The sequence below is a fragment of the Paramisgurnus dabryanus genome, chromosome 22 (assembly GCF_030506205.2).
Source record: "Paramisgurnus dabryanus chromosome 22, PD_genome_1.1, whole genome shotgun sequence".
NCBI lineage: Eukaryota > Metazoa > Chordata > Actinopteri > Cypriniformes > Cobitidae > Paramisgurnus > Paramisgurnus dabryanus.
The window spans coordinates 13,473,932-13,546,020 of record NC_133358.1 but is presented as its reverse complement, the minus strand read 5'-3'; the positions used below and the strand labels follow the sequence as shown (position 1 = coordinate 13,546,020).

The 72,089-nt window shown below is 37.4% G+C and overlaps 1 protein-coding gene across 1 annotated transcript; it reads left to right on the top strand.

Moving 5' to 3' along the window:
* Window positions 1–13,076: 13,076 nt before the first annotated feature.
* Window positions 13,077–71,010, top strand: lancl2 (LanC lantibiotic synthetase component C-like 2 (bacterial)). The gene is made up of 10 exons (XM_065294831.2): window positions 13,077–13,405; window positions 14,072–14,386; window positions 23,309–23,426; window positions 26,093–26,300; window positions 30,190–30,337; window positions 45,124–45,270; window positions 54,978–55,160; window positions 59,379–59,555; window positions 69,211–69,283; window positions 70,268–71,010. Exons 2-10 carry the CDS (start codon window positions 14,225–14,227, stop codon window positions 70,342–70,344), a joined length of 1,293 nt encoding a protein of 430 aa, XP_065150903.1. The 5' UTR covers window positions 13,077–13,405; window positions 14,072–14,224; the 3' UTR covers window positions 70,345–71,010.
* The last annotated feature ends 1,079 nt before the right edge of the window (window positions 71,011–72,089 follow it).

The following is a 72,089-nucleotide window of genomic DNA, read 5'->3' as shown; positions in this document are numbered from 1 at the left end:
ATATTTTGTACTTAAACGTTTGCATTTAACATTTAATAAAATGGTTTGTGTTTCATAACAGTTTTACTGCCTAAACTCTGCAAAAACCAAAAAAAAAGGTTTCTTTGTGACATTACACTGTAGTAAAAAACTCATGTTGTATTCAGTAAATTAAATCTTTCTTGTTAGGCAGTACCTGTACACTAAACATATGAGGTTGTTTCAACATAACACCTAAAATGAGAAGTTTTTTCAACTTAAGTTTTTACACTTCAAGGGAAAATTGAAGGTGACTTTTTTGTTTAATTACTTAAAGGTGCAGTGTGTAATTTTTAGAAGGATCTCTTGACAGAAATGCAAAATAATATACAAAACTATATTATCAGGGGTGTATAAAGACGTTTTTATAATGAACCGTTATGTTTTTATTACCTTAGAATGAGACGTTTTTATCTACATACACAGAGGGTCCCCTTACGTGGAAGTCGCCATTTTGTGACGCCATGTTTCTACAGAAGCCCTTAGGCCATGTTTACATTAGAGCATTTGCGTTTTAAAACGGCATTTTAAAATGAAAACGATCCTCGTTTATACTGGCATTTTAAAAAGAATCTTCATCCACACTATACACCACCATAAACGCATGAAACATGACCAATCATGTAACTGGGCATGCGCATAAAAGTGTAAAATAACTTATTACTCTAATAATAGCTTACCTGCACGTTTACGCAGCCTAGGGGTGTGCGATATTGACAAAAATTCATAGCTAGATCCTTTGCCGGCCACTACAACAGACACTATTTTTTAACCTATAAAAATGTGTTTGGGAAAGTCTTATACTGTTCTATCTACCCCCTACAACATATTAATATGATTAATAGGTTAATTTTTATTTTATAACTAAACAGAAAGGTCTTTATGATTTAAAAAGAAAGCATTCAAGTGAACAGTACTAAACAGTAGCGAACTTGAAGCAAAAAATAAATTTTAGCAAATGCAAACAAACATAGTAAGAGGTGAAGTATTAATTTAGCCAACCAGAAATGCTTATTGCATTAATTTTTAAAAGTGTGCGAGGTCCGTGCACGTCCTCCGCTAGCAACACACAAATAGCTAAAAGCGCAACGCCTAAAAGAGCATTAGGCTATATATTAATGACGATGAGTTTATTGTTTTTATTAATTTATATTCACAAAACTTATCAACAAAACATCGATTCAAATTAAGAGACAAATTATCTGAAACGAAATTCATTTTAAAGTAGCAAACAAAACTTACATTAAACTGGAAAATAATTTCTGACCCATTACAATTCTCCCTTCATATTAGCCTTTACAACACCTATATGGCATTTAAAATTACAGTCTATCTTTCGTAAGCTAACTAAATTTAAACAAAACATAAACACTTATACACTTATACTCTTCTAGCTCCCCCTACAACATATTAATATGATTAATAGGTTAATTTTGATTTTATAACTAAACAGAAAGGTCTTTATGATTTAAAAAGAAAGCATTCAAGTGAACAGTACTGAACAGTAGCGAACTTGAAGCAAAAATAAATCAGCAAATTCAAACTTCAATCAAACATAGTAAGAGGTGAAGTATTGCTTTAGCCTTTACCAGAAATGCTTATTGCATTAATTTTTAAAAGTGTGCGAGGTCCGTGCACGTCCTCCGCTGGCAACACACAAATAGCTAAAAGCGCAACGCCTAAAAGAGCATTATATTAATGACGTTGAGTTTATTGTTTTTATTAATTTATATTCACAAAACCTATCAACAAAACATCAATTAAAATTAAGAGACAAATTATCTGAAACGAAATTCATTTTAAAGTAGCAAACAAAACTTACATTAAACTGGAAAATAATGTCTGACCCATTACAATTCTCCCTTCATATTGGCCTTTGCAACGCCTATATGGCATTTAAAATTACAGTCTATCTTTCATAAGCTAACTACATTTAAACAAAACATAAACACATTAAACCCAACAATACTCAAACATTCATATAAAACAGACATTATCTATAAGGATACATGTTAAAACTATCCGATATAGCGTTTATAATAGCTGGTTGGTAGATGTTTACTATTTTTGGCAAAACCTCCGTAACAAACCAACATTTACATGAATAAAATAATTTTTACTTTGAAAATGATGCGCTGTCACGTTAACATCAGCTGTTCGTTTACATAAGACTCCGTCTGCGTTCATTTACACTCAGAGCAACGTCTGAGTTCTCAAACTAAAACGGGGTCTTCAGCGTTTGCGAACGAATCCGTTTATGAGGGTCGAAAACGGTGATGTAGTGTAGATGAAAGGCGTAAACGTAGCAAAAGTAACGCGATTTAAAGGATAAACGCATTAATGTAAACATAGCCTTAATGGACAAACTTTTTTACTAAGTTGTCTCCGAAGATGACATGAGGGTTGAGCAGTGGACTGAGCCGTTGGTTGCAATTCGCAACCTCACCACTAGATGCTGCTAAAATTTACACACTGCACCTTTAAATTTGTAACATCTAAAAGTGAGAAAACTTCTAATTTAGGAGTTACCAGTTGAAGTCATTTTTTAAGTTGACCCAAATTTAACTTTTTTACAGTGTATGAAATATTTAAGATATACTGTAAAAAAAGATTTGTTGGTTCAATTTAAAATGGTAAATAACCTGCCTTCAAGTTTTGAGTTCATTCAACTTAAAAAATATTAGTTGACTGAAAAACTGTTGTCAACTAATATTTTTAAGTTGAATTAACTCAAAATTGGAAGGCAACCAGGTAACTAACCTTTTCAGTTGGGCCAACTTTTTTTTTAGAGTGTATGGATTTTCCCAACCCTGATTTAAATGAACCTAGAAAATGTCTATATCTGACCTAATAGTCACGTATTTTTTTATTCTTTTTCATAATACTGTCACGAATTTCCCTGTTTTTCGTTTGTGTGATTGTTACGTATGGGTTACTCAACTGTTTTGTCCTGTTTTCTTACCATTGTGGCTTCGGTTTAGGGTTAGATTTACATCAAATGATATCCTTACCCAAACCCAACTGTAACCCTAAAGCCAGGAAATTGGTTTAGAAATCAGAAATGATAAAAAAATCTGAAAAAATTGTATAAACCAATACTTAAAGTGACATCCTAACGCAAACACCAAATTCAAAGTGACAAAGGTTTGAAAATAGGAAAAAGCAGTTGAGTAACCAATACATGGCCATGACACATAAACAGAAATTCATGATAGGATGACGAAAAACGCGGAATTTCGTGACAGTGTCATGAAAAAGAATAAAAAAAAATAGCTTGAAACAACCCAGCATTTGTTGCTGTATTTTGTTTGAATAAAACACTGTAAAAAATCTTTGCTGCCTTAAAATGTTTTGTTTAATCAACTTCATTTGGCAAGTCTTTTAACTATATTATTTATCTTGATTAGAGATGAGTTGGGATATAACTTATAAAATATAATAAGTCAACTTTATTTTACAAGTCATTTTAACTTAATATTATTTATCTTGACTAGAGATGAGTTGGTATATAACTTATAAAATGTAATAAGTCAACTTTATTTTACAAGTCATTTTAACTTAATATTATTTATCTTGACTAGAGATGAGTTGTTATAACTTATAAAAAATATAATAAGTCAACTTCATTTTACAAGTCATTTTAACTTAATATTATTTATCTTGACTAGAGATGAGTTGGTATATAACTTATAAAATATACTAAGTCAATTTTATTTTACAAGTCATTTTAACTTAATATTATTTATCTTGACTAGAGATGAGTTGTTATAACTTGTAAAAAATATAATAAGTCAACTTTATTTTACAAGTCATTTTAACTTAATATTATTTATCTTGACTAGAGATGAGTTGTTATAACTTATAAAAAATATAATAAGTCAACTTCATTTTACAAGTCATTTTAACTTAATATTATTTATCTTGACTAGAGATGAGTTGTTATAACTTGTAAAAAATATAATAAGTCAACTTTATTTTACAAGTCATTTTAACTTAATATTATTTATCTTGACTAGAGATGAGTTGTTATAACTTATAAAAAATATAATAAGTCAACTTCATTTTACAAGTCATTTTAACTTAATATTATTTATCTTGACTAGAGATGAGTTGTTATAACTTATAAAATATAATAAGTCAACTGTATTTTACAAGTCATTTTAACTTAATATTATTTATCTTGACTAGAGATGAGTTGTTATAACTTGTAAAAAATATAATAAGTCAACTTTATTTTACAAGTCATTTTAACTTAATATTATTTATCTTGACTAGAGATGAGTTGTTATAACTTATAAAAAATATAATAAGTCAACTTCATTTTACAAGTCATTTTAACTTAATATTATTTATCTTGACTAGAGATGAGTTGTCATAACTTATAAAATATAATAAGTCAACTTCATTTTACAAGTCATTTTAACTTAATATTATTTATCTTGACTAGAGATGAGTTGGTATATAACTTATAAAATATAATAAGTCAATTTTATTTTACAAGTCATTTTAACTTAATATTATTTATCTTGACTAGAGATGAGTTGTTATAACTTGTAAAAATATATTAAGTCAACTTCATTTTATATGTCATTTTAACTTAATATTATTTATCTTGACTAGAGATGAGTTGTTATAACTTATAAAAATATATTAAGTCAACTTCATTTTATATGTCATTTTAACTTAATATTATTTATCTTGACTAGAGATGAGTTGGTATATAACTTATAAAATATAATAAGTCAACTTTATTTACAAGTCATTTTAACTTAATATTATTTATCTTGACTAGAGATGAGTTGTTATAACTTATAAAAATATATTAAGTCAACTTCATTTTATATGTCATTTTAACTTAATATTATTTATCTTGACTAGAGATGAGTTGTTATAACTTATAAAATATAATAAGTCAATTTTATTTTACAAGTCATTTTAACTTAATATTATTTATCTTGACTAGAGATGAGTTGTTATAACTTGTAAAAAAATATAATAAGTCAACTTTATTTACAAGTCATTTTAACTTAATATTATTTATCTTGACTAGAGATGAGTTGTTATAACTTATAAAAAATATAATAAGTCAACTTCATTTTACAAGTCATTTTAACTTAATATTATTTATCTTGACTAGAGATGAGTTGTCATAACTTATAAAATATAATAAGTCAACTTCATTTTACAAGTCATTTTAACTTAATATTATTTATCTTGACCAGAGATGAGTTGGTATATAACTTATAAAATATAATAAGTCAATTTTATTTTACAAGTCATTTTAACTTAATATTATTTATCTTGACTAGAGATGAGTTGTTATAACTTGTAAAAAATATAATAAGTCAACTTTATTTTACAAGTCATTTTAACTTAATATTATTTATCTTGACTAGAGATGAGTTGTTATAACTTATAAAAATATATTAAGTCAACTTCATTTTATATGTCATTTTAACCTAATATTATTTATCTTGACTAGAGATGAGTTGTTATAACTTATAAAATATAATAAGTCAACTTTATTTTACAAGTCATTTTAACTTAATATTATTTATCTTGACTAGAGATGAGTTGGTATATAACTTATAAAATATAATAAGTCAACTTTATTTTACAAGTCATTTTAACTTAATATTATTTATCTTGACTAGAGATGAGTTGGTATATAACTTATAAAATATAATAAGTCAACTGTATTTTACAAGTCATTTTAACTTAATATTATTTATCTTGACTAGAGATGAGTTGGTATATAACTTATAAAAAATATAATAAGTCAACTTTATTTTACAAGTCATTTTAACTTAATATTATTTATCTTGACTAGAGATGAGTTGGTATATAACTTATAAAATATAATAAGTCAACTTTATTTTACTAGTCATTTTAACTTAATATTATTTATCTTGACTAGAGATGAGTTGGTATATAACTTATAAAATATAATAAGTCAACTTTATTTTACAAGTCATTTTAATATATAACTTATAAAATATATAATATTGGTATATAACTTATAAAATTAATATTATTTATCTTGACTAGAGATGAGTTGGTATATAACTTATAAAATATAATAAGTCAACTGTATTTTACAAGTCATTTTAACTTAATATTATTTATCTTGACTAGAGATGAGTTGGTATATAACTTATAAAAAATATAATAAGTCAACTTTATTTTACAAGTCATTTTAACTTAATATTATTTATCTTGACTAGAGATGAGTTGTCATAACTTATAAAATATAATAAGTCAACTGTATTTTACAAGTCATTTTAACTTAATATTATTTATCTTGACTAGAGATGAGTTGGTATATAACTTATAAAAAATATAATAAGTCAACTTTATTTTACAAGTCATTTTAACTTAATATTATTTATCTTGACTAGAGATGAGTTGTCATAACTTATAAAATATAATAAGTCAACTGTATTTTACAAGTCATTTTAACTTAATATTATTTATCTTGACTAGAGATGAGTTGTCATAACTTATAAAATATAATAAGTCAACTGTATTTTACAAGTCATTTTAACTTAATATTATTTATCTTGACTAGAGATGAGTTGTCATAACTTATACTTTTTTAATAATACACTTTTTTTGCAATGTATTACATCTTAACATGCAAAAATAAGAAACAAGCCTCTCTGATTCATTTGTGCATTTCATATTTTGCTCATAATGCCTTTTGGCTATAAGCACATAATTGTATTGCAGTAGAGATTTGCTATTATCTTTAAAAAACAATTGAAAGTTAGCAAGACCACTTCTCAACTTTATGTTTTTGTGATGTTTTGTGATTAGATATCGAAAAATGAATTTAGAAAGCAATTACCTACATTCATTTCCACTGCTTGAGATAGGAGGTGTATAACAGATAAGGTGCTTGTCTTGAATTGTTTATAAGTAAAATAATGGCTTCGCATTGTGACCTTTACAACATCAGAAAATGGATTTGCTGTCCACGTTGATAACGTCCGCAAACAAGCCTGCAGATTAAAAAACCCAACAGTCTCTTTAAAAGTGGAAAAAGAGGTTAAATATTCATTAAAGTTTGTGCTACCTTACTGATACCAAGACTGGACACAAGATATTTGAGAGTTTGCCTTGTTAGTGAAAACCCAGATAAAAATTTTTTTTTCAATACTGTTTTCTACATGAAATCATAATGCATAATGTAAAGAACATTTTACATATAACCTTGATTGACTGAGTAAGATCATGCCAAAGACTGAAATCAGTCTTTGATATTCCTAATTTTCTTTTTAGATTATAAGACTTTAGCCTGGATTTTTAGACAATATGGTCACATACAATCTCACTATTGCTCTCAGTGGACATCTAGTCGGAAAATAGCAAATATCACCAGATAAATGCCATTGCCTATATAATACTGAATCCACTGTAGGCATGACAGCAGCCATGATCTCTGGGTAAACAGTGTGTCGTAAATGATGAAAGAATCAGTAAGGAAATGTAATAGCTTCTGTGAGAGAGAGAGAGAGGATTATGGGACAGAGCCAACACCAAGGCATTAAACAAAAGCCATTAATCATAAAACGGCATTCAGCATATGATAAACACAGTGGCATGGCTCCAAGTGGCCCGGAAAATTGCTTCATTTGGGCTTGAGTCCAGATAGGACAGTAAGTCAACAATTTAGGATGTGAGCCTTTGGTTATAAATGGATCTAATGAACTGTACTGACTGAAATGTTTTTGTTGCAGTATTTACACTTAAAGGTCTAAAACTGTGTAATGTATCAAAATATAAATCATAATCTTCAGCAAGATGACGTAGTTATTTTATGAAATAACCTTAATGTTATAAAATAGAATTAAACTGAGTGACTGCCCACTGCAATGACATTTAGATGCTATAGATGGATATATTGGACATTGCTATGCGTTTGCTAAGGGTTTCTTGGTGGTTGCTTTTTATGAGAGCCAAAAAATGTCTCAATGATATTTTGGTCCTTTCATTTAAGGATTTAACTTTTTGTCATCTGCCTGCCTGTTTTTAAACTTTTTCGGCATGTGGCCCCCCTTGTGTACAGTGCATCCCTTCATGCCACCCCCCCAAAGAAAATGTATGACATTCCAAACATTCCAAAACTTAAAATTTGAATTAAACAAAGTAATAAATTATTAAATTATTTTTATTTTTCTGAGGTTTAATTAAACAAAATGTATGGTAAATTAATGTATTTTATAAAATGTCATAAAACTGGGACCCCCTGGCCCCATATTAGGGCCCCCATTTTAAGAACCACTTCCTTAAAAATTAAGGTGCTAAAATCCAAGTACACCTCTGTTCTCTGTAAGTCACTTAATCAAGTTTTACAATGAAAAGCACACACACAATGGTTTTTAAAAGACTGAAGGGCTGACAGGAAGACTAATAGACGTGGCACTGAAAGTCAAATTAATCCGGTCTTGTAATAATGTTCTCTTCTTTAATATCACAAGTCTTTTACTTTGTTCATATAAAGTGACTTAATTCGGTTCCATTTAAAGCATCTTCCATCTTAAGTGATAATTTGCAGAATGTTTTAACAAAAAAGCAATGGAAGAGAAACCCTAACACTGAATTTAAATGTAATTTTAAATGTTTTTTATATGATCTCTTGAATGGCCATATTTCAAAGCTACTGTTTTATATATAACCCAGAAACAGTATTCCTTATTTCAAGCAGATCAGAGTTTTATCTCCCATTCCCTTTAAAAGCCAGTTGCACTTGCACCATGACGGATTTGCTATTTACAATGTCTCCAGAGAGGAACTAATCTCATTCTTCAGTACTACAAATAGCTGCGGTGAACTTGATTTCACCAAGTATGTGATCCTGGATCAACACCTTTGTTAGTCCTGGATCAACATTTTCATTAACCATTTAGATTGCAGGATTAGGATTAGGGTGTATGTTAGATTTAGGTTTAGGATTGGGTTAGGGGCTTTTAAAAAAATGTTTCTCAAACTATTATTTCACACTTGAGGGGTAAAAATGGTTAGGGTTTGAGTTCAAGGTTTCATTGATTAAAACGTTGATCCAGGACCAACAAAAACATTTGATTCAGGATCAATGAACATGTTGATCCAGGACTAACAGTAGTGTTGATCCAGGATCACATCTTAAATGGTGAAATCACGTTCACCTAAATATGTTTTAAAATTACTGCGCCATTGACTTTATACCAGATTTTATTTGGTTAATGGCACAATTGTAGCAAATAACCATCCAAAAGCATGGGTGAAGAGATGGGTGCAAGTGCATTTGCTATTTAAACAACATGGTGCTTGACATGAAAATGATAACTGCGTCACGCTAAAATGAGCAATAAACACCGTGGCTTTCGCATTGCTAATAGGGCCCAGTGTGTACTATGTGTGCTTACCATCACTTATTAAAATATCTTCTCTTGTGATCAACAGACTAAAGAAACTTGTACAGGTTTAAAACAACATGAGGATGAGTAAATAATGACAGAATATTCATTTTTGGGTAAACTATCCCATTAAGTCCCAATCCTGTCCAACTTTTACTATATGGAAGAAACAGTACTGTATGAAATGAGCTGTATCACTTCTTTTATGTTTGATTGAATCCAAAAAAGGGCACAGGTTTGGAACGACATGAGCAAACGATTTTTTTTGTATTTTTCAATAAAGAAGTTTACATTCCCATTCTTAACCTATAATTTTACCACCCTTAATCGGCTTGAGGTCTAGATCACCACAGCTAATAGCAAATACATTCATTAATCACACAACATTAAACTGAAAAAATGGTCTGTTTAATAGCTTGAACTTAAATTAATGGTGGTGACCTTTAAGAGCCTCTGGTCAATCATTTGTAGAGCCGAGCTCATGTGTCCATCAAACTCAAAGAGAGCAGCTGTTGGTGGTGCAGATGTATCAGTGCTCTCTCTCTCTCTCTCTCTCTCTCTCTCTCTCTCTCTCTCTCTCTCTCTCTCTCTCTCTTTCACACACATATATACACATACTCTCATTCGGGATTGTCACAAACTGCCGTGAGACTGGGTTGGGTTTTCATTTTTCAATATGTCATATGCCCTATTTACCTCTTTATTTTATATTATTGCAATCATCCTGTATAGCATTAAAGTGCACAAGAAATGTCATATATTATATGTTCTGTGGGTCAGTTGGTATGGTGGTATCAACAAGGTCATGAGTTTAATTCCCAAGTGCAAAAATGTCTGCCAAAAACATGTAATGTAAATGTCTAAAACTCCTGGGTAACAGTGTAAATAACAGGAGCTAATGACAGCCTATCTATAAGACTGCTATCTCTATCATTTAGAAGAAAGTATTGAAATTAATGTAATATATGAATTAATTAAAAATGTGTACTTGAATATTAAATAATCTTTCCCCGGTTTCACAGACACGGCTTGAGGCAAGTCCTACAATAAAACAGATGTTCGATCTTTACTGAAAATAACTTGCACGTACAAATCTTAAAATATGCCAGTGCCATTGATTTGTCTTAAGACTTAAGGAGCGGCTTCATGGACATTAGACTAAAATGAATGTAAGAGCTGTCCAAACTAAAAACAGCTTGCACTGATATATCTTAAAATACACCATTTCCCTTTGTTTTATTTCAAAATGCACACAAGTAATGTTTTAGTAAGCCATGTTTGTTAAAACTAGTTATTTTTCCTAATAATTTAACTAAGGCCTAGTCCTGGCTTTAGCTAAGCCTTGTCTGTGAAACCGGGCTATTGTGTTCCTGCACTGTAAAAAACGATTTGTTTGTTCAACATAAAAAAGTAAGTTGGTTGCCTTAAAATTTTAAGTTGATTTGACTTAAAAATATTAGTTTAATAAATAAAAATTTATTAGTTTAATATTAGTTGTTTTTTTTCTTCTTCCTTTATGCCATTCCAGCATCTACGGCTATATTCATGGCAAGAACAAGTTAATCCATACACAAGTTTTATTCAGACAAGTTGATCCATGGACAGGATGGGGGGAAGGACAATTTGGCATCTCCAATCTGCCTAACTTGCATGTTTTTGGCCTGTGGGAGGAAACCGGAGTACCCAGAGTTAACCCATGCTGACACAGGAGACATGCAAACTCCACACAAAAAGGCCACCTGCCCTAGCCAGGGCTCGAACCTAGGGGTGTGCATTGGCACTGCCCTCACAATTCGATTCAATTACGATTTACCAGCTATAACAATTCAATTCAATTTGATTATACGATGCATTGCGATGCATCAGAATTCTACTGTACACAACAAGGCAAATTTTTCATCAGTAAAGTAGTAAAGTCAAGTGCAACTGTTCTCAACAAAAACGTAAGCTTAGCAGCTTTAAGACAATTATATACCTGAGATGAGAATTTTACACACAGCGTAAGTCTTGTCTAGTTTCCCACTAACTTCGTAGAATCCGAAATGTGCCCATATGTCTGCTTTACATGGAAAAGGGTGCGTTTTTATTGTCCACTCGAGGCCAAAAAATAAACATTGACATAATCAATTATGGCACTTTGCTGCATCGATGCTGAAACGTGCATGTGCGCATTCATGTAATGCATCGCCGAATCAATTATTGTTGACACCCCTACTCGAACCGGAGACCTTCTTGCTGTGAGGCAACAGTGCTACCCACTGAGCCACAGTGCAACCACATATGTTTTTTTCTAAGTTGAACCAACAATACAAAATAAATGAAAATTATAAAAATTATTTTTCAGGGAACACACATACTGATAAACATGGCTTGAATACCTTAGTCAATTTGGATAAAATACCTACTAAATGCAAATAATTAGCTCGATTTACTAAAAGATATAGTGGATCATTTTTGCGTCCCTCTTTTTACGCAAGTTTCACATGGAATTTTAAGCAATTCCTTAAAAAATTAAGCTTAAAATGATTAAAATTCCATGTAAAACTTACTTCAAAAATAGCAATTGCTTAAAATTTCATGTAAAACTTACTTTAAAAAGTGGGTGCAAAAATTATGCACTATATATATTTAGTAAATCCAGCGTATTATTTTTTTAGTGTACATTAAATGTTAAAATAAGTGACTGCACCATGGGTATTTATTTCTTAAACACTTCTCACAAAAGTCTGAATAAGTCTGAATTGTGGGATATATTTGGCTCACAAAATGACAACATAATGATGTGTAAGTGCCATCATCCATCATTTCACTAACTCCTATTACAAATAAAAAAGTTTTGATCATCCATTTCAAATGGAAAGGCATTCATATCTTGTTAAAATGTAAAACCAGACAGTTCACCTTGGTTGGAAATATGGGATGCAGAATATCAATACTCTAATACAGTTTCACTTCTACCTATGGAGGATTCTCACAAAGTACCAGTCACATTTTAATTCAATGTGTACAGAAAAGAGGGAGGTAAACAACAGACGCTCTACTGATACTGTATATCTCGCATCCAAGCACAGATGGAGTCTATATATAGCAGCGTGCATTCACTGTTAATTTGGCCATAACAAAATCAGCTGATAGCTGGTCCATACTAATGTCTTGGTTGACAGGTTTATGGTGCTGGGCTAACGAGTTGTGCAGTCTCCCAGCTGATGTACTGTATGGTAATTGAAGTATATTGGATGCCTGAAGCCCCCCATGTTATAACAATATATTATTAAAGATTAATGTGATTTAGGATGTTAAGATAGAGCACCAGTCAGAATCCTAATACCTAATACTGGTGATAAAATTGTACTACTATTAGTAATACATATACTGTGTTAGAAGTGTAATCGTTATTAAAATGCTTGCAGCAATGGACCATTGTGTTAAACTTTAAACTTTATATCACTTTATTTTTATGAAGGCATTGTCACTCTTTAAAAATGAATGCTATATGGTTCCATAAAGGATCTTTAACTGTGTGTGTGTGTGTGTGTGTGTGCGTGTGTGTGCGTGTGTGTGAGAGAGAGAGAGAGAGAGAGAGAGAGAGAGAGAGAGAGAGAGAGAGAGAGAGAGAGAGAGAGAGAGAGAGATTGATGCAGATAGGGGTTTATGGATTTTTTTGCTGTATAATCCTGGTTGGTGGAGCAATTCACACAGCAGACTCGCCATCTGTTTCCTCCAATGTCTCCAATGCAGGCAAGCCTCATCCTCAGTCCTGTTCTGTCTTGTGTCACTCAGCGCGTGCATGTGAAAACCGAAAGTCCCGGAAATGAAAGAGCAAAGAGCCGATAAACTGCACATGGGAAACGCCGGGAAAGACAATGCACCCGGACTGGTTTTAAAGGATCTGATGCTTTCTGTTAGAAGATGCTAAATGAAAAGCTGAACGGATTCTTCATGCTGCTTTACTTCAAGCTCCGCGTCCCTCGATAATGCCGCACTGAAATGTAAGCATCATATATCGTTTGCCATTAATGAGGTTTGCATATAACGTTTGCATGAGTTGCTCTGTTTAGGTATATAAACTCTTGCATGTTATTATGTGAATGGACGTGTGTTTTTATTTGCGCGTGAAACAGTTTTACGACGACGCATTGTGCTTGGTTTGGTACGTGCTCTTTAACGCAACTTTATGAATGAGTGATTTTCATTAATTAATTGGTTTAGGCAACACAAATATGACAATTATTGCATTATAGTTCTTCTGTAGGCATTAAGGATGTTTGTTGACTCACAGCCTCATTCCCTATTTTTCATTTTGTATGGAAAAAATTATTCACTCCCTTACGACAGTTAGGCATGGTTTTTGGTTTTATTTGGTGAAACCTAACCACAATTGGCCATTGCCCTAATATAGTAAGATAGTTTAACCATTATATTATTTGCACTGACAGTACAAACAAGCAAACAAAAATACACAGTTACTTCACGTATCCTATAATTAAACCATGGTCAGTCCCTGACAGACTGTCTTTTGTGTTTCATTGAAGAAAGGAAGGGGTTGGGCGTGTAAATGACATAAGCTTTACTTTAGCGCAAACTATGTGCTTGTTATAGTTTACTAATAATATTTTATTATTTTAACTGTAATATGTATAACATTTTTACCAAAGGGACACAGCTCTAAATACTCTCGGAGTGACTTCTTAACCAGTGGGATCAGCCGTCTGCAGCATCAGGACCAGCCTCAGTACTGTCAACGAGAAAAGAAAAACGAAAACGCGTTTTCCCCTCACTGTGTTTGTCCCTGGCGGGCCGCCGTTGACATGGGAGAGAACATGTCGAAGAGACTGAAACTGGCCACTGGCTCGGAGTCAGAGATGGAAGAGCGCAGTTTTAATAACCCTTACCCGGACTGGGATCACGTTGTGTCTTCAAATTCAGGAGCGGAGGGTAACAGCAACGATCCGTTTGATGCGAACGGAAAGGTTTGTGATCGATTATTTAGCAGCTTTTAGTGTATGTTTACTTCAGAAGTGTGCAGTATGTTGAGACACAAATAAGCCAGTAAGTTACATGCGTCACTTAAACACGATAATGTGGTGTTTGTATTTTATTTTGCATCATGCACATGTGCAGAAGTGTTTGTTTTTGTGACGGTTAAGGCCTGGCACGTTTCTAAATATAGGAAGTCACTCTTACTCGGATGAAATTTAGGTGCCCTATATGAAGTTGTCGGTTTCCATTAGATTAGAGTCTAATCGTGTAACATGTTGTATTGCCTGGATTGGTGTAACTGTGAAATATTTGACCTACCACTTATGTTTGTATTATTGTTTAAAATAGTATGTCTCATCAATATTAAAGAAATGTAATCTAAAACCATATAAATAGTTAGACTGTAAGGGTAAACTATATTTTACTCTACAACAGTATGAAGAATAGCCAGATGCACTTCAGCAGCAAGTTTGTCTGTAAGGCTAATCATAATATTTGCCCATTAACCTCAGACGTCACAAAGCCGAACTGTGATTGGCTTCTTTATGTGCCATTCACTCTTGGGTGGTCCCTGGCCAATGAAAGCTGCAGTCACCAACCCTGTTCCTGGAGATCTAGGCTGCGCCTGAAAGCTCTAAAATGCATAGGAAGACATCAAGGCATGTCAGAATCTAATGTTTGGTGTACTTCATGTCTCCTGAGATACCTTCATCATCTTGTCCCAAAATTCTATGCGCGGGGAATGTGATTGATCCTGGTTGAGAAGAAAGCAGCTGAAGCACAAATTTCATCTAAATAAAGTTTTATTTTCACTTTTTACACCTTTTGATTTCATTTCTAGTGAGATTAGTATTGTAGTAGTTTCCTAATATGGGGTTAGTTGTCACAAAGGTGCTTTCTGTTTATATTTCAAACAGAATTCCGTTACGCTGCCTATGATAGCGGTCCGAATGTGTTTCCTGGAGCCTGCATTCATGCCGCTGAAGTCATTAGGTGTGTTCGACATCAATCATGCATTCATGCCGCTGAAGGTGCCTGACTTGAAGCAGTGCATGCAGATTAGAAATTTTGTCCAACTTGAGCTGGGGCCGAAGGCATGTATGACGACGTATGGTATCAAAGTACTGCAAGAGCTGTTGGATGGTGTTGTGGGCAGCGCTCCTTTGGCGACCCGAGTTCGATTCCCAGCTCGTGGTCATTTGCCGATCCTATACCCCTCTCTCCTCCCCGTACTTTCCTGTCCTCTCCTCGCTGTTAAATAAAGGCAAAAACTGGCCAAAAAAATATAACTTAAAATGTCATATAAAGTCCCGCAAGAGCATTTCGAGTGCAGCCGGCTCGCTCAAACATCGTGATGACGAAATAGCTCTTCGTGATTGGTCGCCTCACAGATGACAACGATCATGTGCATTTCATATTTAATTCAACCTTCAGTTCCACTAATAATCATTATAAACTAATGTTTTTTAACAGGTAAAACTCATTAATGTACCTCAATATTTTACATTGTCGCATGTAAAAAATGGCATAACATCAAGTATGTGTTGTGACATTTGGTGAATTATTTGGTATCTAATTGCTTCATAATAATTGAATTCACAGGCTTTGTACAAACGCAAGCTTCCTTTTGCTTGTTTCTTTACTGCAGGCACTTTATCTGCTTAAAACACTCATTGCCCGAACAACCTGCTGTTTGTTCTGACACAGGCTGGTGAGCAAACAATAAGAAGGTTGTTTTACTTGTTTTGGAGCACAACAGGGGGCTGAGTAGATCTGGTTTATCAGTGCTTGCTAAAGCAAACATTACTAGTTATGGTATATTCACACAAAGCGTTAAGGCTTCCCATTCACTTTTAATGGGTGACGTCAAGCAGTGCCGAACTGAATTGTGGATCTGTCGGCGCTGTTTAACTGCCGTTGCTCGCGGCAGAAGTTGAACATTTCTCAACTTTTCAAGAAGCAACGTGTGCGTCAACCAATCAGATCGCCTTTAGCAAATAACCTAGGCAAAGCCAGACAATTACGTTTATGGAAGACTGGAGCATGTGTAGCGGCCACTGTGATTGGCGGTTGGCCACGCTTCAGACCAGCCTCCTGTCAAGCGTTAATGCTGTCGTCCCGTGTGAATGTACCGTTACATTTCCATTACCCATAAAATTGCGCAAATTGAAATGGCAAAATAATAGTATTCCTAATGGAAACATATCTTGCAAGAACTGCCATATACTTTTGTTTTTCCACCTAATTTAAGTGTTTTAGGCAATTTCAAAAAATGTGTCATTACATCGCAAAACAGTTTTTGCAGTTTATATTTTATTAACGGGTCACTTGATAATTATTAAAATTGTACCTTATAACCTCCCAGAACCCCTCATACATGGATGCAACAACTATAAGGGAGTTTCCTTGCCAGTTATACTTTGATAACACACCTGCATTTCTTTTGATTGCTAGTGCGGTGACTGCGATGTACATGAACATAAACATCAATTAGCATGATTTTTGGAATTTCTTATCGCAAAAGGAAAAAACGTGCTTTTGGTTCGCATACATTTTTTTTGTGGAAACGCTGTCATCTTATAGGGTTGCAAAGGGGCCGAAAGTTTTTGATAAATTTCTGAAAACTTTTCACGGGAACTTCATCTAAGGAATTTTGGAAATATTCCAAATTTGTGACTTAACTGGAATTTATGGAAACTATTTGGAATTTTGTGGAAATTCATATAAACTACATCAAATACAAACATAAATAAACATTTTGTTTGGTCACAAGCAGACATGCATGCAAAGTAATACACATTTTTGAAGAAAAAAAAACAATCCTACTTTGAGCTCATCAAGCTATGGATTTATTTGATCAAAAATCCTTCAGAAATCATTCTAATATTAATCAAATAGATGCAGGCCTAATGAGCATAAGAGACTTTAAAAAAACATTAAAAATAGTAATGTGTCCAGACTTTTGGGTGGTACAGTAATTCTGCATGATAATAGAAAACTGGCTAGCAGAATGTAGAAGAAAGAGCATCACGGCTTGAGCTAGCTACATGATGGCTAGTCTCATATATATTTTCAATGAAATAGTGCTAGCTTACATTAAGGATCTGACTTTATCTGTGTATGTTATGGAAGAATGCAAGTACTTGCAGGGGTGTGGCCTCAATGACCCTTCAGTAGGCGGGTGATTCTCACGAAACCATTGAAACACCACGGCACTAATGATTTTAGCTATAAAATGTGTAATATAGTAATATTAAAAAGCATCAGAATTAACACAATACTGTGTTCTACCTTGCACAATGTGTGATTTCAACATAAGAATTTATAATTTGTCAATTTTATCTCATTTTCTGCTGAAATTCTCATTACCGCAATGTGTCCGGCTGTGTTTGAACATGCATTATGTTGTAATTTAATCAAATTAACACAAAAATATTTAAAAAAAAAAAATAAATGGATGTTTTGCTAGACTACTTTAGATGACAGAAAAAATATTTACTGAATATTCATGTATAATAATAATGAAGAAAAATTAGGAAAATGATGTGTCCATGCCTGATGTTCTCATCCTCCGCAACACTTTTTGAGAACAGTTTAAGCACTCATACAGAATTTTAATAAATTTTGATTTTGAGTGACCAAGCAAGCACATGGACCAGTTACTTCAAGATGGCTACCAGGTAAGATCATTTTTTTACAGTTAATTTGAAATATTGTCTTGTCAGAATGCTTACACGACATTTTGATTATCATTACCGAAACAGATGCTTATTAAATGTTAATTTAATTAATAGAAGCATAATACTTTGATTTTAAATGCATGTGCAGAATCTCCAAATTATGTTCTTTCAGGTTTGTCATGTCATTTTGAAAATATGTCAGTGTTGATGTTTTCTGACTGTTGCGGTAATGAGATTTTTTAGGACTAATTTTTTAAATTATGTTACAAAAAGTGTTAAATGATAAGTAAAAGTGTTTAAATTAATGTTCCCATTTACTCCAGACTTTGTTTTTCAATGTCTGGTGGGAAAAAAAGTAAATCTAAGCAATTTTTACATTTTCATGCTTGACATTTTTAAAACCAAGTTTTCGTGAGAATCACCCAGGCAGTCTGCTATCACCTGCTTTCAGATGGAGCAGCATATAGTACACAGAGCCATATTTCACAGAGAAGGCGAAGGCGATGTGTCCACGATTATGAACGCGATTTTACCTAGCTTCTCTGTGAAATATAGCTCTGTGTAGTAAATGCCGCTCCATCTGAAAGCAGGTGATGGCAATTTACTACTAATCACGAAACCGGCTTTACTGATAAGATACAGAATCACAGGTGATATATTGCCAACCCCTAGCTGCAAGATAATTTTGTTGATTCCATATATTTCCATGGAAAGTATCCGGTCTTGAAGATTTCCAGAATTTTGCAACCCTACATCTGCTTGTTTCAGAAGAGCATCCTGCGTTTGCTTCTCATTAGGATTCGTCTCACAGACACACTGCTGCAGAAAGAAGTAACTCTGGATTCGATTCATCTCACTGTTTCTGTGCCAACTGATCCAAAGTCACTGACCTTCAAAGCCTTTCAAAATGAATTTTGCCATTTGTCTTTAAACAGCCTGAATAACATCTCTCTGTGTTTTCATTTATTTGTGGTCAAATGCTCTCTTTGTATTTGGAAGACCACCCGGGTCCTCTGTGTACCAGATTCCCATTTGTACCATTGTCAGCTAGTCACAGATGACAGCCGGTTCAGTATACAATTAGTTATTCTCTTTTAGTCTCTGTTTGGTGCTAACATTATTGTTAAACCTTTGCAAAAATTGGTCAAATGACCCTGTGCCTTTATTGGATTTACGTAGGTTGCATTTATACTTACGTACATTCGGATGTTGTCCTCATACAAATTGAAAAGACCATTGTAAACATGATTGAAAAGCTATTTGATCTGAGGTAATTGAGGGTGCATTGTGATTGGATGGATCTCAGTGCAATTTAAATGCAATTTGGTCAGCATCACAGAAAGATGGAGGACATCAATGCGTGGGGTAGATCAGATACATATAAAGTGTAAAGTTTGCTTTCACACCTGAAAGTTGCATAGTCATTCATTATCTGTGAAGGAAGCCCACTTTTCCCAGCACATCTGGCAATGATTTCGGACCCATATGTTCTTTTTACTGTTTCAACTGCAGTGTCTGTCCAATGTATTATTATGTGCATCGATCTCCTCATCCTCCGTGTTTCACAAGATTTGTAAAATCTTCAGTGACTGAAACTAGTTTTTAAAAGAAAATGTACCACTTCAGGTCGACTTTGTCAGTTTTCTACCGCAGACTCAGGCCCGGTACTAGGCTTGCTGGACTGGGGGGGCAGTCAGGATTTTTGGGTGGGCAGCCATTTCTCGACTAAAACGATTCATACACTAAAATTATGGATGTTTCAATCCAATATTATTTTGCATATGTCTTATAATAAAAGGCCATTTATATGTCATTTTGCACGTTCAAATTTTAAAAGTAGATGCAATTAGATTAATGATTTATAATGTTATAATGATTACACTTAATGTAGTTTTACACATTAAGTCACAGTTAATGAAATCAGGCAAGCAGGTGATATGAATACAAAGCTGTACATATAGCTATATTTTATTAATGTTTACACTGCATTTAATCTATTATTTCACTTATAGATAAATTAAAGCCATTCTTATACCTACCCTACCCAACATATACCTTTATTCTAAATAAACACTTGTTAGGAACTTTATTTCCACTTCTCAAACATTTTCTTCATTTAAAATAATGTATTTTCAATGTGATATATGTGATAAGCTGTGTTGTCATTAATTCCTGACCCTATCATACATGCATGCTGCAGCAACCTCAAATATCACAACAAAGCACAACGCTTTAAATAATATATTTTGAAACATCATGTAAGCAATTTGACATGCATGACAAATTCGTCAAAGGTTATCCTGTTTGCCTATAACAGCACCAGACAAAAGCACAAGCCCTAAAATACTGTAAGTGTGATTTGCGACGAGACCAAAGATAAATCACACTGCTTTGTTCATAACACAGCAAATCAGATATTATAATACAATGCAACATTAAAAAATACAACGTTTTACCTTATGATGACCTTGCGGAGTGAAAGCTCCTCTTAAACTTAAAAGTCTGTAGATTTTTGCGTGTGAAGTTTTTCTTAAACGCGAGCTGAATGAGCTGACGAATGACGATGACAAAACCGCTAAAATGTGATTTTAAAACTGCACGCGATGCTCAGCTGTTACAATACTGTATATTTACTGTATAACCATCTTATATCATTTATATCTACTATATAGTATGCCACAACCAAACTGCATATTCTAATTTTAATAAACAGAACTACGTCTAAAACAAACACATTAAATGCTGCTGGAGACTTGCCATTGGCTGTTGTATTTGAATGAATAAATAATGAGGTGAGTCTAAGAAAGGATAAGGGGCTATTTTGGGCATGTTTTACTATAAAAAAAGTTTTAATTTAATATGTGTTGGGTTATTACGTTTATGTAATACTAAATTGCATTGTTTCTGATATATATTTTAAAGATGCGTTTTATTTTTTAGTTACCGTCATAGAGAACAGTAGTACTTTTCCTGTGACTTAAATACTGCTGAAAAGACTTTCAAGACTTGAATAAGCTAAACAGACGATAGGGGGCGGGAGCTGTGAACGCTAGTGCTTGCCTGAAGGAGATATTTTTTGTTTAAAGAGACTCCGTTATTTTAAGGTTGGCTGGACATTTTTGGGGGGGGCAGAAGGAAAATCTGGGGGGGCAATGCCCCTCCCAGCCCCCCCGTAGACCCGGCCCTGCGCAGACTTACTTAAATATTGTGTGGGACACAGAGATCCGATCAGATATCCCAATACAGAAACCACTTGATGTTGGCAAACACGCCATGTCCTGCCTGCTAATGATCTGAACGGCTTAATTGGATCACAGTGGCTATGTTTACATGCAAAACTGAATTTACACAATCGACTGAATTTAATTCGATTGCAGTTTACCACAGTACAGTTTCCATGCACCCTAAACCTTGCAATCTGATTAAAATATTTGTTTACAATGTGCATTTTATATAATCCGAACCAAACGTCTTGTGTAAGTGCACAGCTGGGGTTGCCAGATTCACATATCAAAATCATCCCAATGGACATTCAAAACTAGCCCAAAAGCTCAATGACTATTTACAGCCCAAATACCAATAACAAATTAACGAAATCCTTTCATTTTTATCCCACATAAAAAGAAATAAAATGCAGAGGAGTTGGCAACGCTGTTCACTCGTCGAGTTCACGCTTTATCTCTGAATAACTGTACAAAGTCAAAGCTGAGTTGAAGAAAGTTGTACTTAAGACGTTTTCAGATATAGACAATGAAAACACATTTTTCGAAAGGTGCAATGCGATTTTTATTTGTGCCTAATGTTTTGAAAGTAGACATAAACCTTGCAGAATGTGCGTGACCCCATTACTTTAATAATGCGTGTTGCCTTGCTTTTGTATGTATCTGTAATTAGAATTATGTGATATGTAAATAAGAGGTAAATATAAGATGTAAACTTGAGCACAATTCATCTGCGCATGTGCACAAAGTATTCCTCTGATTGAGTAAATACATCGATTCACGCATTTACATTCCTTTCTTTTTCCTGATGATCAGATCACAGATCAGACTACACCACCCCTTTCAATACAATCGAAATGTGGATCCTATCAACCTCATTTGTATAAATCAGGGACAAGGTGTTTACATGAAGGCTTTTCAATCTGATTGAACCATCAATCCGATTACAAACAGATTATTTGGTTGTAACCGTAAATGATCTAACTAACACTGAACCAGCTAATGTCAAGTGTAACGGCAGTACCTAGTACCTGATTCTGTTTTTCTTTCCTGAATATAGATCAGCGATCACCTTGGTTGAGGTTCCAAGTGAGCCGTACCGATAGTAAGGGTGTCACGATTTCGATTTTAAATCGAAATCGATCGAAATTAAGTCACAGCTTCGAACTTCGAATTAAAAAATGGGATCGTCGATGCTGCCACGCCCCCATGTCACGTCCGGTCGGCTTGCCAAGCGAGGGACAAAAACTCTCAGAGATGCCTTTAAAAACATCGGTCCGGCGGAACGCGATCATATTTTAAACACGAGGGATGCTACAACTCCTTGAAATGCATATCATAAACAGGATTACTACCTAGTGATCTGCCTTTGGACAGAGCTCAGCTCTCTCTGCACGTGCGTGAGAGTGATGAGGCGCAAAGATGCAGCGGGTTATATTTTAAACAAAGGAGATATTTTGCCTCAGCTCGCATGAAACGCATAAAACTGAACAAATACATAAGGGTTACTACTTTAGTTTATGTTTACACTTCGGACAGATGCGAGAGCGCGTGCACGTAAGACAGAGAGAAGCGCAGCTGCTTATGATGCTGGATTTATTTCAGATGCGAGGAGTCCAAGACGCGCGTATTAAGTCCATGTGCCTGCAAGAAGGAATCCTCTCTCTGCAAGCACTCGCGTTAAGTGAAGCCCACAAACCCCCATGCGAGTTGTGCAATGTGCATGTTAATTTGAAACTATAATAATAATAATAAATAATGGCATATCATTTTTGTCTTCAAAAAAATATGTAAAAATCGAGAATCGAATTGAATCGTGACCTTAGAATCGAAAATGTAATCGAATCGAGGATTTGGAGAATCGTGACACCCCTTACCGATAGTAAAATGTGACGCGTAAAAACTGCAGATCATTGATTGGTCAGATGTTTATAAACAACTGTTCAACAGCAGGGACCATATTTGTTTGTTTTTAATATTTGCAAATTCTGTTTTTCTTTCCTGAATATAGATCAGTGATGCCTTTCAGAAGAAAGTACAGAACAAGATCAAAGATCTTCTCCAGCAAATGGAGGAGGGCTTGAAAACTGCAGATCCCCATGACTTTTCCACCTATACAGGCTGGACAGGTGAATACCTAACACATCTGCATGCTTAATATATTTAAACAGTTAATGTTTAGGATTTTTATGATCTGTATTTGTCATTTTTTGACTTTCCACTAACAGGGTACAATAAAATATTGGTTGCTTGTTACTTTTTTGAAACCAGTACACATTCCAGTGTTAATTGCATGCAACCCTGTTACCACTTGCTTTTCTAGTATTAAAGGTGGAATACGTAGAATTTTTACCACTAGATGGCGCCAAAACACAATAACATCAAATGACGTTGTTTAATGACGCTCTGAAGCAGTGTGGAATTATGGGATTTGTAGTCTTTAACTCAACCGCTGATGGCCATCAATCAGACGCGAACGAGAAATCACGTTGACGGATAAGGTAATCAAGTCTTATAAATGTTGCGTTTGATGACATCGTTTATTCCATTATGTAAGTTTATATGTGATGTTCAAAACGAAATTGTTAGTCATAGATGTCACAGTATTAGTCCATATTCGATGGTTAACACAGCACAGAATTAAGTTATCAACTTACAATCTACAATGATTTTTCACATACTGTATTGACAGTACAAATTTATATTGCTGTACAATACCTCTTGATGTGCGTATCGTCCGCGGGAAGACGCGCTGATTACAATCTACACACTTATGTTGTGATCAATATAATGGCATACGTTTTTTGAAGGGTTACGAATCAAAACAACTCACCCATCGCGTAAAACACAAGCAGGATCAGAATCTCTGTTTTAGTTAAATGTTGTGGTGAAGCTCTCTCCATCCAGATAAGGCAACACCAAATTGATCCTCATTCTCTCTCTCGTTTTGTTCCAAACTCTTCTTGGGTCGTTTGGATGGCCCGTACGTTTACGGGAGCTGTCTTTGCTGACACAACCAGCGGCAGATGGTAAAGAGTTATCCATAAGTCCATAAGCAAGCGCGTAGCCCGACAGGCGCTAACGCATTGTTCAGCATTTGTCCACGACACTGGCTGCGTCCGAAAACTCAAGGCAGTGACTTGTTGCCTCGCTGCCTCATGAGGCAATGACTTCGGAGGCATGAAATATAAACAGAGAGCGCCTTTGTGATAACTAATCACATATTTGAAAACTACAATACAAATTTCTCGCTAGAAATGCAATTAAAATGTGTAAAAAGTGAAAATATTCCTTTATTTACACTAAATTTGTGCTCCAGTTTTGAACCCGACCACTGTTGTCATGTGGTTTTTACGTCAGTAAAGGCGGTGACAAAGGGTCACATGGATATTAACGTCATTGACAGGTGACTACACTGCCCCGTGTCAATGTTTTGAATGGCAATTTTCTCACGATTTACAAGTAGTTGAAAACATTACAGATATTGATAGTAATCAGCTGGACAAAATATATAACACTGGCCTAGTGGTTTTTGTACATTTTACTGCAAATATCTTACAAATTGCACCTTTAAAGGGGACATATCATGAAAATCTGACTTTTCCCATGTTTAAGTGCTATAATTGGGTCCCCAGTGCTTCTATCAACCTAGAAAATGTGAAAAAAACCCACAACAACCCAGTAACTTAGTTTTGGTAAACCATTCTCTGCATGCATGTGAAAAAAATAGATCATTGAAATTTGGCTCCCCTTATGATGTCAGAAGAATTGCTATTATAGCGATCTGTGTTTCCATTTCATAGCTCATTTGCATTTTAAAGGACACACCCAAACAAGGCACATTTTTGCTCGCTAAAGTGGCAATTTTAACATGCTATAATAAATTATTCATATGATGTTTTGAGCTAAAACTACACACATGTACTTTGGGGATACCAATCTTAAAAAATTCTGTAAATGTCTCCTTTAAGAAAATTTAATGGAAAATTAATTAAATGTTTTTACATTTTAACATAAATATAAAAAATATTAATTTTATTGCTTAAAGTCCGCGTAAAGTGATATTAAATGTGTGTTCTGAGGTTTGTCACACCACTAAAAAAGGTGTTAGGAAAATACGTTATCAAAATGTCAAAAAAATAAGCAGGATCCTTTGCTCTAAAATGCTAGGGGCGTGTCTGTGCAGAAACCACACCCACTCGTGGGAATGCTACTGTCTCAAAACTTTCAAATACAGATATAACCTGAATCAATGGTCGCATTTGTGTTAGGGGCGGAGCCATGGTTGGCGACTCCAGTGCATCATCGAGCCACCGTTTTAGCCCCGCCCAAATAATCCTGAACACAGAAATGGTGGAAAACTGTTTAACGAAACTCCACAGTTCAGTACTACATAGTTCACCTTTCAGCAATTCATTTCTAACATTTATCATGTCTTTAGAAACGATTCTCTAAAATGACTTTACAAGGACTCTAAGTCAAATACAACCACTTAACTGTAGTACTAAGGTTATTGAAAAAATAAAATATAATCCAAAAATAATATTTCAATGTTTATTGAAAGTAACAATAAACCAACATTCATATAAATTTGCAACTCTTTTACCCTGTTACCATATTGATTTTTGTAATAGTTGCAAAAATGACAAATACTTGAAGAACTGGAAAATTAAACAATGAAATTGTTTAAACTCTTCATTTATATACTGGTATTAGATGAAAGTGGATAAATTCATTACATTCATTGAGTTTTTGCTGGCATCTCAATGCTTTGAAAGATGAATGTCGCCTCCAGGAATAGCCCTGCTGTACCTGCAGCTTTACCGCGTGACAGATGAAGCCTCGCACCTGCAGCGCGCTCTGGATTACGTCAAGCGTACGCTGCGAAACCTGAATGGCCGTCGTGTCACCTTCCTCTGTGGAGACGCCGGGCCATTAGCTGTAGGTGCAGTGGTTCACCACCACTTAAAAAACCAGGCTGAGTCCCAGGAGTGTCTCACTAAGTAAGAACCATTTTCACTCTCTTTGGCTTTCTTTAGTTTGATTGATTGTAACGGAAATTCATTCTGAACTAGGTTAGGCTCAGCATTGGTTAGGAAGATTATTGGCTGATATTCTTAGGTTTTAGGCCAAAACAATGCATATTTGGCTAAATGACAGAAGTATTACTACTCAAATACATGTTTCTGAATAAATTCATTTAAGAAATTTTTGTATGTTTCAGTTAAACATACACAGGAATAAGGTTGAGTTTGAGATAGCTTTGGCTTCTCAGAAGCATTTAAGTGTTGTAGAAACACACCCTTTTGTGATATTAATACATCTGTCTGGCTCATGCAGTATGTGTGGATCTTATTCATAGGGTGATATGTTGTTCATGCTGTGTGCTCGGTACCCATTCCTCTGATGAATTGTCTGCTCGACTGCAGCTCTCAGCATGAGCCTGTTTATATACCCATAAACCCTGATCTAATGTCACACACATATTGCTCTCGATTCATTGCGTTTTTCACAAGCAGGTTTGGTTAAAAGTGCCAAGACATAAACATAGAGCATAATATAAATATATTCTGAAGTGTGCAATTTTTCTATGTTAAAGACGCAATCTGTAACTTTTGCCTTTCTGTTGCCATCTCTGTTTGAAACATAAAATTGCGAGTTACTTGTGAAGTTATTTTCTTTGACACCCGAGTGTCCCGATTTCAGTATTTGTTTTCTCAATTGCTTCAGTTTGTTTACATCTGTGTGACATTTACATTTATAACAAAAGTCAGAAATACATTCAAATACGGCCCAACATACAGTACAACATACAGTAAGTGCCGCCTTTTGTTGAATAAACATCGTCTTACATTTTTTAAGGCGAAGTAATGAATGGTGTATTTGCATTTTGCGGGGAGTAGAAGACGCATTTTCCGTTTTCACAAGACGCATTTATGTTGCCAAATGTAAATGGAACAGTTTTAACAAATAAGATAGCAATCCGATCAGAGAAAACACATAAAGTAAAATATAAGGTACAAAGGTATAAATATGTATCTTTGAACTGCAAATATGTATTTTTGAAGTACTAATATGCACTTTTTGGGTACAAAGGTGTACCTTTTTCAAAGGGTACTGTCCAGTGACAACTTTTGAACCTTTATTTCTGAGAGTGTACTCATATACTATCTTTTTGATCCCATCAAGAGAGGCTTCTTGATGGGAAATGCATCATATATATTTGGCAGATGTAAAGCTTACATGTGTATTTTTTTGTGTTAGTCCATTTTTATTTTATTATTATTGTAACAGCTCAGGTATGTTCAAGGAGCAACATGTTTGTCCAATTTCTAAAGATTTTAGTTCTGTTTGGAATAAGGGGTTGGAAATGAATGCTTTTCTTGTTTTTTGTTTCTTATCCGATTCATTGATTAATCAAACAAATAATCTACAGATTAATCGATTATTAAAATAATCGTTAGTTTCAGCCCTATATTATTTTAGTTAAAACTCATAAATAACTACAAAAAACTCATGTTAGGGAAATCTGTTAATGTTTTGTTGCGCATTTCTGGGAAAAAATATTGGCAGATATATCGGAATATCTATTTTAAAACCAGCAAACATTTGTATCGGTATCGGCCTTCAAAATCCTTTATCGGTCGGCCTCTAATATACACTAATAATGCATGGCCAATAACTTTTCAGCTATTTCATCTACTACGGCTTTTGATCAGTAAGTCCTTATCGATTTAAAATCACTGTTAGTTTGAGTCGTTTATAACATGCATTTGAATAAGCATCAAACATAATCATTATACATATTCTTTATTATCATGAAAATATCTGAAAAGGTTTGAAGAACAGCAATATAAATATATCCTTAAGCCATTTCCTGGAGCTGCGTGTCATAGCTGCATGTATGGTTCTTCGTCTACATTACATATTGAGTTTCTGCACAAGAGCGCCCTCTGGCTTTTGGATGTAGCGTCATTTCGTCGTAATTCATTGAGAAGCATAGCAAGCATCATCGACCGATATATCGGTGCACCCCTACTTGTGACTTTCCTGTACATTGCTATTCCACAGACACTATTCAAGCCTAAGAAATAATAAAAAGACATTGCCAAAAAGTCCATGTGCCATTAAAGCTTTAATCAGAATATTATGAAGTGAAGAGACCACTTTTGTGCACAAAGAAAACAAAACTAACAACTTTATTTAACAATTTGTTTGGACATATGAGTGCACATCACGAGCAGACTACAGCACATGCGCCGTGACCTTCTCATAGCACATGCCCTGCTTAAGATAAAATGTATATTTTTGGGTGACCTATCCCTTTAAAGCAGGGCTATTCAATTGGCGCCCGCGGGCCAGACCCGGCCCCCAAGGTAATTTGATCCGGCCCTTTATGTAGTCTGTAAAAAAGACATCTCTAGAATAAATTTAGTAAGTTAGACAACGGCCCTACAGTTATGAGTTGATGCGCGTGCGTCTGTTTCATACAGCATACGCTGCAGAGCGCGAGTCACGTGACTTGTGCGAGCAGCTGTGTCACGTGTTTATATTCGCGCTTTGGTCCACAAGTTCAACGTGATCACCTTCCCTGCTCGCGCCCGCGTCTCAAGACGCGATATCTGACAGTGGTGAGTTAAGAGACCGGACTCTATGGCTGTTTTAACTTTATTTGTTGTATTTCCAGATTAAAAACCTGCCTTTTCCGACAATTGTTGTCTGATATGTCAGCTCAATTATGACTTGCTTATCAAGTATAATTTCTCTTTTTAGAAACTAGCCTAATGTTTGCCAGTTATTAAGATGGCTGTTGTAGTTTAAATAGGGCTACGGTAATAATTAGCTTTGACAAAAAACTGCATAAAACAATGTTATGTTCCATATTATACACTTTTTTGTTATGTGCACTGAAGTGAGTAAATAAGTTAAATTCTCAATGAGTGTGATATGGTTCTTATTTACCAATTTAATGTAGAATAAAGCTTACTTGGGCATCTAACAATGCACTAATGCTGTTGAATGCAGTCTCAAAATACATGTTTGTAGAAAAAGCCTATTGTACAATGCACTGATTTTGTTTTTATGCAGTTTCAAAATATAACATTAGTATGTTTAAATGTAGGAAAATGTAGTCATCATCACTGTTATATCTCCGGCCCCTCATTTGAGATGCTTTTGATGAACTGGCCCCCACGACAAACTAATTGAATAGCCCTGCTTTAAAGTATTTCATCAAAAGTGTTTCTATAGCACATTATAAAACTCTAGTGGCAACAAATAGAATTGCAAAAATAATACCATTCAAAAGATGTTTCTTAACACTTTTCCTGTCCTCCATTGGTCTGTGTGAGGCTGATCAAAATGTTCAAACATTGAGTCAGGAGAAAGTATTTTAATATAGAAAATCTTACACACATCTCCTTTAATGTGTAGAGACTAACTGGTTGCTTAAATGTGCTATTCGAATCACAGTACTGATAACTAGAGAACTGATGTTGTAGAGCATTGTTGTAAAATTTTGGAAAAAAGTATGTGAAATCCCCTGTGCACAAAGCGAAATCAATAAAGAAATTGTTTACTGCTATGTATGATCTCGACAAAGCCCAGACTTGAACTCTACTTTTGGGATTAATCTGAACCCTGACTGTGAGCCAGAACACATCTCCCAACATCAGTCTCTGACCTCACCGATGCTCTTGTGAGAATGAAAGCAAATCTCTACAGCCAGATCCTAACATCAGGCCTTCCCAGAAGAATGCTGCTTTAAGATTTGATTTCACTGGTATTAATGGAAACCTGTTTAGCAAATGCATCATTTCGCAGTGCAATTGTTAATAATAGCTGTAGTACTGTTTAACAAAGTTCTGACATTTCATTTTTCTGCTGTTTTAGATTGCTTCAGCTCCAGCGTTCCGTTCTCAGTCCTGATTCTGACGTTCCCGATGAGCTTCTGTACGGACGGGCCGGCTACCTCTATGCCCTGTTGTACATCAACAAAGAGATCGGGCCTGACACCGTAGATGAGACGACCATTTCTAAGGTGATTATCATGTCACCATTAAACAATTCGGTGTAAAACGTGGTTGCATTTGTGAATATGGATGGTTGTGGGTCTTTGCATGTCTCTCTATTCCAGACGCTGCGTCAGATGTATTAAACTGGTTGACTTGCGCCGTAAATGTTTAGTCTCATGTGGGCCGATTTACTGCGAGTCATACATTATAGTCTTGGCGTGTTGGCCATTGCCCAGTATGTGTGTGGGACGTATGAGGATGCAGTCAGAAAAGAGTAGAGACAAATATTTGTTGGCAGACACTATGTATTTCATATTAGGTTTATTAGGAGCGATTTATGAACATGTAGCCCTGCTGTTCAATTTAAATCAGCACTTGGAGATTTGATGTTTATTAAAACTGCAGATTGTGGTGCAGTAGCGTTGTAACGTATATAAAAATATGCAGCATTTTTTTCTATTCTGCTGCATTGCACCCTTCAGGGCTGGAAATAATCAAACAGTGGACACCTTGAGACTGTAAGACACTGCACTCTATTAGTGTGTGTGTTGTTTTTGAAGAAATTAAATTTGGCAGGGTTGGAAAGGCGTAAAATCTGTGCTCTGCAGTCACACAAAAGGGTTTAGATCACACCCACACATCCTCACCTCCTCTGTGTATAGAGCTGTAGGTATATTTTTAGCACTGGACTCGGGGCTGACCAGGCAAACAATATGGCAACAACAAGGGAGAATGCATCCTAGCGTAGAAAAATAATTGAGACTAAGTTTCAAAGCCTACCTAGAGTACATCAGAGACATACTGAGACACAATTACTGTTTATTTTAATTTGGAGGTAAATATAGCGTTTTTGTTATAGTTTGCAGTTGTATTTTAATCTCTAATCCTAAAGGTACAATTTGTGAATTTGTAGCGTCATCTAGCAGTGAGACCAGCGGTTCAGTCCACAGCATACCCTTTCTTTTCAAAAAGCATAGGGAAGCTATAGGACAAGCATGTCATCATCTGAGAAAACGTTCAGTTTGTCCATTTAGGGTTACTGTAGAAATATGGCGTCGCCAAATGGCAACTTCCACATAAAGGGACCCACGGTGTATAGAGATAAAAACGTCACATTCTAAGGTAATAAATACAATACAGTTTATTATGTAACGTCTTTATACACCATTGATAATATAATTATTAGTGGTCGACCGATATGGGGTTTTTGATGGCAGATGCCGATGTTAACTCTTTCCCCGGCAGCATTTTTAAAAAAAGTTGCCAGCCAGCGCCAGCATTTTTCATGATTTTCACAAAAGTTTAATGCCTTCCAGAAAATGTTATTCTTTAAATATATAAACAAACAATGTATCAGTTGAAAGAACAGACCCTCTGCTTTCAAACAAAAAAACTGTTTCATCCTACCTTCATTAGTTTTCTTGTAGTCAATTCTCAAACATGGGTAAGTTTCTTCAAAAACACCCAATTTTGAGCAAAAAGCTGAGATAATTGCATTTTTGCGAAGGACTTTTGATAGAGATCAGATGCAGAGCGATCTTTAAAACATACACGGAGTTCTTTCTCTTTCATGTGAGGCGCTACTTCCGGGTTTTATAAGTTGCGGAAGTGCGCCACCTGGTGGATAATAGCGATATTGCGGAAAGCCGGAAAATCTCGTCATTGGCGGCGAAAGAGTTAATAAACCAATGTGGTCAATATAAGGGCGGTATTTAAAATATTTTTATAGTAACTGAGAAACTAATTCTAAAATGACTAAAAATAACTAAAAGAAATTAGTGAAACTAAATTAACATTTATTTTGCATAATATTAATGCAACATTTCCTTAATAAAAAAAAAAAAAAAAATGAGGTAAACAATTACTGCTTCTTTAAAGGCAGGGTGCATGATTTTTGAAAAACACTTTGGAAATGGGTGTCGGGCCGAGTACCAAAACACACTTGTAGCCAATCAGCAGTAAGGGGCGTGTCTACTAACCAACAGTGTTGCCTGTGTTGCTTATGTGCAGGGTTCCCACGGGTCCTTGAAATCCTTGAAAGTTTGTGAATCTGGGGAAAAAATGTAAGGCCCTGGGAAGTTTTTGAAAATATAAATACATAGATACAGGTCATTGAAAGTGTTTGAATCTATTTTATGCAAAAAGTTTTCTGGAAAAAAATCCACATTATTCCCTGTGTAGTGTAGGATAATATCATAAAATATCTAGACTTTTTAAGCACACGTGCTAAACTGTTCACTTTAAATGCTTATATCTTCTGTATGCGAATGTTGATTCATACCAAAATGCTTTTTTGCACAGTTTTGTTTGACAAATGAAAACGTCTCGGGTTACGTATGTAACTGTTGTTCCCTTGCCATATGAAAGGGACATGAAAGAGTTAAATGTCACGTGATCATGGTGGAGGGTCACGGGATTACCTGGAAATAGGAATATTAGTCACCTGTTCACTTAGTGTGGTAGCGAGAGGGGGTGAGTCAGGACGATGTATTCTTTGTTGACCATATTTACATATTAACAACTTTTAAACCTGAAGAAATATCTGTCTGTGCAATAAAATGGGACTATTAACAGCTGTTTGCCTCACTGATAGTTCATTATATGCGTCGCAAATGCATTGAGTTCCGGCTTCAGCCTCTCAGCGGCCTTTTTAACAACGTAAGGTAGCCGCTACATTTTGTCAACAAAGAGCTTCACTTCTTGGCGGACGCATCGCGTCACGGAGTACAGGATTCTGCTCAACTGAGATGAAAGCAAAGATAAAACGCCAACGAGAAACGTCAAACAAAGCTCCGAAGAGAAGCATGCAAACAATCACCGCATAGGTAAGCCTGTTGGGCTTTTTACCCAACATTATCTGTCTGCACAAGCGGAGGCTGTAGTTTCAGGACCGCAGTTTCAGGACCGCAGTTTTAGGACCCTCGTTTTTTTTAACAGCGCCATCTAGCGAAACTGTAGCCTCTGGTGGGGCAGGCAGATGCTACTCGAAAAAAGTGCCACAAATGCATATTTTCACCCAATTTAAACTACTTTTAAAGTTTTAGATGTTTTTAAAGGTTTATTACACCCAAATACTGCTTTCTTTATTTAAATTAAATCTGATTTTTAGGAATGTTAAGTAATTATTGGCTCTACGTTGCATTATTTAATAACTCATCAAGTAAAATAAACAAGGAATCGTGTACTTTAGCCTTTTTAGTCAATCACATATTCAAGAACAGAGGGAATACACAAGGATGACTCTGGGGTAGATTTAAAATTTTTGTATTTATAAAATTATATATTGCAACAGTTGAATTTGAACACACACAAAAAAATAGTGTAACACTTTACAATAAGGTTCATTAGTTAACATTAGTTAATGTACTACCTAACATGAACAAACCATAAGCAAAACATTTGTTACAGTATTTATTAACCTTAATCTTTAATTAAGCTAAATAAAGCGTTTAATTGTTTTTTCATGTTAGTTCACAATTCATTAACCAACTATCAAGTATTACTAATTGTTGAAATTAACATTAACAAATATTAATAAATGCTGTATAAGTGCAGTTTATTATTAGTCCATGCAATTAATGTAGTTAACTAATGTTAACTAATTAACCTTTTTGTAAAGTGTTACCCAAATTTGTTAATGATGTGAACAACATAAGAACTGCATGGACAACGTCTTCACTGACTCCTAAGTGAGAGAAAGATAAAGAAATGAATGAAACCAGGAACATTTAGTTGAACATGTTCAACAACTCTTTAATTTTTGATTTCAAACTTTATATCAATCTTCATACCAAGTAATGTTCATATTAGTATTGCATAGAGTTCATTACAGGAGCAAAGGTTCTTGAAACATTCATGTCAATAAAGCACATCTGAGCAGATAAAAAATAATAATAGAGAGAGATAGATAAATATAAATATTAAATATTGAAAGCACACATTGTGATGTATGCAGCAGCAACTGGATGCTCTCCCCTCTTTTTTCAATTGTTTGTCTATGATTCGATTAAATTCCTCCACTTCACTGAAATAGTACATAAAGAACATAATCACTGATTAACAAAAATGCTGTTAAAAAGTGGTACACAGTACAGTACAGTACAGTACAGTACAGTAAACAGTACATGACACAATCTAACACATGGTATTTTAACAGTCAATTATTATGATGGCCTACTGTTATGTCTGACTATAAAAATGTCACATGTCTCAATCAACATTAAAACCACATCTAAATGAAGAGACATATTCATAACATGTATTGTGTGGTAACGTCAAAAAGGCTGACTGTGATCATGTGACAGTTAAAACATATTTATATTATTTTAACTAAAAAAAAAAACGAGTAACTAACTAACAAGTTTTTACAACCAACGTAATACAGTTTTCTTGTACTGTCACTAAGTCAACACAAGCTTTTATGCAACAGTTTAATTAAACGAATGTGCTAACAAGTTATTTACAGCATTATTCTATAAAAAGCACGTTGAATGACCTCTGTGTATGAAATGTGCTACACAAATAAACGTGCCTTGCCATATTACGTATGATGGATATGCAAGACTATTTAGCAAATCACAATCACTATGTTAATCGGCTATGTTAACTTTCCAATGAAATGCATCACGATTGTATTTAATGTTCAAATAAAAATTGATTCAAACTTGATACTCACACTCTGCTTGTCATCCATCTTTGTTGGTCCTCTAGTTCGCTAGGTGGCGTTGTCACTAAAAACCTAGGGTCCTATAACTGCGGTCCTATGACTGCGGTCCCGAAACTGCAGTCTCCGCTTGTGCAGGCAGATGCTACTCTTTTTACCACTGAGCTGTGCTGTTTTGAGAGCGCGCTGTTAGTGTTCGGAATGTTGTTTATCCATTGGGGATGGTCGCGCGGTTGTTTTGTTTGTTGTTTGGCTTTAGTTGGTTTTGTCCAGAGCTCTGGTGTTTGAAATAGGTTGTTTGTTAATTCGTTTGTTGTGAAAAATAACGTTGCAATGTTTTCTGGAAGTTGATGGTGTTTGCCTAAGTTTCGTTGTGATGCTTTGAGAAGTTTAATGTAAATTGTAATTGTTGTTGATGCGTTGGAAAGCACACAAACATGAGTGAAGCGAGTGCTGATGACGTCATGGAGGGTGAAAAACGAGTATCCAAACCCACTGTAAAAGTCTTGGCAAACCACATTGAAAGTTTGCAAAAGCAAAGAAAAACAAATGTGAACAAAATGAAAGGGTTGATTCCAAAGATAAAGAATTTGATGACAAGAAACGAAAATGCCTCTCAGGTGCAAATGCTGTTTGAAACTCTTGTTGAATTGTGTGAAAATGCCAATAAGCTGCATGATATGTTGATTCCCTTACTTCCTGAAGATGAGCAGGAAAAGCAAAATGAATGGTTTTTGAATGTCATGAAATATACTGATACATTTAAAGATGCAGTTCAAAAGTGGTTGAAGACGCTGGAGGAGAATGTTACTCCTATTCAGTCTGAAACTGTTGCAACACAGGAAGAGTTTACTATTCCTCAAGCGACCGTCCAAGCTTCATCTATTGTTACATCAGATAATTTGCAAGATGACATTAAACCTAATGATAGTGTCTCAAATGTGGGGAGCAGATCATTTAAAAATCAGAGCTCAATTAGTGAAAGAAGATCTGGTGTGTCATCTACTTCTTCTGTACGTCTCAAAGCAGAGGCTGAGTTGGCTGCATTAAAGGCACGACAAAAGTTGTTGAAGGATAAACATGAACTTGAGGATCAAGAGGAGCAGCTAAGAAAAAGAAAGGAACAACTTAATCTGCAAGGAGAAATTGAAGTTCAAATGGCCAAACTGAATGTTTTAAAATCCCAGAGTGTGTCAAGCAATTAATCTGGACATTCAGGAGGAAAACGTTCCAACTTGGAGTCAGATCGAAGGAAAACACAGATTCTTAATGCCAGTGCTAAATCATTTGTTCCTCAGACGTCAGTAAATGTGTTTGGATCAGTGCATGACCAATTAGGATCCGGAGTAAGGCCTAATGGAGGAGTTGTACAACAAGGGACACAAGGAGATGCATTGGGTCCATATGATGAAGATGAAGTGCAGAGCAACCTTTATGGTGTAATGAGAAAGCAAAACGAAATAACAACACTTTTGTTAAAACAGCAATGTTTGTCATCCTTGCCCAAAAGAGATCTGAAAGTGTTTGATGGCGACCCTTTTCAGTATCATGCATTCATGAGAGCCTTTGTGAACAGTGTTGAGAGTAAGACTGATAACTATAGTGATTGCCTGTATTACCTTGAACAATATACTGTTGGTCCACCAAGGGACTTAGTACAAAGTTGTCAGCATATTGACCCACACAGGGGATATGTGAGAGCCAAAGATCTGTTGCACAAACATTTTGGAAATGAACAGAAAATTGCATCTGCTTATATGAATAAAGCTCTGTCATGGCCTCAGATCAAAGCTGAAGATGTTAATGCTTTACAGGAGTACAGTCTTTTCCTTAGAGGCTGTGGTAACGTCATGGAGGAGGTACAATATATGTGTGAGTTGAATATGCCAGCAAATATGATGATTATTATAAAGAAACTCCCTTACAGACTTCGGGATAAATGGAGAACAATGGCTTGTGAATTACAAGAAAGACGCAACCAACGAGTTTCCTTCATTGACATTGTCAACTTTATAGAGCATCAAGTCAAAGTGGTAATGGACCCAGTGTTTGGAAATATACAGGATGATCCTGTAGCCAAGAATAAGGATGTGAAAAGTAAATTTCTTTCTCGTCCTGGAATAAAACGAACCAGCTTTGCTACCACTGTGATTGCTGCAAGCAAAGGGAGTGAATCTGAAAAGACAGGAGAGGTAAAGGTTGGTCCTGATAAGAAAAAATGTCTCTTCTGTGAAGGTGCACACACATTGGGTATGTGTCCTCAGTTGGGAAAGCAATCCCACAATGAGAAGTTTAACTTCTTAAAGTCAAATAGAGTTTGTTTTGGCTGTTTGAGCATTGGGCACATAAGCAAAGAATGCAGAAAACGTCTTTGTTGTGATGTTTGTGGTCTTAAACATCCCACTTTGCTACATATCTTTCCAAAGGAAAAGACTCTTGATACAACTGAGAAGAAACCGAAGATGGCAGTGAATGATGTTTTGATTTCCAGTGGTCTTACTGGGGCTGGGGACTATGATTGTAAACTCCCAATTGTGCCTGTACAGATCAAAGCAAAGAAAGGCAGTAAAATTGTTACTACTTATGCCTTTTTAGATCAAGGGAGCACAGCTGTGTTTTGTACTGAGAGTTTAATGAAAAAACTTAACCTCACAGGAACCAAAGTGTGTATACTCTTAAGAACTATGGGACAAGAAAAGGTTACGAGTAGCTATGCTCTGTCTGAAATGGAGGTAGCAGGATTGAATGGGAATGACTTTTGTGAATTGCCTCGAGTTTACACCCAAGAAAGTATGCCTGTTCACAAGAGGAATATACCTAAAGAAAGTGACCTGCAAAGATGGCCCCATTTAAACTGTGTTCATTTACCTGAGATTGAGGCAGGGATTGAGCTGCTGATTGGAACCAATGTTCCTAAAGCTTTGGAACCATTGGAAGTTATCCGCAGTGTGAATGATGGACCCTATGCAATCAAAACAATGTTAGGATGGACTGTTAATGGACCACTATATGGAGATACTAATGATGTAAAGGATTGTGCTCAAACAGAGGTCATGGTCAATAGAATTTCAGTTCTGAATCTGGAAGACATGTGGCAACAGCAGTTTAAAATGGACTTCCCTGAATGTATCCAAGATGAACAAACTAGCTATTCAAGAGAAGATCAGAAATTTATGGAAATGGTGACAAATTCTGCTAAGCTTGTTGATGGGCATTATGAGATCGGCTTACCTTTGAGGAAGAGAATTCATATGCCAAATAATCGGAGAATTGTTGAACAACGTGCTTTACACCTTAAGAAGAGACTTCAAAAGGATTCTGTCTTTCTTACTGACTATAAAGATTTTTTGAAGGATATGGTTTCCAAAGGTTATGCAGAGCAAGTGCCTGCAAAGGATTGGATGCGTAGTGATGGGCAAATTTGGTATATCCCGCATCATGGTGTCTACCATCCCACAAAGAAGAAAATCCGTGTGGTGTTTGATTGTGGAGCGAGTTATCAAGGAACATCACTTAATGCTCAACTCTTGCAAAGACCAGATCTCACCAGCTCACTCATTGGAGTGGTGACGAGATTTAGAAAAGAACCTGTGGTGATTATGGCAGATATTGAGTCAATGTTTCATCAAGTAAGGATACCATCTGAGGATGCTGACTTGTTAAGGTTTCTTTGGTGGCCTGATGGGGATTTAAGCCAAGACCCTACTGATTTTAGGATGTTAGTGCATCTATTTGGAGCAACATCATCTCCTAGCTGTGCTAATTTCGCTCTAAGGAAATGTGCAGATGATCATAAGGAAGAGTTCAACAAGGAAACAGTGGATACAATTCTACATTCTTTTTATGTTGATGATTGCCTTGTTTCAGTTGCTACTGTTGAACAAGCGATGACATTGTACCAGGAACTTGTATCCTTATGTGCCAAAGGTGGATTCAAGCTAACAAAATGGATGAGCAACAGATGTGAAGTCATGGCAGTAATACCTGAGGATCAAAGAGCAAAGACAGCAAAAGACTTGAATATTGATCGGGAATCTCCATTAGTCGAGAGAGTGTTAGGGATGCAGTGGTGCATTCAGTCTGACACATTCAAATTCAAGATTGTAATCAAAGATAGACCTATGACTCGAAGAGGAATACTGTCCATGATTAGCTCGGTGTATGATCCTTTGGGAATTGTGAGCCCTGTACTATTGTCTGCTAAGAAAATATTGCAAGACCTCTGCAAAGGAAATTTAGGATGGGATGATGTCTTGCCTGAATTAATTGTTGAAAAATGGAAAGGCTGGCTTCAAGAACTTCATCTTCTGGAAAGCTTTGAGCTTACAAGAGGTTTAAAACCTCCAAACTTTGGTGACATCGCCTCTGCACAGTTACATCATTTTTCAGATGCGAGTAAGGATGGCTATGGAACGGTGACATACTTGCTAACACGCAATATGAATTCTGTAGTACATTGTGCTTTTATCATGGGAAAGTCAAGAGTAGCCCCAATGAAGTGTGTTACCATTCCACGCATGGAGCTCATTGCTGCTACAATGGCAAGTCGTATGGATGTTATATGGAGGAAGGAATTACATCTGCAGCTTCAGGATTCTGTTTTTTGGACAGACAGTGCTTCTGTTCTCAAATACATCAAAAACGAGACTTCACGATTCAAAATCTTTGTAGCCAATCGGGTGACAGAAATTCTCAAGGCTTCACAAGTTTCACAGTGGAGATACGTAGATACAGTAAGCAATCCAGCTGATGTTGCTTCTAGAGGATCGACTGCTAAAGTCTTTCTCAAAAACAGGACATGGACATCAGGTCCTGCCTTTCTTCTTCATCCTGAAAGTGAATGGCCTGCCAATCTGAATGACCTTGAAAAGCTTGAAGTGGATGATCCTGAGGTCAAGAAAGGTATTGAGATTAACTCTGTGCAGCTTCATGAAGAGGATGACAAGCTTGCACGTTTCATTAATCACTTCTCTTCTTGGTTTCATTTGAAAAGGGCAATGGCTTGGATTTTGAGATTTAAGAAACTGCTCTTATCTCTTAGTCAGAAGAGGAAACTACTGAGACTTGCTTCAGTTCAATCTGTTGTGCAACAAGGAAATTCTTTGGAAAAGGATATGGAGATTTTCAAAGGTCAACTCAAAAAATCTCATCTCTCACCAGAAGAACTAGAGACAGCCGAGTTGGAGATTATTAGACTTTCACAAGAGAAGATGTTTCCTGATGAACTTGCTTGTCTAAAAAGAGGGGAAAGTGTCAAGAAAGGTAGCTGTATTTATGGACTTTGTCCTACGCTTAATGGTGTTTTGAGGGTTGGTGGCAGATTAAGTAGGGCATCAATGCCTGAAGAATCCAAGCATCCAGTCATTCTAGCAAAGAATTCTCACATCTCTGATATTCTCCTGAGACACATACATGAAGAAGTAGGACATTGTGGTCGTAATCATATGTTGTCTAAATTACGACAAAAATATTGGATTATAGGTGCAAGTACAGCAATAAGAAGTGTACTATCCAAATGTGTCATATGTCGAAGACTGAATTCACTTCCAGGATGCCAACAGATGGCTGATTTACCAGCAGACAGAGTCACTCCGAATGTGCCACCATTTACCCATGTTGGGGTGGATTATTTTGGACCTTTCGAGGTAAAAAGCAGAAGAACTGTGGTGAAAAGATATGGAGTAATTTTTACCTGTTTAGCCATACGGGCTATACATATTGAAGTGGCACCCTCCTTGGACACAGATTCATTCATAAATGCACTTCGACGTTTCATTGCAAGACGTGGTCAAGTCAAAGAACTCCGATCAGACAATGGAAAGAACTTTGTTGGAGCAGAGCGGGAACTAAGAGTTGCTATACAGGGATGGAATCAGGGTCAAATTAATGATGTCCTCCTTCAGAAAGGTATTAAATGGTCATTTAATCCCCCGACTGGATCACATTATGGAGGAACCTGGGAAAGGTTAATTCGATCTGTACGGAAAGTTTTGAATTCCATTTTAAAGCTGCAGAATTTGGACGAAGAGGGTTTGCAAACGGTTCTTTGCGAGGTTGAATCTATTCTCAATGGTCGTCCAATCACCAAAGCATCCACTGATTCAAATGACCTGGAAGCATTAACACCAAATCACCTGTTGATTTTGAAAACTGTACCATCGTTACCACCGGGCGATTTCAAAAAGGAAGATGTTTATGCTCGTAAACGTTGGAGACAGGTCCAGTACATGTCAGACTTGTTCTGGAAGAGATGGGTTCTGGAGTACTTGCCACAACTTCAAGAACGTCAGAAATGGTCAAGAGTCAAACGCAACTTTAAACCAGGAGACATAGTGCTTATAGTGGACAATACAGCACCTCGAAACTCATGGCTTATTGGACGCATAATTCAAACATTTCCAGATAGAAGAGGATTTGTGCGTCATGTGCAAGTTAAAACTAAAACCACCTGTCTGGAAAGGCCAATAACTAAGATCTGTCTTTTACAAGAAGCAGAAGACGGATAATTTTGTTGCCTGAAATTTTTTGACGACTTTTTAACAAATGTCAAATTTTTCTGCCTGACTTTTTTCAGGATTTTTTCTCTTTTGAAAGAAGAAATGGACATTATATAATGTAAATGCATTATTGTTTTCCTGTCTAATTTATGGCGATGTAATTATTACTTGATAATAATTAGGGGCTGGAATGAAAGGGACATGAAAGAGTTAAATGTCACGTGATCATGGTGGAGGGTCACGGGATTACCTGGAAATAGGAATATTAGTCACCTGTTCACTTAGTGTGGTAGCGAGAGGGGGTGAGTCAGGACGATGTATTCTTTGTTGACCATATTTACATATTAACAACTTTTAAACCTGAAGAAATATCTGTCTGTGCAATAAAATGGGACTATTAACAGCTGTTTGCCTCACTGATAGTTCATTATATGCGTCGCAAATGCATTGAGTTCCGGCTTCAGCCTCTCAGCGGCCTTTTTAACAACGTAAGGTAGCCGCTACACCATACTTCCTGCTTCCCTGAAACGCCATCATTGGCAATATTTCAGATAGCGATATACTTCCTGGCTCCTGCGTCACCCTGTCTTTGTCGTTAAGTCGCACAATTGGTTGTATTTGATATACAGATTCAGACGCACTTACCTCTGAAGGCGTCCCCAAAGTGTCACCGCAGTGACGCAGCGTGAGTTCCCTTGAAAGGGAACTGTAACAATGTATCTTAAAAGGTAACATGATGTAACCTTGCTCTCACTTGAAATGTGTCCCCACATTTAGTCCCTGAATTTGAGGGTATTGGACCTGGAAAGTCCTTGAAAGTCCTTGAATTTGAAGTTAACTAAGGTGTGGGAACCCTGTATGTGTGGGGCGTGTCTATCAAGAAGGTCCAGATTCTGTTGGGGTAGGGGTGTGTGTGTCAGCATTGGCTTTCAGAGATCATGGACCCCCCCTTTAATCCAACAAAAGACTAGATAAACATGTATAATTTAACTTTCTTAAAAAAATCCTGATAATTTACTCACCCCGATGTCATCCAAAATGTTTATCTTTCTTAGTTCAGTCAAGAAGAAATTAAGTTTTTTGAGGAAAACATTCCAGGATTTTTAATAAACTTTATAAGTCCTCAACAATTTACAGTTTAAAGGCGCTCTAAGCGAATAATGTGCGACGTCACTTCCTGTTGATGTTTGAACTGTTTTCAAACAGACAGAGCGTAGCTAACTACTCCCCCTCCCCCTCCCTTCCGTGCTTTCATGAACGCGCCCAACCCCCACCCCCAAATCCTTCTTGTCGTTTATTGGCTGGAATACTTTGTTTGGTTTTGTGCTGCTAGGTTTGGCCATTTGTTGATATTGCCGTTTGTGAAGTCTGGGCTGTCTACAGAGATCGCGTTTTTTTACAGTTTGATCAGCGGACAGGCAGCAAGCAGATAGTGAGGAGATGTTTCCGGTATGTAACAAAAAATGTTTTATGGTCTAAAACGCTTCAATTCGCTTAGAGCACCTTTAAATGCAGTTTAAAATTGCGACCACTAATAGTTTTGTAAATAAAATTGCATTTCTGCTAAGAGATCCTTCTAAAAATGGCACTATTTAATTGTTTAATCAGTCTTATGCACCTTAATTTTGATTTACGCCAGGTCTACACTACAGGATTTTTTAAATCCTGTCTGATTGTGAAATCCGGTTGCAGCGTGCACATAAGGATAATGACAGGTTTAAACATGCTCAGACTACAAGATTTGAAAATCATGGAACTTCACACACTACAAAAGATTATTAAGATTATTGTGCCAGAGAGAGAGCGCTTCATGTGACCTCATGGGAAAGCAAATATAAACAAATAAAGATTGTGACACATTTATTGTCACAGTTTGACTTCAGACAAACACTCTGATAAAGTACAAATGCTTGGAAAATGCAACTAAAATACTTGAATACTGTCTACCTCTGGACACTTTTAAAAACGTACGCACTGCTCGAAAATAGTCCCTTTGATTACTTTCAATAGCAGGGGACTATTTTTGATCAGTGCGTAATATCACTATGCCTGCTGCAGCCATGTCACATGAGGAAAGTCCTTGATTATTACGCCAGAATGAGAGTATAGTTCCTAGCCATATCTGCTAATCACAACTTTTAATTTTCTGTAGGTCTAAGTACACGATGTAACTACAGAAGAGTCAAGTTTTAAATAGGAAAAATATCAAAACTCTTTGGTTATTTTTTAGCACGATGCTAATGGTCTAATTAGCTAAGCTATGCTAAAAGTGGTAGCGCCAGACCCGGAGATCAGCTGAATGGATTCCAAAACAGTAAAAATCTGATGTTTTACTCTTGGGGAGCTGGAAAATGAGCATAGTTTCAATTAAATTAATTAACAGACCTATAATACTAAACTTATTTATATGTGAACTTTATGCTGACGTTTTCCTGCAATGGATCACACGAAAGCACATGTCCCACTTTGCGTTTTACTGCTTAGCATTTTGAACCTTTGTCCCACACGTTGCATATAAGGAAAATGTCCCACTTTTTTTATCAGTGTTTCTTCTTAAGTGTTATGTTTAGAAAACATGCATGCATTCTTTAAAAAATTTTTATTAAAATGTGGCGTCGTTTTTCTGCTATATGACAGATCTGCATCAAAAGCATAAACTCCTCTCACACAAATAGGTGCGTACGACCTCAGCGGGCACTGCACGAACTGACTGGCATATGACATCAAAGTGCTGCGAGAGCAATTTAGAGGCTGTTTACACTTGGCATTAACATGCGTTTTCATCGATCACATCACAAGTGGACGACGTTAATGCCAGGTGTAAACGGTGTTCAAAACTTTTTGAGCTCGTCCACTTTCGACCACTTTCAACCACATCCAGAGGTAGTCGAAACCCTTTTCGATCAGATTGCTTTTGTAGTGTAAACGCACATGTGGTTGAATGTGTTCGAACAGCCACAATAGCGACAGCCTTCTCTCCGCCCATTTATCTAATCTGAGGTACTAAAAACAATGTTTTACGTCTTTTCTGACTTCTGGCGTGAACACGGTGAACAGCGCTATTTTTAGCCTTTCATTGATAAAACTAAAGCAGCTGATCTCCGTAGTTTCATTTTGAAAGCGTGTGAAAGTTGCCCGATCATATTTCTTCAACTGCGCTGAAATATCAGAGAAAGCTTTGACATACACACGTACAAAACACTGTGCAGCATGTTTACTTACAACACAAGCAGCCGACTCCGACATAATATTAGTTTGTGTCCATATAAACTCATCATTACTCGCGTCTTGGTTTGATGGTGGTGACGTATGAAGCTTAACCCACCTAAATAAAATGGTTGATTCAATGTAACATTCTAGATTGTCCCACACAAACTTACTACTTGTCCCACATTTGGTTTGTTGGGTGGTGGTCACCCTAACAGGCAGGTATGTTAGGCATGATTTATTTTATTTTGCATTTGAACTTACACAAAGATGAAAACAATAGTATTTGGGCAAACATGGGCATTGAGTTATTTTTACATTTGCTGACAAGACCTTTCTATGTGCTGATCTTCTGGGGATAAACTTGCTGACCATGGTCCAATAGCGAATTGTTTGATCCATAAACATGCTATTATTTAATCCAAGTGAAATAATTTGTCTCCAGGTGGTGACAGGTATTTTGGAGTCGGGGAAGAGCTTGTCTAAAGAGGAGAAGAAAAGTGAGCGCTGTCCACTTCTGTACGAATGGCATAAGAAACAATATGTTGGAGCAGCTCATGGCCTGGCAGGCATTTACTACATGCTTATGCAGGTAAGATAAACCTGTGCCTCTTTTATTTTGCCAGTCTTTTTTGTCTGCTGATTAGGGGTGGCACGGTTCGCAAAACCCCCCGGTTCGGTTCGTATCACGGTTCTATGGTCACGGTTCTCGGTTCAGTACGGTTCTTGTTGTTATTTTTCCTTTAAATTTTTAACACTCCAGAAATGTATTATCTTATTAATGTATTAATTATCCATAATTTAGGATACAGTATTAAAAAAAAGTTATATCATGTAATTATGCACAAACTGAATTTGACTTTAAGCACATTATTGGGACCATCTCTGAGGAAAGCCAGGTGAGATTTTGATAGAGCAAGAGGGAAGACATTGATGATTTCAACATGCTTTTCATTTATTTGGCAAAAAAGAGAATGTGTATTGCCATCTACATGAACTTTATGTGCATTTTTAGGACACAAAGATAACTTGCATTTATCAAAATGCCAACTTCAGTGTAGCTCTTAGATTTATCACTGAGAGGCTGCTTAAATACTGCAGAGACTATATGTGGACGAGAGAGAAACATAACGTTTATACCTGTAATATTTAAATCCGTCTCTTTTGTCCACTTTTTACCACTTCTGTCCTGATTACTTTGAGGGGCAATTTCTGAAATAAGATCGCGCAACTTTCACACGCTAGCAAAATGAAACTACGCGGAAATCAGCCGCTTTAATTTTATCAATGAAAGGCTAAAAATAGCGCTGAATACGAAAAGACGTAAAACATTTTGTTTAGTACCTCAGATTAGATAAATGGTCGGAGAGAAGGCGATCTCCTGTGGCTGTTCGAGCACATTCAACCCATAGACTGCAGTTCTATCTATTGTTTTATTTCCGCTGTCATCATAGGTAACATGAAATAAAAATGTTTTCACACACCAAACTTATGACGCTGGCGCATCCTCCAACTGCGGGCAGACTTCCTTTTCTCTCCCACTTGCCATTTCTACACGTAACATAACCTGTAGTACTTCATACTCCAAACCAGTCACCTCTTCTTTCGCGCGAAAGGGAAACACGCTATCTGAGGTCACATACAGGGCATGAGACTACATTGCGCATGCCATGAACCGTTGAACCGTGCGGCACACACGCGCTCCGAACCGAGACAAGCGAACCGAACGGTTCTGATTTTATTCATGGACCGTGCCACCCCTACTGCTGATGGAGTCACATCTGCTAATAAATATGGTTTTTGATTCCAGCCCATTTTTACATACTGTAAGCACATCTAGCAGTAGCTGTCAGCAGAAGGGCACATAAACCAAATATGCTTTCCGCACTGTGCATCAAGATTTACACCAAGCAAACTTCTGTTAATGTTGCTGAGACTAGGGCTGTGCGATTTAGGGAAAATATCTAATTGCGCTTTTTCTGCCAGGAATTGCGATTGCGATTTGATTTGCGATTAAATTTAATGTGCATCTGCCTCTTTAGATGGTTGATCTTTACTGATACTGCTTATGGGTCTGGTGATTTAACTGCATTCTTTTTTTTTTTTTTGAAAATAAGGAAACAAAAACAAAAAAATTAAGAATATAATTAAAACTTCTTATTGTATGAAATGTTAAATGGTATTTAGCTTGGACTAACACTGTAACAGTATTTAAATAAGTGGGTTCATTATAGCTGGAACTTTAACAACAAGTTAAAATTTTTTAAAAAAACTTCATAACTATCAAAATATTAAATAGCTACATTTGGAATTTTTAAAATGAATATAAAATCCAAATGCGTTCAATGTCATGTCATTTCATTCAAGTGACATTAGCAACCCAGTTAAATATTATTTTAGTTTGTTTTAAATAAGGAGTCGGGCTTGTAAGCATTGTTGGGCGTGTGTGTGTAAAGTTTTAATTAGGGATGGCTCCCGCGAAACTGACGTTTCGACACTGTGTCGAGATCCCGAAGCGTAAATGTTTCGAAACACTGCTCCAAAATGTGATTCGAAACACCCATGTCACGTGATGAAGTGATTCGAAACACCAAGCGGTGCATTTCTCAAATATTTTGAAAGGTGGCGTACCTGTCGAATCTGCTTCGAATCTTAAACTGACAGGGTATGAAACAAAACTGACAATACCTCATAGATGCGTTTTTGGCAAGATCAAATACTATAAATTACTGAAAAGAAGTAATTTTTCCTCATAGGTATGTAACACTTAGGCTACTTACAAAAAATGCATGCCAGCAACAAGTGTCCCTTGTGTGAGAATGAGAATGTTTTCAAAGGCTGCAGAATTTATATGTAAAAAAGTAGCTGGTTGAGTTTATCAACACAGAACAATTTATATATTTGAATAAAGATCTTTATATGTAAACAATGTGGCATATTATGGCTTGATATATTTTATGAATCTCTTATTATTTATTTGGTATATCTCTATTCTATTTTTTTTTCAAATAGACCCGAATAGCCTATAGTTAACGACAATTGTGAGCCTAAAAGCTCATGTAGTTGTCAAACAGATGTTAAAACAACAACAACACTATTTTATTATGATGACATAGCACATACATTTCCCAGGTTTGATCCTAAGATCTACGAATGAGAGTCGAGAGCACTATCCACTCTCCCATTCTATCACTTGTGTTTCAATCAAACAACATGTGGGATACAATTTGTCAGCGTCTAAAATCTTGTCAAGGCTGCTTCATGTAAAGACATGCAAACGACCGCTAGGTGTCACTGTGGAGGCGGTTTCGGATTGATGTTTCGAAGCCTCGAAACATACGGCACAATTGATTCAACTGTTTCAGTGTTTCACGAAGCCTCGCTCTGCCCACCACTAGTTTTAACGCATCATACGTTTTGGGAGACGCGGGCGTGAAGTCTTGCGATGCAGAGTTGCGGAGACAGGCGTGAGTATTTAATAAGCATAGAGACACAGGCTGCGCGCGTGCGTCAAGTTTAAACACCTTGTCTATTGTGGAAGACGCGCGCGCAAAGTCTTGCAATGCGGAAGCAGGCACGTCGTCAGTTTAGGAGAAGCGCTGTTTTGGTTGACGTGCCTCTCACAGAGAAAGCACAGCCATACTTGCGCTCGCTCAATTGGTTAGACTGTCACAAATCATATTTTTCAAATCGCATCATATCGCATCCTTCCGCGATTTGCTAATCGCACCATTTCACATCGCGATTGCGGTTCGATTTCGATTAATCGCCCAGCCCTAGCTGAGACCCTTCCAAAAGACTTCTGACCCTGCCAGGAAAACATGCTGAGAAGACTTTTATTCTGAATGCTTTGTTTCATCAGTTTTTCATTCCTAAAATAGCTGAATTCAAAGCTGTAGGAGATTACAAAGTGTGCTATTATTTCCCAAGGAGGCATTTTATATCACAAACTACACAATTTTAATTAATCTCACATAATGTGGAGTCATCCATTCATGCGCAGCTGATGGCGTGAAGCATTGGAAAACGAAATGACGCGATCATATTTTCTTTCCCATTGCCTTAATAACCTGCATAGCTTGCCTTATGTAGGGCGACAGTGGCCTAGTGGTTCATGTAGGTTGTCTACAAACCGGAAGGTTGGTGGTTCAATCCCCGGCTCCACCGGACCAAGTGTCGAGGTGTCCTTGAGCAAGACACCTAACCCCAGCTGCTCCCGACGAGCTGGCTGGCGCCTTGCATATGGCTGACACCGCCGTCGGTGTATGAATGTGGGAGTGAATGGGTGAATGTGAGGCTAATTGTAAAGCGCTTTGGATGGCCATAGGTCTGTTAAAAGCGCTATATAAATGCAGCCACTCCTAACAGAAGTCAACCGCAGGATTCATTAGAGAGGATGAATAATTTATCTGGAACTTTAAAATGTTGCGCTGTAAACCAAATTTGTGACCACGAGGGCTTGGCTTGACTTACTGTTTTGGATGAGTGCCCAGATACACTTGAGGTGCACATTTAACCCAGAACTAAGGGCAACACAAGTGAATCAGTTTCGGGTAGCTGACTTCAGTGCTGATTCAGCGCACTTCTGACCTTTTTACTACTGATAACAGTCCTCAATAGAAGTAAATTAGGTTTAAATGTTGAACTCCTTAAGCAAAGGCTTAATAACTCTGGTGTTTATAGATGCAACCTGAAATGAAATGGTGACCGCAGGCAACGAATCAAATTGGAAAAGCTTCCAGCAGAGTTATGGGCATAGATTCAAACACTGTTTTATGAACTTTTTCTTTCCCAGTGGCCTGACAGCAATAATTCTCAGTAAAATCAATGCTTCAGCAGTTAATACCAAGGATAGCAAGATGATGTTTGGTCTTTCTTGTACTTTTCATTTAAATATGTTCATTTTCTTAAATCTGTTGAAAACACCAGTTCGGTTGTATCATTACTTCTTGTAATAAATAGTTTGGTAATGTTTCTTTATAAATATTATTTAATGCATTTAGCTATACTATAAAAAGATAACGCAGCATGAAGTTAAAACAACTTGTTTTTGTAAGTCAATTCAACCTACTTTTTTAAGTTTTTACTTGTGCTAAGTTATAAAAAAAATAAGATTAGTAAATGTTGAAGAAGTATTTGTTGTTTGTTCATGTCGACTAATGTAGATACCAATATTTTAAATCTACTTGGCACCAATGGCTAAGTCCACATTATGGTGGCGAGTACTGTAGGCGAGTACATAAATATTGAGACCCTGCATGTCAAATGTTTGGACACACATAAGAAATAATGTGTTTTGAAGTTTCCCCTTGACTGTGCAGGTCTGCAAGTGTTGAAAAAGTTTACAAGTTTTTAAACCTATTTTGGTCAGTGTGTAGTTCCTGTAAGTGACAATGTAAATCACGTAATCATCTCAGCACTACTTCACGTTGTGTTGGTGTAGTGCAGGGCCCGGTTGCATATTAAGGTGCTTTATGCAACCGGGCCCAGGGGTTTTCAGGGTTTTTGGTTTTATTTTTGTCAGCCGAACCCCCTTGACCTAAATGATTTACTTAAAGGCAGGATAGGCAGGAATTATCTAAAAAACTTTTTTTTACAAATTTGTTTAAACTGTCTTTATATACCAATACATAAGTAAAATGTAAGTACTCTGAAAAAGAGAGTATAAAACTCGAGTGTCTTTAGACCTTTCACGAATGTTTAAACGAATGTTTAATTTTTTCCATTCGGAACGAAACCAATGATTGGCTTGCGCGTCTATCACTCTCTCTCGCGACCATGGCACCACCCCTGTTGCTATGGGATCTGCCCACACATGCGCACACCCGATTGATTTGAACGTGCACGAGACACTCTAGGAAGAGCAAAAGTACCGCAGAGAAAGTGCATTCAGAACTCACAGTACCTGCATATCCAGTCAGCGAAGGCAAACAAGGAATAAATGAAGAAATCAAACGAGAGTAAATATTGCATGGCTTCTCCGCGAGTCGACGATCCAGTAGCGGTATTGTCTCCGGAGTGTAGTCCTCATCAGAGTCAACAATGCTTTCATCATGGAAACTCTTATATGCAAAACACTGTATATGTTATGAATTTTCCACGAAATTCACCTTCATCACAGTGTAACTGATGGTAATAAAAAACTTGTATCAATGCAATCTGTTTTTAGCTTTGTCTTATAAATATAACTAGCTCATTTGTTACCGAATCAAACAAAATATATTTTAAACTTTACCATTATCGATATTCTAGTTTAACAGTGAGTACTAAAAGCCATCCTATAGACCCCTTAATCACCCACGTCACTGTGACGTCACCGCTCTAGCTGGAGGCAAAAAATAAGTAGGAACTCATAGCCGGCGCTCTAAAAGTTTGAGTTTTTGACTTTAAAATGTCATCTTGTTGTGTTTTTGGCTGCCAGATTAGAGGGAACAGCACTTTTGGTTCAAAAATAAATTGTGGTTGAATGCAATACGGCGTACAGACTGGACGGAGACGATCATAAATAATACTCGTGTTTGCAGTGCACACTTCAAATCAGGTAAAATAATCTATGCATATCTACTGTTGTGTTTATCTAGTACAAATCAGCAAGTTTCTGTTTTATTGGTGAAAAGTCGCCAACCGCGCTATTGTTTAGCTTAAATGTTAAACAAACATACAGCGATAGATGTGTATGCCATCGTTTGAATAGTCTCTTAAAATAATCCACATTGCTAATCATAGTTAGCCTAGTGATAGGTTACATAAGACAGTAAGCCTAGATAAAATTACCCAAATCCACCTGAAAGTAAGTCATATGTTGTCTAGTAAATATCTAAAACCTGGTTAAAATCGCAAGAGTTAATTTACAAAAATACCTGTCACGGTCCCGCAGAATCAGTGACTATACATATACGGACAGATCCGAAACTTCTTCTGCATCCATGTTTAACTCTTTCCCCGCCATTGACGAGATATCTCGTCAATTAAGAGAAAACGCTTCCCCGCCAATGACGAGATTTTCCGTCTTTCCGCAATACCCCCTTCCGCAACTTTTTAAAACCGGAAGTATTGCCCTATGGCAAGCTGCTGCATGTCCGTGTCTGTTTTAAAGATCGCTCTGAATGGGATCTCTATGAAAGTCCATCATAAAAATGGAATTATCTCTGCTTTTTGCTCAAAATATGGTGTTTTTGCAAAAACCTACCCATATTCAAAAGCTGATTGCAAAAGAACCACTAAAGGTAGGATGAAACGTTTTTTTTTGTTTGAAAGCAGAGGGTCTGTTCTTTCATTTGGTATATTGTATGTTTATATATTTAAAGAAGAACATTTTCTGGAAGGCATTAAACTTTGGTGAAAATCATGAAAAACGCTGGCGCTGGCTGGCAACTTTTTTTTTAAACGCTGGCGGTGAAAGAGTTAATAAATCCCTCCAAAAATGTGCTAGTTTAAGCTTGTCAACATAGCCGCTGCGGCTCTTTCTGCCTCCAGCTAAGCCCCGCCCACACAAATACGTCACAATGTTTACCAACTGTAAAAGGGTCTATTTGTTTATATTCATAGTGATAAAGTTAGGTGTATTATTACATGTGATTGTAACATGTTACTACATGCACCGCTCCTTCCTCTCCGCTCGTCTGAGGTAAATGCTTCTCCCAGCAGAGCCGGTCGGCGTTGTGCGTTCATGTGTTTTGGGGGCGTGGCTTTAGAAGAAACTCAGAAGGGAGGGGGTGGAGTGAATGGAAAGTGAGAGGTCTACAGCTATTCGATTTTTAAACTCTCTTTTCAGAGTACTTATATTTTACTTATGTATTGGTATATAAAGACAGTTTAAACAAATTTGTAAAAAAGTTTTTTTTTAGATAATTTCTGCCTATTCTGCCTTTAAAGTACACCCTGACATTTTAAGTTAATATTTAAATCATTTTATAGCACATTTGCATATTTAACTTTAAAAAAAAAACATTTAATTTTCAAAAGTTTTAATGCGTTTTTATCAGTAGTATTTTACATGGTTATTGTTATTATTAACTGTTATTGGACCTTCATCTATTAATTTTCTTTTATTGGTACATAAAACGTATCTGTTCTGCTCTTTTCTGAGTTTTTTTTTCATTTTCACATGACATTCCCATTAAACAAATAAAGTATATCTTTTGTGTAAGTAATTGTTTTATTTCAAACGTATTTATTTAAATGTAGGGATGCACCGAATCCAGATTTTTTGGGTTCGGCCAAATACCGAATCCACTGTTTAAGATTCGTCCGAATACTGAATCCTACTCGCATCCTTATTCCATTAACACATTAATGAAGTAAACAATGTCCACAGCAGTGTATTTTTCATTTTATTTAATTTTAACTGTAAAAAAAAGGATAGGCAGCATTATGCCAGTATGACAAGTGGGAAAAACTATTTTGACAATTACCATAAGCCTATGCATAATGAAAGCGATGCAGTGCGACACGCTCGTTTTTCCAGGTGCGTCCGCGAAATGTGAACAGCCCCTAAGGCTCACCGAAAGTAAAAGCTTATCTCCACGTCAGCACCTGATGTGTGTAATCAACGGCCGCGTGACGTCGATCAACGTAGCGCAAGCCTAGGGTTTGGTTCGGTGGAAAAAAATCTAGGATTCGGCCGAACCCGACCCCCATCAAAAAGCCCAGTATTCGGCCGAATCCGAATCCTGGATTCGGTGCATCCTTATTTAAATGTAATGATTTAACCGTAATTAAAGACAGGGTGCGTGATTTTTGAAAAACACTTCGGGACCAGAGAGTCGGGCCACTACCAAAGCACTTGTAGCCAATCAGCAGTAAAGGGCGTGTCTACTACCCGACATCAACGGGTCTATCGAAAGAATGTCCAGATTCTATTGGGGTAGGGGCGTGTTGGTTTAGCAGATTGATGTCAAAATTGGCTTTCAAAGATCATGCACCACCACGCCTTTAATTGTTTTTACTGTAGCAATTCACGAACCCCCTGCAATTCCCTTGCGAACCACCAGAGGTTCACGAAACTCAGTTTGATATTATGTACTTAGACGCCTCCTATTGGAGCTGACGTATTAGCATGGCCGCCCTGCATTTATTTTTACTGAGGAATGTGTATCCCCAACTACAATAATCATAACTCCCCAAATTTTTACTGGATTTTCACACTGTTTTGATACACTTAGTAACGTTAGTTATGATGACATAATATCACATTTTATCTCATGCAATAAAGGCTTTTGCAGTTGCTACATGTAGGAAATGATCTCTGCTTCATGACACCAGCCTTAACAGAGACATAATGCTGTGGTGTGTGGATGAAGGGTGGCTGTGATGTCATTTCAGGTAATAGGGCTTCGGAGAGCATGTGGCTGTGTGGTAGCTAGTTCAGCGCTTACATTAAATTTTGCCAAGTAATGTGTATTGCGCTATACAGTATATATAAGCAACAGAGCATTCTGTGTTTGCGTCCATTGGAGTGTATACTGTAATTCAATAGCTATGTTTACAGCAATTGTCTGAAGAGGACTATTGGAAAGCATCCTTTCTTTTGTTCTCTTGTCTATGTTTTCTTTCCCAGCCTCTGGCTACAGGAAGTATATGTTTGGAAATCTGCCCGTGCATTAGATGATGGAAGATTTTACTCCATCTGGTTTTATCAGATGTGTCGAATTGCTGTATTAGGCTGTCCAGTGTGGCAGGTGATGGGATTTTTTTTGCCCATTATTGTAGGTTCAAATGGCTTAGAAAAACAATACATCTTTCCCAAGCAGCATTATTTGGTGAATTACAAATAGCGTGAGGCGAGTTACAGAAAAATTAGAAAAAAAAGACTTTAGGTCAACAGATGCACTGACCTTTTCTATTTGAGCGAAAATGTAATATTGAGAGAAAGCAATGCAAGTTTGACAGTTATTAAATACAAAGACAATATGGGGACTGGAAGAGATCGATGCTGCAAGATGATTGGTTGCGGTTTGCTCTCAGTCGTCAAGGTAACCGGGATGTGCGTCACTGTGACACATGAGGACATGGTCCAGTGGCCTGTATTGTAGTGGACCAGCACTGTTGCTCTCTTGTATATGTAAATATTTATGTAGGTGTGTGTTGCATTCATTGGTTAGTTGAATGTACTAAGGGAACATCTGTGGTTGCATGCAATCAGTTTTTCAGAGCGTAATATCAACAGCATATCATAGCTGATACCATTAAATTGCATTGTAGTATAACCTTAGACGAACCAATAGGCATCATTTTTTTGTGGATTTTGCACTTTAAACCTAACGTTCAGTTTTACTTTCTCCTCGTTTCTGTGTGCAGCCCGGTGCCAATCTAAATCAGGACGTATTGAACGAGTTGGTTCGGCCCAGTGTGGATTATTTGCGGCACAAGAAGTTTCGCTCGGGCAATTACCCATCATCCCTCAGCAACGAGACCGACAGACTGGTGCACTGGTGTCATGGAGCACCTGGGGTGGTGCATATGCTCATCATGGCTCATAAAGTGAGTGACAAACACACATCCACACACAAACTGTGCTGTTACCACATACGACATTTCTGTTCACACCCACCACTACTCACAAAAACAGTGGAAAGTATAAACATGCACATTGTTTGCTGTCACAATCACAATCTAGATTTAAACCAATAGTTACACACCCAGCATGAAGAAACATCTCAAATTGCTCTGATTCACGTTTGTAAATGTCTTTTATGTCTTATTAGTATAAATATTACAGTACTTTCTCCTTAAATGGTTTAGTTAGCTTGCCCCTTAATACTGTCGACCTGAAATGGGTGTATCATATTAGAAAGATCAAAATTGGTACTGTAGGGCCCCCTGCTGCCAACCAAATAAAAAGTCTAGGCCATGCATTATTTTTTTTTTTATTAACTACAGGGGTCTGTAACATAAAATCTCTTATGGACTTATTGCTTTAGAGCCTCCTGTAAACTATGTACAGATGAAGATTTATATGCGGTTGTTATTCGTTCTTTTAGACTTTTTTTCAAAACATAAAGCATCCCACAGCGACATCTAGTGGTTACTTATAGAGTCTTGTGTTTTATTGAAGCATATTGTACTCATTATTACCTCACGAGCTATACAGTTGGTAGACAATCTTTAATGATCAATTTTATCAGTATGTGTGATAACTGGGATCAAACCCATTACCATTACCCTTCGGGGTCGGCCCGTCCAACAAGCAATACAGGCGATTGCCTGGGGCCCCATGACAAGATGAGGGCCCGCCATACATAAAAATGATTTTGTCATTGCACAAATCTCATAGACGTGATCAATAGCAGCACACGCTGCATGCGCATGGACCTTATTGATTAAAATAGGGATCACAAAACGGTAGGTGAAAAAAAAACAAGGATTGAACAACTGTATAAATTCCACACACAACAATCTACAGTAAAATGATAATAAATATAAAACCTTTACAAAAACATTACAAAATAAGAACAGAGTGGGCTAATTTGGATAATGTTAATGATTAATGTGTCTCATTGCGCATGCTTGGAAATGAAACGTTTTGGATTATGGGTAATGTAGTTTCAAATAACAATGCAATGTTTACGTTACATCTTTTAGTAAAGATAAAAACAAGACTTTTAGTGTGGTTGCGGTGGTTTGGCAAACTATGCTGATGAGAAAAAGAGAAAAGCAGAGAAAGAAAAGCAATCATAAGGTAAAGGTATTTTCTGCTTTACATTGTTTAATGACTATGCTAATTTAAAAACATTCGAAAAATGTCCATCAAAAAAAGACTATTATACTATATAATTTACTGCAGTAAACTGATAGTAAAATTCTTAGATACTAAAAATATATTATAGTAGGGTTCAAAAACAGTATACAGAAAACTGTAACACCCTAAAGTAATTATTTTGTATGAATATCCATAATATTTACATTAATACATACAGTACTGTAGTTCTGTTGCACTAACAACATTGCTTAATATGTTGCACTTAATTAAAACTTCTACACTTAAATATATACATTTTCATTTTTGTCGGTTTTAATTTCCCTTGTCAAATTGCATTGCTATGAAATATTTCACACCTGTAGGGCCCATTTTCAAGGTCTTGCCTAGGGCCCCATTACCCCAAGGGACGGCCCTGTGTGCGTTGCTACTGCAATGCTCTACAATGTGAACTACAATACTCATTTTCATCAGTCAAAATGACTCATTGGGTATCTTACACCCAGCGCAATGCAGCACAATGCGCATTGCAAGTGTCTTTTGCTAGTTTCCACCCTGCGCAAGTATAATTTTCACGTTTAGCGCCACGTTGTTTAAATAGCAAATGCATTTGCGCCCCCTTTTGCACCCATGGGTGTTATGGTCTGAAAACGAGGTGTGTTCAGGCGCATTGTTGGCGCGTTGGTATTTTGAGGCAGTTAAAATAGACTACGCCATTGACCAACAAAAACCTGGTCTAAAGTCTAAAGTCCAAGGCGCAATATGTTTTTTTGTTATTTAAAGAGCGCATTAGTAATATTTGCCTATAAACGGGACGACAACGCGGGTTTGCTTATCACATACATGAATGGCAGCAGCACAAAAACACTTTTAAATATGAAAGATGAAAGGATTGAATGTAAAAGATTATTATTGAGTCTCTTGGACATAAATGAGGACAGATTATGAGACGTTAGAAGGCACAAAGAGCTGCTTCACCTGTAGCCTGGTAAGTAAATAAATTCTTTGCTTTAAACAAATGCATCTGTTTTTAAATGCTACCTCACGGATTTATTGTATATGATGACTCTGTACCTTTGAATATGGTGAGATGAGAAACATTTTTAAGTAATGCTTGAAAAAAACTGATGCTGTCCAAGTGCTGAAACGTGCGGAGAGCTGTTTGTAAATTCTTTATCTCCTGTTTGTTACAAATAAAGTATTTATTTTATTTAAAGTACAAACCTTTTCTTACATACTTGTAAATTATTTTTTGATGATATTGGATAGACATACATTTAAAGCAATTAAAATCCTGCTTTTTTAATTCTGTGATTAAAAGAAAATGGGTTTTAAAGGTTTTAATAAAAAAATAAGTGAAAAACAACACAATTATTTAACATTAATCTTAAACTGGGGATCTTCTTCCTCCGCTTAGTTTTTCAGTTTACAAAGTCTGTCATCTAAATAGGGATTAGACACAGCGCCAGCGCAACTGGCTTTTAAAGGGGATGAAAGCTGAGACTCTCATTGGTTTATTGCACGTTACGCCCAAAATACTCCCATTACTCATTAAAAAAAAGGACCAACCCTTTTCGACCATGCGCTCGGCGCACAAACCATTTTTCCTGTCTTTAAATTAGCAAAAGTGGATTCGGACACACCCATTTAGACGTTGCGCTGTGCGCTTTAGACCATGCGCTTAGATCATTAAAATAGGGCCCATTATAATGATGTATGAAAAGATTACTTTTTAACAACTTGTTAAACTCTTATCACAAATATCAACATTTAAAAGTATATTAATACTAACTTAACTTCTAGTACAATTTTCTGACTTCACCGTTGCACGGACAGATGGGTCTTTCTTTCCTTTTTCTCTCTCTCTCTCAGTCTTTTAATGACTCTTGCTCACTTTCTCTTTATCTCGGTCTGTGTTAGTAGCCTTGGGGCTGGAAGGGAAATTGAGCATGTGTTATATTTGGAAACTGAATTATTCTTCCAGAAACCTTTTTAATGCATAGTTTGACAAATGACATTTGACGCCCGTGTCACATACAAATACACATTCTTATTTCCACACTATCGGGTGAAAATGTATTACTAGTATATAAATAAGTAAGGTTAAATTTGGTTGTATGAACAATGTATGCAAATCGATACAGTACTGAGTATTTAGTATGCTAAACAGTTTTTCTGCAGATTTGTGTTATTTATAGTTGCTATTTTTGTTATACTGTTTATAACCATTCATTTAAAAATGCATTACATTATTGTCTGTAACATAAAATCTCGAATGGTTTATTGCTTTAACCCAGTCGATGATGATGATGTAGTAGTTTAAGGTAGTGGCTCCCAAACATTTTATTTTTTTAACCCCCTCATAGGTTTAATCTATCCTGGGACCCACCCATATATTTTGAAATGAAAATATGAGACATTTTACCCCTTTGTTTGTATTTTCCTAGTCATTTTATTAACAAAATGTCTGTTTAAGTAAATTATATAGATACTTTTATAGTACATCATATCAAAATCATTGTCATTGCTAGTCATTATTTGGATTTATTGTTCACCACAACAGCAAAGTGAGTTTACATGACCCACACATTGAAAACCCCTGGTCTAAGGACAACTGAGCTTATCATATTTTTATACACTTAGACCTTTTGAAATATGAATATGCAAATACTAGGACACACTGTAAACCTGATAACTATTAGAGTCGACTATAAGTACATAATTATGCATAAAACTATGTAAGGAATAATTGACGTGTCGTTGAATTATAAGAAAATAATGCACACGGAGTGCCATTACAGCGCGGGTGCATTATTTTCGAATATATATATATATATAACATTGCTCTGGTGCCTCTTTTTAACAAGTTTGACAAGTTAGGGATGGGTTTACAGAAAAATAATCAGCACCCATGGAACATTTCTCAACCAATCGGAATAAAGCATTCAACAGACCCACGTTATTAAGTCTGATATTTAATATGTGTGCGGTATTGTTTTTAGGTCTTCAAGGATGATAAATACCTAAAAGATGCTTTCGAATGTGGAGAGGTGATCTGGCAGCGAGGCTTACTAAGGAAAGGTTATGGAATCTGTCATGGCACCGCGGGGAACGGATACGCCTTTCTCTCCCTCTACCACCTTACACAGGATAAGAAGTACCTGTATCGTGCCTGCAAGGTGCGTACTAGTGCTTTGAGATAAGCTCAAAATCTGTTAATAAAACATTTTTGTCACTTTTTCATCAGCTAACTTTATACACCCCCAGAAAAGCAAAATCACATCTGGATCGGGTTTTTGTTAGCAGGTGCTTTCACTCGTGAATTTGTGTACACATTCGGTTCATTTAAACTGCTGTGTACACCGCCCTGCAAAGCTCTGGGCGTCTGTACACACAGCAGCCACCCACTGTTAAGAGCCAATGAGCCCTATTATTAAAGTTGGTGTCATGGAAACAGATTCTCAAATTGGTGACATGAACTTTTGTCCGTATAAGCCTTTCATCTGTAGGTGCTGCATACAGGACATTATACTGCATTATCATTATATATGTATATAATCATCCTACATAATGTAAAGAACAGTCAGTGAAAATATAAATGTGATATCTTTAATATTGACAGAGTAAAGGACTGAAATAAAATTAGATGCTCCTAATGTCATTATTAGATAATGAGACTTTAGCCTGGGTTTCACATATATGTTATTGTTCCCTTTCAGTCGGTCACTACGACGTCACGTCGTGACCGACGAATTGGGAACTCGCTTAGAGAGACCAATCTGCTTCGTATACTACTAAAACGCCAATGAACTTGGCATTGAGATATTTGCATAATGCTGGCGCCGCCCCGCCAGGTGCCTTTATAAGCAGCAGGTGCAAATAGGGAAAATAGCTTTTTCGCTTCGAAAGCCGGCTTTATCTGCTACTGAGAAGCTACTTTACTCTGTTGGGATTTGATTGCTGAAGTTGGTTGAACTAGCAGTATCACAGCGGACGCTTCGCTTATTCCACGGCTCTACATCTGTTTATTGTTTTGAGTTTAGTGTGTGCGTTGCCTTCCTGTGCGCTCATCAACTAAGCATCTGAGTGAATTTCCCTAAAAGAGTGATACGAGAGAGCTTTGTGCCTTGTTAAAGGCAGCCACTCTCTCGTATATGCGGAGATCAGCGTCCTTTTCAGGATAGCTTTTCGCCGTGCGATCTTGGATGCGAGAAGTATAAGGGTTCCAGTGACGGTCACGAGCGCTGTCTTCGTGCTCAGGCATCGAGCTCTCCGGGGCTGCGTTCGTGGAGAGTTTCTGTTCTCTCTGTGAGAGCATAACCCTCTTGGATTGCGGAGACGACTGTCGTTTCTACGGGAACGCTGTCCGCGCCTTTGCAGTGCTGACGCCGCCATGGTGCGGCTGTCAAGCGCTCGCAGGGCGCCCTTCGCGTCACTACGCTGAGTAGGACGGAGGATGCGTCCTCCACCTACCGGCCTTCTCATCCTCAGCCGGTTGAGGCTCCGGTGGAGACTGCAGAGTCGTGTTCTACGATGTCTGCCGAATCCATTGGACCTCCTTCTGGTCCCGTCACTTCTGCAGCATCAGAGGGGTGTCCATTTTTCCTCCGAGGCAGAGTCGTTCCGGAGATGGCGGCCGTGCCCGCGAGCGGCGGAGACTGTAGAGTTGGAAAGGTTAACCCCTCTCCGCCCGAACCGTCCCGCCCACATGATTGGTACTTCGGAGCTGCTCGGGCCTCTCGGTCCTCTCCTCCTGTGCCTTTCTTGCCCGACGGCACGAAGAGCTGACGTGATTTGCGGCCGTCCGGCCGTTCAGCTTCACCCCTCACCTCCCTCACCAACGGAGCCGCTAAGGGCGGGGACCCCTTCAGTGGAGCGGGATGCGTTCCTGGAGGGACCACCCAACCCTTCCCTCCCGTGTTTGTAGACAGTCGTCCGGTCACGGACGCTGCCCATCAGGCATGCCGGAGAGGCGGCTTCGGCCCTGCACGCAATAACGTTGCTGCAGGCTCACAAGGATTTACGAGGGAGCCCGCGACCTTCAGTCGTGCGATGTCCACCACAGTGGTTCAAGATCGCCACCTTTGGCTGTGTCTGGCTGACATGACGGACGCAGACGAGAACAACTTGAATGCTCCTGTCTCACAGACCGGCCTCTTCGGCGAGCCAGGGGAGTCGTACAGCTCCGCTGCGCAGACTGAGGCGATCTCCTAGGTCATGCCCCGGCGGAAGAGAGCTGCCCTTGGTCCACCACGCCGGCTCCTCAGTCTGCCTCTCGCCGTCGGCGTCCTGCGGCGACCACCTCCGTTCCCCTCCTCGGACCCCATCTCGGCAGCGCAGGGGAACCGGTCGTCAGCAGCTCGCCCCGCCCGCTTAGCCGCTTCCCGTGAAATTCGGGAGTTTAAGTGGCCAGTGAAGGGCGACCCGGATTGGCAGAGGATCACTCTTCAGGAGATGGAGCTCCTTCCCCCGATAGAGGGTCGGGTGGAAAATCCTTGGTTTACATATGTTCCACCGGCTGTTTCGCCGGTACCCACTTAACCACACATAAGAGTGCATTCCTCTTCCCTCTCTAGGTCTCCGGAGGATCGAGAGAGCCGTGAGCGGGTACACACCAGCTCCCCTACCTCTCCTCTATCGCCAGCGGGTGACCTGAGGAGTCCGAGCTCTCCGCTGAGGAGACCGGACCACCAGCACCCTCATCGGAGTCTGCGCTCTCCGTAGAGGAGACCAGATGACCGTTACCCTCAGCGGGCTCAGGTCAGTGTCACACACACATACTGTAGATGTTTATGCTGTCACAGCAGACGCACCGGCAGTCCCACCTGTCTCGCTTCGCTGCCCCACCGCGGGTACTTCGGTAGTGTCGTTATTTCTCCTCGTACGGTGCCTGGGTGCTTGGCTTCAGTTCCCAGCCCGTTTCGTTGGGTTTTACGCACGATCCGCCTCGGTTACGAATCCGGCACACCCCCAAAATTCGGGCTTTCGTTTCACTGTAGTGAAAGCGTCCGATGCACATGTACTGCGTGCAAAAATCGATATCCTGTTGGCGAAGGATGTTCGAGCCGGTCCCTCTTACCGAGATGATGATGATGATAGGGTTTTTCCAGCCTTTATCTCATAGTACCCAAAATACGCGGCGGGTTACGATCGATTTGATTTACGCACCGGCTCTACGAAGGTGTTCTTTTTGGATGATAACGCCGAGGCTCGTATTTCAATATTCAGATCGGTTTGCAGCCTTAGACCTGTAAGACATGTACTTATGTGTCCATCTCCCCTCGCTTTAGACCGTTTTTTCGCTCTGCGTCGTGGGGTGGGCATATTAATACTAAGTACACCATTCGAGCTGTCTCTCTCTCTCTCCGTGTCTCCATGTGTAGTCACGGCATTAAGATATCAGAGAGAGAGCGTTGTTCGCATTCTGCTTTTTTCTACGTCGACTTATAATAGCCCGTTCTTGGCAGACGTGCGCGAACACAGAGAGTTAATGCTTCGGCTTCTCGCTCGTTTAAGTCTTCAGGTCGTCTGGGAAAGAGCAACTTTGCCCCGTGCAGAGGATCCTTTTTCTCAGTATGGAAATAAGACTCGATCGACTAATTGGCGTGTTTAACAAGAGCGCGCAACCAGTCAGTTCTGACTTGCCTCGGTTTAATTCGAGGGAAGTACGCGGTCCCTCTGAAACAATTTCAGAAGCTCCTGGACATATGACAGCATGCTGCGGCTGTGACGCCGCCCGAGCTGCTTCATATGAGACCGCTTCAGCATTGGCTTACGATCGAGTCTCGAGGAGAGCGTGGCACACCGACATACACCGTGTAAACATTGCACCTGCGTGTCATTTAAATTTTTCCCTGTGGTAGACCCGGCATTTCCGATAGAAGATATGCCCCTGAGGGGTCTCCTGGCATTCTGTATATTGCAATGCCCTCAGCACGGGATGATCAGCCACGTATGACGGGCTTGCAGTCTCAGGGGTGTGCATAGCACCCCAACTGCCGCGAGCGGTGCGCTGTATATCTGGGACTTGTACGCTCCGCTATGGAGATGCGAGGGAAGGATGTATTAGCCGACACCAATAACATTGCGACTGTTGCGTTATTTACCGTTAAGGCGGTTTTGCGCTCTCGTCACCTGTCGCATCTCGCTCGTCATCTCCTCCTTTGGAGTCAGAAGCATCTGAGGTCCCTTCGTGCCATTTACATCCCGGGTTCGCTCAATACAGCGGACGCGCTTCCCGAGCTGCGCCCCCGGCGAATGGCGACTCCACCTCCAGACGGTCCAGCTAATTTGGAAGAAGTTCGGTTGTGCGTAGATAGATCTGTTTGCGTCGCCGGACGATACCCACTGTCGCCTATTTTATTCACTAACCGAGGGCAGCCTCGGCGTGGATGCGTTGGCACACAGCTGGCCGCGGGGGGTGCGTAAATACGCATTCCTTCCAGTGAGCTTTATTGCGCAGACACTGTGCAAAGTCAGGCAGGACGAGGAGAGCCTTTTATTAGTCGCCCCGTACTGGATCGGGTTTCAGAGTTAATGCTCCTCGCGACAGCCCCTCCCTGACGATTTCCCCTGAGGAAAGACTTTCTTTCTCAAGGAAGGGGCACATTATGGCACCCGCGCCCCGACCTGTGGGATTTCCATGTATGGTCGTTGAGCGCGCGCAAGGTTTAGGTGATTTATCGCAAACGGTATCTAACACCATCGACCCGGTTCGAGCACCGTCCACAAGACGGGCTTACGCGCTTAAAGAAACCTTTCTCGTCACCCGGTGCTCTTCGCAACGCGAGGACCCCAGAGAATGCCCATTAACATTGTGCTTTTATATCTTTAACATAGGTTAGATGGTAGGCTGTCCCTCCGCCATTAAAGTTGATATCGCCGCTATTTCTGCTCATCACTCTCTTATCAACGGCAGATCAGTTGGCCAGCACGATTTAATTATCACATTTAAGAGGCGCTCGCAGGCTAAACCCCTCGCGCCCTCCTTCTATTCCTCCCTGGGACCTGTCCATGGTGCTGAAAGCCCTGCAGGCCCCCCCGTTCGAGCCTTTGCAGTCTGTGAGTCTGAAGCTTTTATCAATGAAAGCTCTGACCCTGCTAGCATTGGCCTCAGTGAAGAGAGTAGGGGATTTACATGCATTCTCTGTTGACGACTCGTGCCTTCAGTTTGGTCCTGCTGCCTCAAGTGTAACGTTGAGGCCCAGACCAGGTTACGTGCCCAAAGTTCCCACCACTCCCTTCAGAGATAAGGTGGTGAGCTTGCAAGCGCTGCCCCCCGGAGGACGCAGACCCAACCATGGCTTTGTTGTGCCCCGTACGCGCACTGCGACTCTACGTGGTTCGCACGCAAAGCCTCAGGACCTCAGACCAGCTCTTTGTTTGTTATGGTGGCCAGCAGAAAGGGAAAGCTGTCACTAAGCAGAGGATGTCTCATTGGATAATTGATACTATCGCCCTGGCTTATAATCTTCAGGGTATTCCTTGCCCCTTTAATTTGAGAGCGCACTCCACACGGAGCGTTGCCTCATCTTGGGCTCTAGCTCGTGGTTCCTCGCTAACAGACATCTGTAGAGCTGCTGGTTGGGCGACACCTAATACGTTCATTAGATTTTACAGTGTTCGTATTGAGCCTGTATCCTCTCGTGTTCTTTCCTCACCAGGGGGAGCACGGAGAACAGTCTCACAGGTCGGCTTGCAGCCTCCATCTGATGCTTCATAACTGTGTCAGTATGGAAGGCCTTCAGAACAAAAATGCGTAATGGTTTGAATTGTTCTTCCTCCGCTGCCTTGGCAGCCTTTGTTGCGGAGCATTGGCTGTCAGCCTTCACTAGCTGCATCCTCGCGAACCTACGTGTTGGCTCGGGCTCCACATTGTGTCCCACCGGGTTCCTTTGTGAGTATTTTTCCGTGGGGTTAATCCTACTAGCCCACGTTTCCCTTAGCAGAGCACTGCTTTGCTTACACAGCCACGGCTGTCATTTTACCTCAACTACGGTTGACTTTCGCCCACCATTAACCCTTAAGACGGGTGGTGGCTTCCGCAGCGTTCCTATCCCGCTCAGGTAGGGCGCTTCCCAGTTGCTGGCACTTCTGTGGGGTTAAAGGAACATCTAGTGCCCGGCCTTCTGCCTTAAAACCTAATTCTCCTCCTCCTTAAGTGGAACCGGAGGGCTTTACGCAGACACTGGAAGAGGTCAGCCCCTAGTGGCGTTTTGATAGGGATTCCCAATTCGTCGGTCACGACGTGACGTCGTAGTGACCGACTGAAAGGGAACGTCTCGGTTACGGATGTAACCCTCGTTCCCTGAAGGAGGGAACGGAGACGTCACGTCCCGTCGCCACAGGTGCTGCCACCTGCTGTTAAGGCCGGTCACACTTCCGGCTTTCTCAGCGAAAAGAAGCTATTTTCCCTATTTGCACCTGCTGCTTATAAAGGCACCTGGCGGGGCGGCGCCAGCATTATGCAAATATCTCAATGCCAAGTTCATTGGCGTTTTAGTAGTATACGAAGCAGATTGGTCTCTCTAAGCGAGTTCCCAATTCGTCGGTCACGACGTGACGTCTCCGTTCCCTCCTTCAGGGAACGAGGGTTACATCCGTAACCGAGACGTTTTAGTGTAGCAATATGGTCAGTTTAAAATGTAAAAAATTAATATTAATATATATATTTTTTAGTGCTGGGCAAAGATTAATCACATACAAAATAAAAGTGATTTTTGCATTATATATATGTGTGTGTGTGTGTGTGTGTGTAATTATTGTGTATATTTAACCACACACACATACATATATTAATTTCAGATTTTTTTTATATATCAATTTTTTTAAATTTATATATAATATAGTATATATAAAAATATAAATAAATATATATACACATGTAAATCTTTCTTAAATAAATGAATGAATACATGAATGTGTGTGTGTGTATTTATATATATACATAATAATAAAAAATAAAAAGATTATAAAAAGAATAATCTTTGCCCAGCACTACATATTAAGAATTTTACATATAAGAATTTTTATTATACCTTTGTTTTGATTGTTAAATAAACAAAATAATAAATAAATAAATCTTCAAAACTGTCTCCTTACTTTAGTCAAATTTACATCACTATGCTAATAATAATAATAATAATTTATATGTTGAATTTTGCTGGAAATTATTATAATTTTTTTACATACAGTAAGCTGCAGTTTTATGTTTCAAACAGAGATGGCGATAAAGAGGCAAAAGTTAGAGATTGCAGTTTATATAATTACAGATAACTGTTTTTTATATTTCCTGATGTATAACCATTAGAAAAACAATGCACTGTCTTTTCCAATTTTTGAGTCCATTTTCGACTGCATAATAATATTCCAGGGTCAACTGTCCAGAAACACTTCTAATTTTAACTATTATAAACTCATCATTATATTTAACTTTTATAACTGATCGTGCACACAGATTACTTTATAATATTGATGGGTATTACCACTCATTTCAGCAACTTGTCTATGATTGCCACGGCCTGGCAGCCTGCAGAAGTAATGAAAGCATAATGGGTTTCGCTGTTCCCATGTTATCACTCTAACCTTTCCCAGAAGTCATTTTCTAGCCCAAATTAACCAACGCCGCCAGACACAATCTTTCATTTTCCACCGTGACTAAAGTGGCTTGTCCGTATCTTTTGTGTAACCGTGAATAACTCTGCCTCGTGTACAATTGAACAGCTTGAGTGAAAAGGTTTCCGCTGTTTCTGTGAAAAGGTGAAGCAGAAATTGCCCCGTCTAAACAATTGATTTATACCCAGAAACTATAGATGGAAGATCAGACTTTAGAAGCTTTCGACTTCATGCGGTCCATGTTAAACGTCTTTTTTGGCTTAATTATCATTCGTTTAAGACTTGATATGAATGATTATCCTCTTAAATCTCTGTTGCCACATTTAAATACAGTTAATATCGTTGCTACAGCTGAATATAAAATTGACTTAATGTTAATCAAAAAGCAAAACATAAACTTGGAGATTAACCCGTTAACTGGCACTGTCCCGCGAGCGACAGTTTTCATGTAAATGTTAATCTATCACGACAAACGATATATTGTTGAACAGGTCTAAGAATGCAGTTTTCATATTTCAAAACTAAGGCTGTAAAAAGATTAATCACGATTAATCCCATACAAAATTAAAGTTTGTGTTTGCATAATATATTTGCATGTGTATTGTATGTAATTATTATGTATATATGAATATTCTTAAAATTAAGAAATTTAAGAAACATTTTATTTATGTATATATTTTTTTTATTTAAATATAAAATAAAATATATCAAAATCGAAGTAAATATATATATAAATGTAAATGTTTTTTAAATACATGCATGTGTGCGTATTTATACAAAATAATTACACACACATATATTATGCAAAAACAAACTTTTATTTTGTATGCGATTAATCACGATCTTTTGACAGCCCTATTAAAAACCTTTAAGCAGTAATAATAATTTAGTGACTGTAATTTATTAATTTGTGACGAGAGTATGCAGCAAACCAACACAAACCTATTTTTTAATAATTTTATGTATAAAATAATGTTAGCATCATTCTAGCTTCATGCTAATTCATGCTAGCTTCATGCTAATTCATGTTAGCTTCATGCTAATTTATGTTAGCATCATGCTAGCTTCATGCTAATTCATGTTCGCATCTTCCTAGCTTCATGCTAATTCATGTTAGCTTCATGCTAGCTTCATGCTAATTCATGTTAGCATCATTTTAGCTTCATGTTAAATCATGTTAGCTTCATGCTAAATCATGCTTACTTCATGTTAGTTTCATGCTACATCATGTTTACTTCATGCTAGCTTCATGCTACATCATTTTAGCTTCATGTTAAATTATCATGTTAGCTTCATGTTATATCATGCTAACTTCATGTTAAATCATGCTAGCTTATGTTTGATTCATGCTAAATCATGCTAGCTGTTTTAAACTTTCAGGCCAGGCTTTCTCAAGCCAACATAAAGTTTGTCTTCAAACTTTACTATCTAGTTTTATTTACTACAATACATTTAAACTAATTTTTCTTTTATAATATTATCACCTCCAGACACTTAAAAAAAAAAACTTTAAAGTGTCTTCTTTAAAAAATGCAAGAGTTATATTAATTTGAAGGGGGACTTCACTTATCACCCCCCACTCCAAAAGGGCTGTCCCAGGTAAAGGGTTACACTTTCCATGTACATTACATTTTTACATGCATAACAGCAAAAAGTGTGGAATATCTCAAATTATACCTTTTGCTAAGAAGAGGATTATTTATCATTACGTATTAAAACAAACAGACTGATGGTCAAATAAAAACAGGCAAAGAGGACCAAGAACCAAATGATATGTTTGATCATTGTTTAAAATGTTAACATGCATTAAATAAGCCCAGCTATTATAAATTAGTTAAAGTTAAATAAATAAATATTAAAATTGAGGCTATTAAAAGATTGTGTTTTGGTGGGCCACTCACAGACTCCGTGTGGGCAACCTGTTGGAGACCACTGGACTACAGTATCATAGAGACGTATGGGGAGTGGTCTCTTTTGATTTGGGTTGGCTAGGAAGCTCCTAGTGAGTATGTAAAAAACCATTCAGTACTCCTTAGCAATTGCATAGCAATGTCCAGCAACCACTCCAGCATCCTGGTCACTTGCATGCTCTTTAATGCATTTATAAATGATTATGTGCCTTTGAATTCATCCCTTCCATTATAAATCTTCTCTTTTAAAGTGAATGTTTCTAATGATGATTTTATAATAGCCTCTTAATTTTTTTTGTTGTTGTTGTAGTTCGCTGAATGGTGTTTAGACTATGGAGCACATGGCTGCCGTATTCCAGATCGGCCTTATTCTCTTTTTGAAGGTAAATCTGATGATGTCACACATAAAGTACCATTAAATATCTAAATGATCTTCACACCTCCACTTCAAGCGTTTTCAGTACATTTCATGAAATCAAAAAATCATCATAGTCATTATATTTTAGCGGAGTTGTTACGGTATAACTATTAAAGGTATAGAGATTACTGTAATAATTATCCAGTTTGCATGCAACTAACGGCCTTGCTTATGTAACCGAGGCCTGTCAACCTTGCTTATGTCAAATAAACTATTCAAGGCTGTAAATGCACTTTACTTACGGATGCTTGCAGCTATACCTTTTAAAAATCATTATTCAATAAGAAAAAATATTTTAAATATATAACACGAATACAAAGATAAACTTGTTTTGTTCTTTAGAAAAATATGAATGATGCATTGTTAGATCAGAGATCTGTATTAACAAATTCAAGTTTAAATCCATTTTCCAATCCTTCCTTCCCTTTATATCTTATTCTCGAATTACTTTGAGAATTAAAGTTGCAAAAAGCCTAAAATAAAATAAAAAAGCAATTTTTCCATAATTATATGAATTTATAGGCTAAACTAAATCCTTAAGACGTAAAAAAAAATTCAGCCATCTGTATTCACCGTGCCATCCGAGTTGGCATCCATAGTGATTTATCCGCTGCTATACCTTGTTGTTGTCATGGTAACCCACTTCCTGCACACCAAGTCTAATTAAAAGTCACACTCTGATTGGTCAGTTGGTGTCTCCCGTCGCTTCCTCTGTAGCTATCGGTTAGAGATGAACCCCAGATCCCACGCATCACGTCCTCACAACAATGATGCAATGGTGTATCACTGCATCAGCTACAGGAAATCAAATTGTTGGGAAGTTTATAGATACAAGTCTTTGACATAACAGTAGCTTACACATTAAATAATGTGATATGTAAAATATGAAATATTTCTGTTGTCGACAAATGGTTTCCCAAACTGAATTGTTTGTTTTTCTTGGATGCAGGTATGGCTGGAGCTATCCATTATCTTTCTGATCTCCTCCAGCCTGAGACTTCCCGCTTCCCTGCTTTTGAACTTTGACCGGTTCATTTGGAGGCATAAACTTTTACTCCTTCACTGGGACTTTACATGCTTTACAGCGCACATTTGATGGTATGAGATTACAACAACAACACGGATGGACCCTTTAAAATGATGAAGACAAACATTCTTCCTCATCACAACGGACGCAAAAAAATCCAGCCTTCTGCCTATAACTTCTATCAAGTTTTGTCTTTGAAGCTTGTAGTCTTTATCCATATGTTGGTTTTTATGCTAATATATAATTTCATTTGGTTTAAATTTCTGTCTTTTTGCTAAAACATTTGTTTTTTGCATTTGCATGCTATGCTTGGTGGCTTGTAGCAGTGTACTGTATCTGTTCAGTGGTGTCTCACAACAGGATTCGATTTTACCTGTTGAGGATGTGTATATGTTGTCTTTTGTCTTTGCATGAGGATGGCAACACACTCGTGTATATGTGCCTGTAAGTAAAATATCAACAGTATCGACACAGCGTGGTTGTTTAGTATGTGCTCTACGTGTACTTTATGTCAAAGTGTTTCGTTCCAGTTGCCACTGATGAATGTTTTGATGAAAGAAAGTATCCGCTGTACCGAAAGAATGATATGTTATTGTAAATATTATTTCCTCAGGCAAACTGTGCTATGAATGTCACAATAAATTTTACTTTTTTGAACTGGTCAACATGATCATGTCTCATTCTGTATAGTACATTTAAAAAAAGTTTATAACAATTGACAGATTCTTCTGTTTAAGATCATTTAAAATACCTTTAGAGCAGAGGTCTTCAATATTTTTCAGGGCAAGGACCCCTTAATGGTTATAGAAGAGGAGCAGTACATGTATCAATTTACGTACTTTGTTATGATATTTAAAGATAATAAAATAATAGTTTTGTGACATACTACATATTAGGGATGGGCAATATAAACGATATGCAATATAAATGCTAGAAAATTGGCATACGATAGAGATTTTAAATCTATTGCACTATCGCGATAATGTGTGTTAATGACACAATCTACCCGCGAACTTTAGAGCCACAAGCTGCAGCCGAATAAACATGGATGAAAGCGTCAGCGAAACAGAGGAGCTTGTGAAAAAGACTGATGCAACATCTATTTTTTGGATTTAAGCCATAAGTTACATAAGTTAACTGCTGCTCCACGCGCGGAATATATATAACGGTTTACTTTTACTTACTTTTTTTAGCAGTTTGGCTTTTGTAAGGGTCTATATAACCTGTTCTGAAACGAGTCTATTGAAATTATTATATCGCAATACATATCGCTATCGCAAGAGGCTGCAATGTATAACGCAATATGGATTTTAGGCCATATCGCCCATCCCTACTACATATGTGACCCTGGACCACAAAACCTTTTTAAGTCACAGTGGTATATTTGTAGCAGTAGCTAACAATACATTGAATGGGTCAAAAATAATCGTTTTTACTTTATTCCAAAAATCACTAGGATATTAAGTAAAGATCTTTTTCCACTAAGATATTTTTATGGTAGGAAATTTACAAAATATCAAAACTTTATTTCTGTGAATGGATGCAGTTGTTTAGGACTTCATCTGGACAACTGTAAAGGTGATTTTCTCTATTATTTTAATATATTTTGCACCCCTCAGATTATTCAAAAAGTTGGCCAGATATTGTCCTATGCTAACAAACCATGCATCAATTTAAAGCTTATTATTTATTATTCAAATTTCAGATGATGTATTAGTCTCAATTTCAGAAAAACTGACCCAAG

What these genes read in the sequence shown, in the direction of transcription:
- lancl2 (XM_065294831.2), top strand. Translation starts at nt 14,225, where the DNA reads ATGGGAGAGAACATGTCGAAGAGACTGAAACTGGCCACTGGCTCGGAG. An exon ending in TCCCAGGAGTGTCTCACTAA is followed by an intron (nt 26,301 to 30,189) that starts GTAAGAACCATT and finishes CTGCTGTTTTAG; the next exon opens with ATTGCTTCAGCTCCAGCGTT. An exon ending in ATGAGACGACCATTTCTAAG is followed by an intron (nt 30,338 to 45,123) that starts GTGATTATCATG and finishes ATTTGTCTCCAG; the next exon opens with GTGGTGACAGGTATTTTGGA.